The sequence below is a fragment of the Dermacentor albipictus genome, chromosome 10 (genome assembly GCF_038994185.2).
Source record: "Dermacentor albipictus isolate Rhodes 1998 colony chromosome 10, USDA_Dalb.pri_finalv2, whole genome shotgun sequence".
Lineage (NCBI taxonomy): Eukaryota > Metazoa > Arthropoda > Arachnida > Ixodida > Ixodidae > Dermacentor > Dermacentor albipictus.
Genome location: NC_091830.1, coordinates 43,729,734 through 43,801,822, shown reverse-complemented (window position 1 = coordinate 43,801,822; position 72,089 = coordinate 43,729,734). Strand labels below are relative to the sequence as shown.

Sequence of the window (72,089 nt, the reverse complement as noted above, 5' to 3'; positions counted from 1 at the left end):
TTTGCACCGACGTGTGCTACGGCAGGTTTTCGCCATGTGCCCAAATCTCTGGCAATTATAGCAGCGAAGTGCTGGTCCCAGGTATTCCTCGACAGGGTGACTGGTGAAACCCAAGTAAATTCTTCCTGGAATAGGGCGATCGTCTCGGAAAGTCAGAATTACCGTGTGAAGCGGATGTGACTGTACTGCTCCATCTTCTTGGCGGGAATACCTTATCTGTCTGCGTGCCGATATAACTCCTGCGTCTTTCAAGAAGTCTAGGAGTTGTTCGTCTGTATACTGCAGAGGCACATGCTTTACTTTGCCAACGTTTCGCGTGTATGACTCTGGGATGAAGGGCTTGACTTCCAGGCCGCCTACACTTGAAAGCATCAAAAGGCGTTTCGCCGACGCTAAGGAAGCAACGCTGACGCTGAAACTTCCATCTCTGTTCGTCCTGAAAGACTGCACTTTTTCTTTGGCAGCGGAAACTATTTCGGCAGACACTCGGTTTGGATTTACTTGCCAAAAGGTAGTACCTTCACTTGGGCGAAAGACAACCGGAATGCCTTCGGCTCGCTTTTTCTTGTACGTGACCAAAGTAAATGGTGCGTCTTCACCCATTTCTTCTTCATCACTTAACTCATAATTCGATGTTGTGTCATCGTACTTGTCTTCTAGGCGAGGCTTCTTGCTCTCGAATTCACCGTCAGCCATTATTCCTGAATTCCCTGAAGTTGATTCCGAGTTGTGGAGAACCAAACGTGCCGGCTTTATGAAGCTTTGTGACGCTTGCAAGGCCCCAGGCTTTTCATTACGGCCCGTAGCATCATTCATATGGCTTGTTACGTTTGGGCGAGCATAAGGCTCGTGACGGTGTTCTCGGCTTCCGACCACCGTAGCGGCAGGGTAATAGCCAGGTTCTCAAAAAAATAAATGTCGTACCTGTAAGGCGCCTGGCTCGTTGAACCTTCGCCCGACGTCTTGTTGGTCAATCGTCGTCAATGGTAGCCGTAAATGTCCAAAAACCAGAAAACTCAGAGCACCGCACAAAAACAGCGACCGAAAAGATACACTTCTTCTTCTTCCGAATTAAGGTTAATAATTCAACCCCAAAAAGAGACAAAGAAAGCGTTGCCGTTTGATCTTCATGCGTGGGGAATGGATGTAAGCGTGGCGTCCACAATTTGGTTTTTCTTGCTTGTTAACGAGATCTTTATGTAATATATGTTTCGAAGAGTTGTCAAATACTGTTTTAGCGGTCGTTGAACGAAATTCTGCACCGCGTAAAATGTCTCGTTTGCGGCACGCTCCATGCTAAATGTTAGGTCTGAAATACAATCAGATATTTGAAAGAAGCTTGATGAAAATGGACGTTTCTGACCCCGATACCTAAAACGAACGGCGCTATCGCCACTCGCCAGAACGTACTCACACCCCAGCACGTTCAAATTAAGTGCAGCTCCTAGACACGACCTCTGAGATCAAGTGGCCTCGGACTCCTATTGGCCATCTCGGAGGCAACGCTCTTGGCTTCTCTTCACCTTTGTTAACCATCAACGCTCTACCCAACTACAATTCATGAGATAATGAGGAGAAAATTAGACCATATCCAGCCAGGCAGCTTTTCCAAAGTTGATTCTATAGCATGACAATGCAGTAACAATTTGCTGTGAGACACAGCAAATTAAGCCAAAATGTAATATCTTTCGTGTTGGCGCTGAATTGGCAAACCTTTAATTAGCGCCCATCTGGCTCCCCAAAAATTTGGCGCGACGGGTGCCCGCGTGTATAAATTTTTTTCGCTGCCCTGTGTTTTGCATTTCGCAAATTTTCTGACTCACCATCCTATAAATTTAAAGTTGTTAGCAGCAGCTATGACTTTTGACTGTCCATTTCTTTGTGGTTGTGTTGTTGCTCTACGTTGTCCCTAAGCATTGTTGCATTATATGTGACTAAACAATAACGGAGACAGTATTATTGCTGAGCGAAAACATTATGCTGCGATTTCACTCTGAGAAAGCATTACTTGAGCGATAGTTGTTACGTTTGTAGTTTTACAAGCAAAGAAAAACAATGTAAAACGAACCTCGTGCATCCTCATCCCGGCACTCTCATGGTGTCAATGCGCCCTTTAGGAGACTCGTATAAATGCCAATACCAGATTTACCTCTAAGTAATGTAGTCAATAAAACTATACGACTGTAATATAACAACTCCTTAGCAAACAATCTCGTAATCAAGTGCTGCCACTGTCTACTCAAATACACTGGAGTGAAAGTATTTTTCTGCCAACTACTCATCGTCTAGTAACCATGGAGACATATATCTAGTAGACTACAGGTAACCTAACTCAATGCACAGAGCGATATTCAAGCGCAGTGTCCTCTTCACTAGAAAGACGGCTCTGTACTGCGCTTGGTTGCCTTCGAGGAGGAGCTTTGAAAGGAGGCCTGCTTCTCAGTCAGGGGCTAAATCGCAATTGCTTTGTCGTTCCATCTAGCAAAATTATGACGTGTTCAAACCTGGCGCGATTCCTCACTGTGCTGTTTGCGCGTAACTTTCGAGATGGCCTAATATGTGAGGCTGGCCGATTTTCCAAGTATTCGTGGTAAAAGCTACTGCTCGAAATGTATGCAGGCAACACAAAAGTAGAAGCCACTAACGCTTACTCGCAGACAAAGTTTCGTTTCGCAAATCCTCTGTAAACATACACGCGACTGTAAATATAAACAAACAAAAAAGTGTTAAAAACTGTCACACATGGTTCATGCTTCATGTGAACGAAAAACAACAGAAAAAGCAAGAACAAAGTATTGTTCATGGCCCGCCAGAAGAATTCGTCCTAGAACTTATCTCCTCCAAATTATATCCTTTTCATTTCATTCTCTGATAGGTAGTCCCTTGTGTGGTTGCTTATTCAGCGTTTACGCAGTAACAATATAGTTGCGAGTCAGCGCATGCGGTGTCTACTCTTCTGTCATCCCATGTATTCTTCTGGCTGTTGCCTCTATTACGACTCAGGCGGCCTGCAACCGATAACGCGCTAAGCAGTGAGCATAAAAGGAATTTCCATTGAACAGAAAATGCTATATGATGCATGCGTATGGGAGCAGAGAATATATGAGAGTGCGGTCCTTGCGGAGCCAATTACCTCAAGGTGCAGCAGTTGTCGCGGTACATCTCCCCGTCGCAATATGGAGAGACGAGAATGCATTCGTCAGAGTGTCTAGATATTGATGGAGGGCCACAATACTATTCTCTAAGGTCTGCACGGGGGCCGTGCCATTTGCGGAACATCTACTCAGTAGATACTGAACATATAGTTGTGTCGGATCGCCTTTCCTGATTGACCGCGATGAGTATTGCGTCCACACAGGTTGACACCGTTTCCCCATAGACTGCAATCCTCTTGCGAATTGTTTCTCTGGGATGGCTGCGGCCATGATGACTGTAGTAAATATAGAGATTAGGATGTCTGGAACAGCGAGGAAAGCAATTGAGCCAATGACGGTTGTAGCGAGAAAAAAAGATGGCCGGCCTTGACAGGGACGGCAAGCGCATGAAAGGGCGCAGCGTCGCCGGTGACAGCAGAAAACACGCGAGGTACGCATCAATCTAGTGGCGGCAAACTTGTTGACGGCGCGGCTGCTGCTGTCGCCTAAGTCATCCTCTAAGGGGATCGAGCGTGAGCTGATGTGCTACTCCCGATGCAGGGAGGCCAAGGCCGCTGAGGAGCACAAATGGAATGAGATAGCAGGCCCCGTTGCCTTTGAAGCACGGCGGAGTAAACAACCACTTGTGCCATGGCTGGTTAACTTGCAGTGGCAATTAAATGAGCGCCGCAAAAGAAATGTTACGCTAAGCTGTGCTAGTAAATTGGGATTCTTCCGTAGCGTAGCAGTCACTTGCAACCTGACAAGAGGATTTGGTAAAATCGATGTCACACACAAACACACATACATAAAAAAAAATTACCGACGATTACGTTACTTCCTAATGCGAAATTTGAGCGCAGCAAATAAGCTGTTTCACCTTTTTGATAGATTGAGGCAAAGAAATCGAGCAACACATGTATGCGCTATCACAGAATTTTTTTTTATTTTTCACACGTATTCCTTTAACAAAGACTCCACTAACAGTTCTTGACAGTCATGAAGGAAGCTTTGTGGTCGGAGAAATAGACTGATATATGTTCGACTTGGTACACCAATGCTTGATTCTCAAAGACGAGATCTATACAAGTGCCTCGCGAGGTTGTCACAGCCGTGGGACGCGTTACGAGCGAGAGGAACGGGATGTTCTCCCGCATAAGTGTTAGGAAATTGCTGTTTGTCTTTATGTCAACATTAAAGTCCCCCACTACTAACATCGGTGTGGATCGATGGACGGTTAATGCGAGTTGCAGGAAGTGCACGACGTCTTTCGTGAGTGCGGTAGCGGACTCACGAAAGCGGTATCAGTCGGTCGCTGCTAGCGATGGGGGGATGAAAGGGGGGCGGAGCTGGTTACGAGGCCGACGACAACGCCGACGACGACGCGAAACCCAGGAACGGACGCCAAAGAGCCATTTGTGTAGCCAGCCCTCCTCCACAGTCTCTCCTCCTCCCTTCCATCATCCTCCCTCGCCCGGAGAGCCGACAGCGCGCATGCGCGGCGGCGGAGCAGATTCGTCGGCGAGCTGGTTACGAGGCCGACGACAACGCCGACGCCGACGACGACGCGAAACCCAGGAACGGACGCCAAAGAGCTGCGCTCTAAAACGGGTCTGACAGCAGCGTGGTCTAGAAATACTCGTACCTGCATGGGGGGAGGTGATGCTTTTTGGTGGCATCTGCACTCTGTCCTAGCTGATTGGTGCATGGTATACGGAAAGCCTACATTGCGTGCTCAAGGAAAGAGATACTGAACGGGGCTCAACTAGAAGAACATATTTGAAATGCGTAACGTTGCGTTGGCGCACGAGTGCTGCTGAAGTTTGTGGGCGTACGTATAGCTCACTAAGGGGAACCAAAAATTTACATGAAGTGGGGCCCTATAAGGTAAAACTATTCCAATATGTTTTTATTCCAATCTCCTGAGGTCAAATTTGCGTAACCGCCGACGCAAGGATCGGGCGGTCACCCGCAAGCTTGTCTGAACAGACCAGTGAAACGCTTTCCTCGTTCATAGGAGGTCACTTTTGTTTACTGGAAAAACAAATAACATTGCCTACACTGAGTGGCTTGTCTTGTCTAATTGGCTGACAAGAGGCGAGGAGCATGCTCAAGTGGAAAGGGATTCGATGGGGCCGAGCCATTGCACTAAAAATCGATAACCGGATCAAGAGAGTTCTGCCGGCGTCTGCGATTGGTCCGCTTTCCCTTACTTTACTTGCGGTCCATGGCATGTCGAAAATCGCGGCGACATGCAACGGAAGCGTAAGAATAACACTAAAATGGATCCTCAGCATAGAAGAGTTGGCAGAACGAGGTCGTAAACATGCCAAAAGTGCTCGAAAACATTACACGGCCACGCAATAAGTTTTATTATACGCAATTAAACCCACGCTCTCCGGCAGGTGCGAGTAGCCAGTGCCTGAGCGATCGGTGGCAGCCACCTTTTATTCCTTTCGGAACGGGGATGTCTGTGGCTATTCAGAGAAAATTCAGTATTTTTCAGCATATTAATGCATCTTTATCGCGTACACGTCACTTAGACGCAGTGAGTTCTTGCGGTTTTGTGACGTCACGTGACAGGCAGGTGAAGTGGGTGCAGCCCGAAAACTTTGGCCAATAGCCGAGGGCGATTAACGAAAAGGGGTTGAATCAGAAGTAATCATTTTTCTTTTCTACGATGAAATCATGCATAATCAGTGTGTACACGTCATAATCAGATGGGGAGCTATCACGCTTTTCGTGACGTTTTCGTGACGTTTCGTGGTTAAGTGGGGCTGTCCAAAAAAGTTTTTGACCAATCGCGGAGGGCTGATTGCAGAATCGGAATAGAAAAGTTTGGAATAGTTTTACGTTATAGCGCCCATGGTGATGTTTAACGTCCAGAAGCGATCCTTGTGCTATGAGGGAGGTTGTAGTGAGGGATTCGGTGTTAAACTGGACCGCCTGGTTCAATAAGGTGCAATTAAATCTGCGTGCGCTAGAGCTTTTGCATTCCGTCTCCGTGCGACCTGCTGAGCTCGGGAATCGTACCTGCAACATCGAAGTAATCGCAGATATCCATTTCCACTTAGCCACCACAGCGGGCGTAGGACAAAGTTTGTGCCGAATCTTGTTCGCCAGTGCACCGTGCATTTCCCCCTCTAGAAGTGCACAAACATATAGTTCTCAAAGATTACTTTGCTGGTCTAGATTGATTTAGTGCGCGGCTATGATATAGTACCAATATAAGGGAACAGGTCATGATTTTAAGCAGTGTCGAAAACATTGCCAGTTAGTACGCATTCATTGCGACATAGTGCCATAGGGGAAGAACTGAGGGAAAAAATGCAGGACGTGTCTCTAACTTAAAGTTGTATGCTTATATGGCTCAGGAGTTCATAACCAACAGCTTGGCGTTGAAAGTCGGGAAATTTAGCAAGGGGATAATTAGGGCTAGTTTGGCGCCTTTGCTTGAATAGAATAAACAATCCAGCACTGAACTGGGAAATAATTGGAGGTACATGTCCCGTCTCGCAGAAAAATGATCAATTGAAGAAGTTTGCATGGAAATTCGTGATAAAACCTCTAGAAGCAAAGGATGAGTAATTTTGCGCACGGCAACACTGCAGAGGACATTGAGTTGGCATGCTGAGGAATCACTTTGTATCAAGGTATTACAAATATTTTGTAAAGGGTCTCAGATGAAGTTCTCGCACCAGCTGCTGCGACCCATATTCTTAATTTCTATGAACCGAAACTAAATAGCCAAGGTTAGGTTACGTTACGCTTGACACCAGTGTGGGTATCACAACTTGCTTCGGTTGGAACCTGTTCAGGTCCCATTTCAGCAGTTTGCAGCAGCAGGTTTCAGCAGCCCAAGCGCTAAGCCGCCGCGTTTCTTTTGATAGGAATAGGTAAATTGGTCATATATTGCATGTACAGGAAAAAAACTGTGAGCAAGCGCAGCAATGTAAATATATAACTATGGTCACTCAACAAGCATGCCAGTGAAAACAGGGTATTGAGCAAGTGATTATTGTGCATTTATTTAAATGAATACTGATTTTTGCCTCCGCTGACTGACCCGGTTTCCTTCAGGAAATCAAACAGCCACGAACGAGAAGAGGAGAACGTTGTTGCAAGAATAAATGGTACATGCCTTGGAAGCTACCTTCGTGTCTAGAACAGCTAACAGTTAATTTAAAACTGTCGAGTGTACAAATAGATGAACGCAATAGACGCTGTCTTAAAAAAGGTGGAGTGAGACACTGTTTAGGAAAAAATAATCGATTTTTATATTTTATGTCATGTGATGGCGCAAGTCCTTAGTTTTCAAAAATATACAACACGTAAGCATTACCGGACTCCGAAAAGCATTTTTTTTTGTCTATGTCGGCAAGGTGGTGTGTGTGGCCACGAGATTTCATCTTTACGCATGGAACCCTGTTTCTGAAAACTGTTAGGCTGAGGCGTTAGTTTCGGTTCTCATTCTGGAAACTTTCCCTTTGACGTAGTGTAAGTCCCGGCCACTAGCACTGCCACTGTGCCTTCAAGTGACAAAGAAAAAGGTATGTGTATACAGCACCGCTCAATTAAAGTGGCTCCCTTACGCCAGTGATTCATGTGACGCCATTTTGTTTTATTACCACCGATGGGTGGAACGCAATGACTGACTACAAGGTCTTTCGTGTCAGTCACTGCACAGAGAAGTGTTCACAGTTTTCAGAGGCACGTGTACTTGCACCTGAGCAAAAGGTGCGGCTACAAGCGTGTGCTTCGTCCACCACAATATAACGGCTTGGTTCAGTCGTTTGAGGAAGCGTCCAATAATGAAAACGTTCTCGTGTGAATTGAACCAGCTGATCCGGAGCTAGATGCCCGAAAACAAACTTTGCAAGCCTCAAGACGGTTGAGGCGGTTGTTGATGATGCTGTTGGATGCTTTAACGACGGGAATGTGTCCATCGAGACTTCGATTGCTCAAGTGTCTTGATGTGACTCCGGGACCTCTGTGCATGCAGACGCTGGCGTCAATTCACTCTGAACAAATTAAAAGCAGTGATGTTAAATTGAGGGTAGACGCAGGACGACAGAGGTAGGAGCTAAGAAACAAGGAGAAAGGTTACAGTGAAGTTCGCAGTGGAAAAGAATACAATTCAATAGGGTTTTGGCGACGATAACTGTTATTTTTCTCAAAACGTGATTCTCGACACTCATATACCCTTTCGAAAAACACACTTTGTGTATATAAATCAAACTTTGCGAATATGTCCATCGTGTCTTCTACGTTAGTGGAACTAGAATTACAAGATAATCTTTGTTACCTTTTAAATCAACAAAACACATCAGACATTGGCAGTTCTGTCACTACAAGAACCAAAGAATGAAAAAAAATATTTTTTTAGTAAACCTAATTTTTCTAGTTCCAGTTATTCTGCCTTCCACCAAAATACTAACACTCTGCGGCCTGCAAATCAATTCATAGGAAAAGGTACATTATCAAAGAAAGACGAAAAAAATTATAGATATGAAATTTGAATATGTTATCTTGCTTGGGCTAGAGAGGTTAGCTTTGAAGGTTTTTCAGGAAACTTTACAAGCGTATGCCTTGCTATTAACACCTTAGGACCAATCCTACAGCGCTACTTTCAAAGTCTCACCGTACCTTAAAGATAGATGTAAAGAGTTGCTTTCTCTCACGGCAGTACTTGTCGAATGTCAAACGAAAATACGAAATTCTTTATTTGGCTCTTATCATGAGGGATGAAATAAATGAGTGGCGCAAACATATGGACAGCTAGTGCTTTCGTTTGAAAAATGTAAGTTAAACGGCCTCTTGTGACATTTGTAGCAGCGCACCCTGACCCAATGGTACGGCAGTGATGGCCTGCGCGATTAAGAATGCCTCCATAAGAGAATGGGAAAGTAAGAAAAAGAGAGAGTGAGCCTATTTCAAGACAAGGCACTGGAAAGTCGCTAAGCAAAACTTGTCGCGACACTATGGGACTACAAACACGTAGAAGCAGTAGGACACCGCAGGCTGAGAGAGGGCGAGATGCGTAAATAAAAGAAAAAAAAACGCCCAAAACGTGAGGTACATTGCCTCCCTACACCCAAAGGAAAGGGCATACAAGAGCCTCAGATGGTCAGTCTTTTTACACGCGCAGTAGATAGAAACAAAGCGTAAATAATATTAATAAAGAAGAATTGAAGTGGCAGGAAAGGAAACGTTCCATCAAACACGGGCAAAAATCAGTCGCGCGCGGCCCACCGAGAAGAGAAACGAGGCGGCAAGCACTGCTTGCGCACGCGCCCCACCACCACCATAAACTGCTCTGGAAATCGCGCGACGCAAGTTCTCACAGTTGCCACCAGGGGGGCAGCAGCTCCGCGACGGCGGCTGCGGCGGCGCCCGCGTCGCGCCACGCTCGCCGATCGCTACGGGATGCGTGCGATGCGCCGGACCCCTGGCGGGTTATTGATGAATCACGTTGTCAAGCGGGGATGCTAGTTCGCTCTCCCTGAGCGGCGGGAACCACAAGAGAAAAAAAAAGTGTAAAGACGCAGTAAGAGATGGAAAAAGAAAAGTAATATTACCGCGAAAGAGCAGAAGCGTTGGCCGCCGAGAAATACCGGTGCGAATTAGCCGTCGCCTTGCCGCCCTTGGGCGCCGAAACTTGCGGGCGTTTTTTTATGCGCGAATTCTCGGTCTCGGCTCTTTCCCGCCCTGGGAGTCGCAATACGCCGTGAGGGGAGGGGGCGCTAGCGAGACAGACAGCTTGGGCGACTTATAATAAGCCGGTCTCCGTTTCTTTATTCGAAGTTCCTATTTGGTCCTTCGTTCCTTCTGACCTGGCCGCTCTCCGCGTTTTCTTATTCTTCGCTTCATCCCGTTTCAGTTTTTTTGGCCACGTCGCTCCGACACGCGCGCGCGCGTTCGACGCATTGGGTGGAGGCGTCCGACCGTTCCATCTTCCAATAATCTACGCCGCGGTTTACTTCAATCGTGGCGCGGATCTCAATTTGTTCTCGGCTCTCGGTGAGAACACTACGAAAAGAGCCAGAGCAAAAGCACACGGTGGACAAGCGTGACCAAAATTGCGTGACGAAAAAAAAAGAAAGATCTAAAGAAGAAGATATCGAGACCGCTTATTATTTGTATCACGCCGCTCAGTACTTATATTCACGGGTGAACATTGCCGTCGCCATGCTTCCACGTCTGCGGCTTATCTCGGCCCTATGTGACGTGAAAACATGCGAGAGAAAAATAGAGAGAGAGAGAGGCATTCGGAGAAATGAACCTTGGTGCGCTATTCGTACGTCGCGTATTTGTATTTGTCGTCTTCGCACGGCCGCCTTGAGGACAGGGGGTCGGAGGGGGGCAGTTGGAGTAGGTGCATTTTATCACACGAAATGTTTGTTGTCTTCGATATGTCGTACACTTCTCTTTAGGTGAGCTTTTGATGGGCATCTTTCAAGCGTTTTTTTTTTTTTCGTAGTGGATTTCCCCTATTGGTGTAAGGGGCATGAATGTGGAAGGTATCACGCGTTTCACGCTGCGCTGAAAAGCTCGATGTTGCAAAGAAGTTGGAAAAATTGATAACAACAATACAACACGTCTGCTTTCACGTTCCTCCTAAACGACTTGTAGGCCTAGCGGCGGAGCAGGTCTACGCTTTTCGCCTGTTCACAGCTCTAAGTATGTAAGACGCTCAGCGGATTCCGCTAACACTTCCATCCTTATGAGCAGCATAGACCCAGACAACTGTAAGATTGCGGTAGCTTTCCACGTTGAAATCCACGCACAGTACATCTCGTGTGAGTCGGACCTCTATCGCTATACCAAAACGCGTGTTATGGAAAACGCATAGCTACACCTTCCCTATGTGCCCGTTGCATTCTTTTCACCAGATTTTTCGCAATAGAATCTTGCTTGCTCTTTGTTTTCTTGACCCTACATATTTATTTGGCATATATTTTCTTTCAACGTTAAGCTGAAGGACACTGCTCGTGTTGTCCCTATGTTTGTTCCTCCTCTGCATCTTTTTTAGCATGGAATGAGGAATCCTTTTCAACACACTGAATACTCAATTCTTGTTTGGCATAGATGTAACTCTACAACGTTATGATAGCGTGTCAAACGCTGTGTATTCACTGTCATAGAAAAAAAGTACATGCGCTAATAGAACTCGTGATGATGAGGATGCGAGAATCTTGTGCTTAATATGGTTAGCATTCTTGCCAAACTTCCCCACTTTGCCGTATGTCTGTCTGTATATCTAACTTCTTTCACGATAACTCAGGTGACTAAGTATCTGTCGACTCGGGGCCGGCTGTACGCTGCATGCAGTCAGTTCTCCTACGTGGAGCCCGCGAACAGGCAACGTACGAAATTGTCGAACTTCACCAAGACGTCAAGCAAAAAAGCCACAAAATTATTTTTCACTTGTCACCTGGCCGTTCTGGGATCAGTTGAAATTATCACGAAGGCAAAGCTGTCGTACAGTCGTACCGAGAACACAGCGTTCCCATTTTCCCATTCCTCTTTCCAGGATAGACGTCCCTTGAAATGAACGACGGGAAACTCAGCCCACAGCTGCAGAGGTCAATTAAGTGAACCGCTCCGAAGCTGCACGCGCCAATCTTGGTGTCAGTGCAATATCAGATGTGTTCTTTATCACAGTGCTTAGCATATACAACAGTAGTCAGCAATGTTTCTTGGTGCTGATGATGACCGTAACGAGTTTTTTTTTTAGGTCTGAGAATGGCTCCTAACCGCTAGGGATTTCTTTCTTGGTGAATTGGCAGCTGAAATACTTCTTTCTCTTTTTTTGCCGTTTTAACGTGTTACGTAATCTACGACTCACGCCGCTATCCTCCCACGAACGTAGCCCATATTCGTTATGCCAACAACATTGTTTATTCACATAATGATATAAACACTTGATATTGGAGACTAGTCAAAACAGCTACTGAAAACGCCGCCGGGACGAAGCAGCCTGTTTCCCCAGATAACTAATACCTGAGGCAATTTTTACGAAACAGTTATTTCTGTAAAAGTATCTGAGACGAACAGAATTGGGTCTAGTTTCCTGCTATGCGATGAATGTAGCATCCGTACCTCGAAGCAAGCCACCTGCTGTGTTACCAGCGATAACGGGTCAGGCGATGAGTTGTTTGGACGATAAGGTTAATCTCCACCTCCTTATGCTTGTGCACAGAACAGATCATAGCTTTAATGTTGTGGAGTGTACATGCTTACTCACTACGTACTTCATAAGCTATGCCCAAATGCATACAGAAAATCAGGTGAATGAACCCTGTGACTCTTCGATGCGATGGTGTCACTAGGACTACAAGACGGTTTATGATGTTTGCCGTGGGAATTGTGTCGAGAGTTGTATGCTCAGACAAGTGCGACACACACGTAAATACATTTATGGCTTATATATATATCCTTTGCGCCAATGTAGCACGTAACCGTGCCAGAAGACTGGTCAAGAAGGGGCGAATACGCCTAGTGACTCAAACCAAATGGCCCAGAAATGGGGTTGTCCAAACGTAGCGAAGTTGTAGCAGCGGATGAATATCATGCGCTAAACCATTAGGAGGTGTGTGCGCGTGCTTTAGATTTACTTACCAGCTGACATTTTATGCACAGGTTTCATGTCGTGATTCATTGTTTTATTACGCAAGGCAGAGGTGCCACTCACAGCAGGCCGCTACCTTGTCGGTCAAAATCTCTTGTTGTATAAGCATAGTCCCGTTATACGTGCCCGGCTGTCCAAGATTGTGGCAGGCAAAATACCGAGAAATCTAAGAACGTAGAAGAAGCCGTTGAATATCGTGCGGTCTTCCACTAATATATTTGTTTGCTTTAGAAATTCCTACGCGCAAATACTACGTGTACTAGTTTTCTGTAGCGATTGGTTGAGATGACGACCACACGCTGGCATTAATCTGCGCGTTGATCGTGGTCATGCGCGTTTGTTGTGTCCGACAAGGCGAGATACCGAGCGACCGACCAACTCCAAGCCATGGGCGTGTGGGTAGCCAAAGGAAGCCTTGCTCTTAACGAAACAGCGTGGAGTCACCAATGCTTGATGCCGGCCTCAGCCATAGATGAAGGTCTGTTTCTTTTTAAGACAGTACAGAATCGCTCCGCAGATCGCTCCTACGCGTCCGGCACCCGCTGGCGACGATTTGTTCCTGTGACTTTTTGATTGGCGAATAGCACGCGGTACCCTCGCAACGACCATCGAGCATTGGATGCTGCCCGCCATCTGCTCGTGATCGATTGCTTGCTAACGTTCACGGAGACTTTCTTACTCGCATGGGTCTATGGCACGTCGCTCTTCGCGTTGGGCAGCATTGCTGTTTCAAGTGTGTGCCTTACGTTTGTTTTTTACTTCCAGAACCGAACCCGGATTTTGAGATTGAACGTTGCCTGTAAAACGTTTCGTATGACGCGTTGCTGGGCATGTTGTGCCATTATTCACAGTCATTCTTATTTTTGAAAGTAAGCGGAAGGGAAACGAAAAAAAAAAGAAATGAAAGATTGATACTGTGACGTGATCGAAAGACCACTCAAAAATGGCTGCCTACGAAACCTATGAATCACCTTGGCTCAGGTTAGACATGCAGGATAAAAAAGAAGGAGCTCTGAGAACTAGGGTTCACATATTGAGCGGACCTAAAGGAGTAGAACTGGTACTCTCACGAATTGTGGTGCTCACTTTTATCCATGATCGAGAGTTTCAGAGACGCCGTCGATAATCTTCGACCCGGAACACGCCGTATTGCGTGGTCTTTGCGGATATTCTTGTTGCAGATCCTGTCATTTGAATTAGTTTTGAGCTGAAATGATCGCCAGCTACTTTTTTATCAGTTGGCATCTTATCTGGTTCACCTGGCGCGAAGAAGAATGCCGATCTGTAAAAAAATATCGTTGTGTAGTTAGGCACTTTGCTTGAGCCACAGATCATGGAGGTGCGCTAGCTCGAGAGATCAGTATGAGCTCATTGTTCGACTTCCCGTTAAGGTAATCCTTCTAACTTTTCCTGTCTGTTCTCATTATACTCGGTCGCCTAATAACAATAAGTAAAAGAAAATGTCATGCGTTTAGCCTTATTCAGTCATTCCAGTCAGATGCATTCTAGAACGTGCCTCAGCGGGTACTATAACTATATTTAAACATGGGCAGTTTAATTTGGTAACAGCTTTCGCCGAAGGAGCCTTAGGTCTCCCACGTGGGAACGTCGAGGTATTGCCTCGCCGCGGCCTCGCTGACCTGCTGGACGGCCCAGAGTTGGTCACCGAGGCTGGGGCTGCGCAAGGCAGCGGCCAAACGTGGCGGAAGGGTTCCGGAGTTAGCATCGTGCGAGTTTTTGTTACAGTTCCAGAGCATAATTCGAATTTAGTCGGACCTTCTCCTGCATGTTCCTGTTTCCTTGATTTTAATTGCATTTGTTCTTCATAAACTGCCCATGTTTAAATATAATTGTAGTGTCAGCTGTGACACGTCCCAGAATGCATCTAATTGAAGTAATTGAACTGATTGAACTGCCATATAAATATGTGCAAGGTCTGCCACACTGATGTGGCAGTTCAATCATCTTATTTTTTTCAGTTAGACGCATTCTGGAACGTGCCACAACCGGCACTATAACGATATTCAAATATGGGCAGTTCATGAAGAACAAATGCAATTAAAGTTGAAGAAGCAGGCACGTGCAGGAGAAGATCCAACTGAATTCGAATTGGAGTGGAGCCCTGTTGTGTAAGACAAAACATACAGAAAATATTATTATAGTTGCATGGAAGCTACAAATTCCGCTACGGAAGCCATATTTTTGCATAGGACATAAGTGCGAAGTTTTAGTACGCGGCCGTCTTGACTTACGCCCTTATAGGTTTAATAGTTTCGCACTTCCACAGATAACGAGTCACGGATGCATCGCCTCGCTTTTAGAGATGATAAAAAGAGCAAATTCCTGAAAGACCAGAATTTTTCGTAGCCAAGTAATACGAAAGTGTACGAAATGTTAGGCTACTTTTCAACAAACGATAGTGCTTAAACGGACTGGTTGTAACGCGATGCAAAATCCGGAAAAACCGATCTGATGATGAATGTCGACGTTACTGCGATCTGAATTTGAACGGACACTAAAGGCAAATACTAACTCCATATTGACTGCTTCACTATAATTTCAGAAACCTCGCAACCTTTGTTTTGTGGCAAGAAAATAATTAGTTTACGAAACATTGTATCTAGAGGTTCCGAATACCTCTATCGACATTCAAATCTTCTGCCACTCAACCGGGGTGTGGAGACGTTGCATATGCCTTCTCCGTGACTTGAAGCCGTTGGTGAGTAAATGGCACCCGTTTGGAACAAAACGCGAACGCCTGGCTATCGAGAAACCAAGCTACGACAGAGCGGCGGATTCGGCGCTGCCATACCCAGGAATGCTGGACATACGTTCAGTATCCGTTTTTCGCCACCACGTGGCATATCGACCTTAAGGAATTGAAATGCGTTCCTCTACGTATGCCATTACGCACTACCAAAGAAAACCCGCCGTGGTTGCTCAGTGGCTACGGTGTTGGGCTGCTGAGCACGAGGTCGCGGGATCGAATACTGGCCACGGCGGTCGCATTTCGATGGGGGCGAAATGCGAAAACACCCGTGTACTTAGATTTAGGTGCACGTTAAAGAACCTCAGGTGGTAAAAATTTCCGAAGCCCTGCCCTATGGCGTGCCTCATAATCAGAAAGCGGTTTTGCCACGTAAAACCCCATAATTTAACTACCAAAGAAAACACAACAAAGAAAGCACACCCTGAGACTGTTGCTTCACCTCAGTACATGAAAACGAGCGCTCTGATGTATCAGCCTTATCTCGAAGACGACCAGATACTTGCTGGACTGACAATGAATCGAAGATACTGCTGGACACCTGGCCAGACACCTCGTCCACATTCCGGATGAGTTGTCTAGCCGAGACAACTGCTCCCGCGAAGCTTCGACTAATTTTTCGTTCTCGATTCTTTTTTTATTATTTCTGCATCACTGCGACCGCGGGCGTGCGTATAGCCAGTGTGATGTTTCGTGGAGTTCCTTTGGAACCTTTGGAATTAAGAGGAAGCTTTACTACGGGCGTATCTCCGATGCTGGCTGCTCAAATGCATGCAATACGCATAAATGTATTTTTATTAGAAAAGCGCTGAACCGATTTGAATGAGAATTACTGAATTTAAGAGAGAACGTTAAATCCCAGTGATTGCAGTAAATCTGAAAAAGGAAATAGAAGTAAGAAGTTGACAAATTCTTTACTTAGCATCAAAAGCTAATATCGCATATCTATAATCTGCATCCGTCGAAGCATCAAAATCGTTCGAATTGGACAACTGAATTTATGACATGTGAATTTGTTGCAATACTTGTAAAGGTTTTGCAAATGCTATAATCAGAAGTTAGTGGTGTATTTCAGGGAGGCGCATATCATTTTTGTCTGCATTACAAGAAATAGTAGGTGTCTTACAGAATTTCGACACCGTTTTTAATTGCTGAGGTACATACTTATGTACTTCAAGTATTGTTTGTTGAAATTTCATAATTTTTCAGTGTTTATGTAAAAAAAATGTGCCAGCTAAATAAGCAGCTCCCTTTCTGAAGGCACATTTAACTGTTTCTTTTAAGTTCAACATAACTCATTAATTTAGGTGCAGTGGTTGTCAGATAAAGAGTTGCTCATTTCCTCATGTTTTCCTGCACATATGGGACAAGTGGTCGAGACTCGGCCCAATCTCAACGAGGTGACGCATATAGGACTTGCTTGCCGTGCCGGTCTGGAACCGACGCCCACTACCATTCCGGGGCGCATAAAGATCACTTACTAACTCACAACGACATCACTAAATATTACTACTTGGGGCGATGGCAATTCCCACTGCCACACGTAAAATTGAACAGGTCTGAGGCAGTCACGCTACATTTACTGCAAACCGGGACGTACCCCACTCCGTATTTCATAAATAAACTTCACCCCGAAAGAGAAATTAGGAAAGAATGTAACGTGTGCCATGGCATCATTGACATAAGACACATGCTGGCGGGCTGTCCCGCGACTCTCGCCGACCCCGAAGAAAAATGGTTTTACTGGCACAAGATGATATCAAGCTCTTCATATGAAGATCAACTACGGGCTGTCCAGAGGGTCCACGATGGCACCATAAGGCTCGGCCTGGCGGTGCCGACGTGGACGCGGCCCACCTCGGTCTGAAAAGACCAGGCTTCAGGACTCTAATAAAGTTCTGCGAATGAATTTCCTCATGTAGGAGCGATAGCTCCCCGTTGGGTTCGATTTAGAATAACATTGTTGCGGAGGGGAGAAGCAAGATGGGAAACGTGTTTGCAGTATATACCGTAACTTACAGTAATTGAGAATGACAAGTCTAGAGCAGGCGAGTCCCTGAAGCGTCGCATACTTCATCTCTAAGCTCGTGCTCATCTTCCTCAGCGTTGTGCAGAACAGTGTAACAATATATTTATTGATAGGATACGTTTGTGAAAGAGCTCGGCAAGAAAGAAGAGCAAACAAAAGGAGGAGGCAGGGATGTTAATCAAAAGGGCGTCTGGTAGGCTGAAAATTGCTAAATGCATCCTTCTGGAATATTATAACAGTTAGACTCAATAATTTAGTAGATGCTACTGCCGTGTGCACAATTAACTTTCATAGCGCCACGCTGCAACGAAGGTCCTGAATTTTCTAATTATTCTTAATATACGGCTGAAATATTATCAAGACATAAATTCCCAATCTCAAGAGCCTTTGTGCGATCCTACAGAATCCAGCAAAATTCCGAAGTCCGAAGTCTTCAATTTTTACGTATCCTTCTATATTCATTTAACTGTGACTCAAGATAATTGGGCTTCAAGTTTGTAAGCGCGACAACACAGTTTAAGTCGGAACCTGCTTCGTCATTCAAACAAAGCTATGTTCTTTTTTTTCTTGCTGTTACATTTAAAGTGCGGCCGTATCTCCCGAGGACATACCTTGCCGTGCTGGATTGGATTTTTCGAATACATTAACATGCACACCCCAAAGCGGATCCCACACAGGGCAAGTGTAATGCATGTTGGTAAAACACATGCTTTATGCGCTGCTTCTCGTACCCAGAAATTCTGGACACATTTTGTGGTATTTAACAGCAATGTAGAAGCGTAACTGAATAGGCAAAATAAAAAAAAAACAATATATATGTTCAAAAATATTGGCCGAGGATCAACAATTTTCATCTGACCACACCGAGAGGGTAGCCCGGTCTAGCAACATATGCATTTATGGCACTTAGTCGGAAGATTGCTGGTGCGTTAAAGCAGTGTTTGCTCAGGGAGCAAATTCTTTTGCACTCTCCCGACAGGGAGAGTGTCCGGGCAGTTTTTGTTTACTTTCTCTTGGTGCAGACTCGTGCCGACGAGTGTAGTGCCGGGCAGAGGCTATGACACCATGTGCTGCACTTAGCTCGCTGGGCTGTAGCCAATCACAGCAGACTGCACGTTGTCTTCTGCATCAGCAGACGACAAGTGGCTGACTTCAAACTTGCTGGCTGCGTATTTCAGTGTCAGCGGTTACGGGACCCAAGGGAACATCAAATCGAGCCTTACTGGCACGACTCGCCATCGCCCCTTGCAGGAACAGTGATCCCCGTCACACACGCTGGTACCACTGAGTGACGTGGTACCAGTGTGTGTGACGGACTGACGTGTGCCATTGAAAAATGGCACATACCCAATGGCAAACACCCGCTGACACAAGGATGTTGTTGGATTGGTTAATTGAAGAGTGGAGCAAACCGAGTTGCGCACATATTGTTGCACATACTAGTGACCAAAATTAACATCAAAGAGGTTGAGTAAACTCTGGAACATACCTAATCTCTCATTCAGATTGATGCAAGTTGGGCTCAATGAGGTGTATTGAAGAATAGCACATACCCAGTGGCAAACACCCGCTGACACAAGGATGTTGTTGGATTGGTTAATTGAAGAGCGGAGCAAACCGAGTTGCGCACATTTTGTTGAATATAACAGTGACCCAAATTAACATCAAACAGGTTGAGTGAACTGTGGAACATACCTAATCTCTTATTCAGATTGATGCAATTTGGGCTGAATGAGATGTATTGAAGAATAGCACATATCAAGTGGCAAACACCCGCTGACACAACGATGTTGTTGGATTGGTTAATTGAAAAGTGGAGCAAACCGAGTTGCGCACATTTTGTTGAACATAATAGTGACCCAAATTAACATCAAAAAGGTTGAGTAAACTGTGGAACATACCTAATCTCTCATTCAGATTGATGCAAGTTGGGCTGAATGAGGTGTATTGAAGAATAGCACATACCCAGTGGCAAATACCCGCTGACACAACAATCTTGTTTAATTGTTTAATTGAAGAGTGGAGCAAAACGAGTTGCGCACATTTTGTTGAACATACTAGTGACCCAAATTATTATCAAAGAGGTTGAGTGAATCGTGGAACATCCCTAATCTCTCATTCAGATTGATGCAAGTTGGTCTTAATGAGGTGTATTGATGAATAGCACATACCCAGTGGCAAACACTCGCTGACACAACGATGTTCTTGAATTCGTTAATAGAAGAGCGGGCCATACCCAGTTGCGCACGTTTTGTTGAATATACTAGCGACCCAAATTAACATCAAAAAGGTTGAGTGAATTGTGGAAGATCCCTAAGCTCTCATTCAGATTGATGCAAGTTGTGCTGAATGAGGTGTATTGAAGAATAGAACATACCCAGTGGCAAACACCCGCTGACAAAACGATGTTGTTTGATTGTTTAATTGAAGAGTGGAACAATCCGAGTTGCGCACATTTTGTTGAACGTACTAGTGACCCAAATTAACATCAAAAAGGTTGAGTGAATTGTGGAAGATCCCTAAGCTCTCATTCAGATTGATGCAAGTTGTGCTGAATGAGGTGTATTGAAGAATAGAACATACCCAGTCGCAAACACCCGCTGACAAAACGATGTTGTTTGATTGTTTAATTGAAGAGTGGAGCAAACCGAGTTGCGCACATTTTGTTGAACGTACTAGTGACCCAAATTAACATCAAAGAGGTTGAGTGAATTGTGGAACATCCCTAATCTCTCATTCAGATTGATGCAAGTTGGGCTGAATGAGGTGTATTGAAGAATAGCACATACCCAGTGGCAAATACCCGCTGACACAACAATATTGTTTGATTGTTTAATTGAAGAGTGGAGCAAACCGAGTTGCGCACATTTTGTTGAACGTACTAGTGACCCAAATTAACATCAAAGAGGTTGAGTGAATTGTGGAACATCCCTAATCTCTCATTCAGATTTATGCAAGTTGCGCTGAATGAGGTGTATTGAAGAATAGAACATACCCAGTGGCAATCACCCGCTGACAAAACGATGTTGTTGAATTCGTTAATAGAAGAGCGGGCCATACCCAGTTGCGCACGTTTTGTTGAATATACTAGTGGCCCAAATTAACATCAAAGAGGTTGAGTGAATTGTGGAACATACCTAATCTCACATTCAGATTGATGCAAGTTGGGCTGAATGAGGTGTATTGAAGAATAGCACATACCCAGTGGGAAACACCCGCTGACACAACGATGTTGTTGGATTGGTTAATTGAAGAGCAGGCCATACCCAGTTGCCCACTATTTGTTGAATATACTAGCGACCCAAATTAACATCAAAAAGGTTGAGTGAATTGTGGAAGATCCCTAAGCTCTCATCCAGATTGATGCAAGTTGTGCTGAATGAGGTGTATTGAAGAATAGAACATACCCAGTGGCAAACACCCGCTGACACAACAATCTTGTTTGATTGTTTAATTGAAGAGTGGAGCAAACCGAGTTGCGCACATTTTGTTGAACGTACTAGTGACCCAAATTAACATCAAAGAGGTTGAGTGAATTGTGGAACATCCCTAATCTCTCATTCAGATTTATGCAAGTTGTGCTGAATGAGGTGTATTGAAGAATAGAACATACCCAGTGGCAAACACCCGCTGACACAACAATCTTGTTTGATTGTTTAATTGAAGAGTGGAGCAAACCGAGTTGCGCACATTTTGTTGAACGTACTAGTGACCCAAATTAACATCAAAGATGTTGAGTGAATTGTGGAACATCCCTAATCTCTCATTCAGATTTATGCAAGTTGCGCTGAATGAGGTGTATTGAAGAGTAGAACATACCCAGTGGCAAACACCCGCTGACAAAGCGATGTTGTTGAATTCGTTAATAGAAGAGCGGGCCATACCTAGTTGCGCACGTTTTGTTGAATATACTAGTGACCCAAATTACCATCAAAGAGGTTGAGTGAATTGTGGAACATACCTAATCTCACATTCAGATTGATGCAATTTGGGCTTAGTGAGGTGTATTGATGAATAGCACATACCCAGTGGCAAACACTCGCTGACACAACGATGTTCTTGAATTCGTTAATAGAAGAGCGGGCCATACCCAGTTGCGCACGTTTTGTTGAATATACTAGTGACCCAAATTAACATTAAAGAGGTTGAGTGAATTGTGGAGCATCCCTAATCTCTCATTCAGTTGATGCAAGTTGGGCTGACTGAGGTGTATTGAAGAATAGCACATACCCAGTGGCAAATACCCGCTGACACAACAATCTTGTTTGATTGTTTAATTGAAGAGTGGAGCAAACCGAGTTGCGCACATTTTTTTGAACGTACTAGTGACCCAAATTAACATCAAAGACGTTCAGTGAATTGTAGAACATCCCTAATCTCGCATTCAGATTGATGCAAGTTGGGCTGATTGAGGTGTATTGAAGAATGGTACATACCCAGTGGCGAATACCCGCTGACACAACGTTGGTGTTAAAGTGGTTAATTGAAGAGCGGAGCATACGGAGTTGCGCATACCCAGTGATCCGAGCTCACATCAAAGAGGTTCATTGACGTGAGACACTAGGCCTAGTTTTAAATACGAAGGGCAGAAGAGTGGGTAAAGGGGTTTATGGAAGAGTGGCACATAAGCAATGGCACATACCCAGGAACACAAATTGTCGCGAAAGGGGCTAACTGATGAGTGTGGCACCTACGCAATGCGAAGTACCCATGAGTCAACTTGGTCCGACGACTGGTTCCGTAGGCGGTGTCCTGATCACAGCAGCCCGATACTATAACCATTGGAACATGGGGTGCCCAGTAAACTATGTTAATGGGACAACGGTAAGCTACAGGCGCAGACAGCGGCAGGAATTTCCGTGAAGTACCGTAATAATGCTAATTGTGTAAAAAAACATGTGCCCATTCCGTGGTGCGTTCAAAGCATGGCCTAAGTGGGATAAACTTTGTATGGACAGCAAGATTTTGGCCCAAATTATCTCTAACTTGACGTACACCTTTCCATGACGTTTAGGAGTACGCTTAGTGGATGACCATTGAAACATAATTCTAGATGAGGTGTTGTGCGAATAAGGTGTGCCATTTATGAATTTATTGCGTGTAGAGCCATCATTGAATGCAAATAAGCATTGAACATAAAAGATCCGAAGAAGACGCAAAGCAATTGTAATCATGTGCGTGAGGTGCTGAAATGATATGGACATTGATGCGCTGAGAATACATCACCGCACGGGTCTCAGGCATATCTAGGTAGCAGCAACCTAATTAATATAGTAAGGTACATGTTAATACCCATTGCAAATTAACGAGAGCTGCGTATTTTCTGATCTTAACCGTCACTAATTATTTCTCTGCCAAGTCAATTTGAAAAATAAATCAATCATGATGGTCATGTTGATTGATGAAAGGCGCATAAAAATATACCGGCACACAGATTTTAACATCACATGAGCGCCGTGCCCAAGATATTTCAGGTCCTGTTACCTGCACAGGCAGGTTCTTTTGTCATGCGCATGTTTCGACAGCACAAAGCTCCTCATCAGAGGTGCTTCACTGCATTGACGCGCTGCAATGCAGCACACACACTTGGCACGTTGCAGGGAAACACACCAATAATGTATAACGACGAAATAGTAATGAAAAAATCTGAACAATATATAATGGTGATAGACCACCACTCGTTACCCTGTTTACTGGTGGCGATGTTCGGTGTCAGATGAAATAACACCGTTACTCCTTCAGGTTGCGATAGCATCTATATTCTATAGAAGTGGGAGCACAACAGACAGCTAGCGCCACCTGTTTAAAGCTCCTTGAACTCAGTCTCCGGAATCGCGGACTCCGAGATGGGGCAACGTGGTGGCTGTTTCACAAGGTATTCGTACCAAGCCGGTTATTTGAAACCTCCTCAATTCGTAAACGCTACGAGGAAATAAAGCGTAGTCCGTTGCCGTGTGCACTTGAGAATGCTGCGATTGCAGTGCTGCATTAAAGTAACCATATTTTGTTGTAATGATGGTTCGACAATGAAACATTGCGAATATTTCTGGAACCAACGCAACTTCGTTGTTTCGTTAGATAATAACGAATTTCAGGATTGAAAGATTAGAAAAAAAAAAAAACGTTGTATGACAATAAAGGAAGCGCGAAGTCAGTAAGGAAGCCCCGCAGCTCGAACTTGCTTTTGTGAGCTGCCAAATTTGTTTTTCAGCGGAAATCAGATGTATACTTAGAACAGCGTTTGCACCTTTTGGGTCTTATCGCATCCCCAAATAATACACCTAATCTCTCTTGCACGTTTCTTCCCATCTTTTGCCCTTTCCTCTCGGCATTTCCAATTCATGAATCGCATGTGCGTTACCAGCGTGACAGCATTCTTTACAAAAAAGTAAAGAGGGCATAGTTTTCCCGATAGGCAACGGAAGCAATAGAAAGGTGACGGTTAAGATCAAACAGCAGTTATTTTTTTCTCTTTATTCTTCGTCCGCTGTCGCACGTTCTGCGTAGTACATCAAGCAGAGTCACAGCCTCGTCCATTGTTCAGCCTCACCACCTCCGATGACGCATAGCATCGGCTACGGCTTGTTTTTTGTAAATTTATCAACGCAAGTATTGAATGATGCGTACTGTGTAGCACTTTTGAGAAATGGGATGATTGATATCGAAAGAATGTAGAGAGAGAGACGCTTTCTATCGGTAGTAATAAAAAAATTACAAGGTAATTATATATATTTGAGTTTCAGTTTATTCTTCATTCAGAAAACAATAAGTAAACAACAAATATAAGGAGACGAGGGTCCCAAAGTCAATGACTGCAAAGGGACCCTTTTTCAAACGTATAATTTCAACATATAATACAACATAATACAACAGATATTGACGAATAGCAATTGTTAGTTAATGTATGAGTTTTCATTTCTTTACCGCTGAGTCGCAGGTGCAGTGACGCCAACTGTATTTTCATTTTCTGTTCTAGCCGTCAACTATAGGATAAGCACTGCAGTTTATTTTAAATTCCTGCAAGCAATTTATAGCGTTTACGGCTCGATGGGCAGTTGCACTCATGGGCGCATCTAGTCCTCTGTGCTTAGAACCAGTTTCAGACAGTCTGTTCCGATCTTTTCTTTTTTATTCTACATTTCAAACTTGTGGTACGCGAACTTGCCAGTACGAAGAGCTAATAAAGCAGCTCCATTGACGCGTTCTTCAATGAGCTTGATGACTCCGAGAGCAGTTTTCTCTGGGCTTCAAAGAAATTGCATTGAGAAAGAACCATGCACTGCACAACGAGTTGCTTGTAGAGATTTGACAGCCCTTTGTATAAGCTGGAAAAAAAAAACAAGTGCTTCACCCCATGTGCCGTTGAATATCGTTGTGAAGCACGTTTTCAAAGTACTGAATGGAAGACTGCCTTACGGCGACACTAAAAGAAAAAGAAGCTTACGTGTACTAGCGAATCTTTCTTCAGCAATAAAAAAAGATCACGTAATCATAAAATATGTCTTCGTGAGCCATAGATGTCAAAGCTAAAGACGAGGAGTTACACTCCCTCCTAGTTCGTGCACCAGCTCACCGAGAAGTCAAAAATTTACGCTGCGTATGTTAGGGCGTAGTCGATTGTCAATCTATAAAGATGGGCTACATTGCTTTCTAAAGGAGGCAAAAAGTGAATATAGCAAGTTCGGAGAATATCTGGCACAAGAAAGTGGGCGAAATAGAACAAAATAAATTAATATCCTCGACGCCACGTTGATGAACCCGAGGGGTTAGGTGATATCAGTGTGACACGGGGGTTTCGGCAGGAAAATTAAAAAACAGGAAGTTGCAATGCGCTACCGTGATATTAAGAAATATGTTTGCAAATCGCAATATATTTGCATATGTTTGCTATTAGTAAAAAATGATTAGGGTTTTCTATTTGGCCTCGCTATATGTCGTTATATTACATTTAGTTAAGATGGACCATCGATTTCATAATATAAGGCGTGCGATGCTCTGTAGGCCTATTGTGGGAGAACAACATGCTTCGTTGTCTGCCTGACTCACTGGTCTTGGTCTGTAGGCAAGCGCTGCCATCAATACCATGCTTGAAGCTTAATATCAGCTTTGCTTGTTATAAACTGTGCAATAGTGTATATATATATATATATACACTATTACTGTGCCCTTTTCGAGGCCACCGCAGCGCGCATTGCCTGAACACATACTCTAGCTGTGCGCTGCTACGCACGCTGAAAATTGTGTCCTATTCGGTTTGTTTTAGAGCAAAGCTGTTATTCTCTAGTTGGTTGGCGTTTTTCGTGTCCGTAAGTAAAAATGGGGGCCGATCCCAGTGGCATCGCAGGGCCAGGACCAGTGGCTCGTAGCCCAGAAAGGCAGATGCTACAGGCACTGAGCAAAGTGAAGGGAGAAGTGCTCAAATTTTTTGGAATCACGCATACAAACAGCACACGTTTTCATAAAGGACAAGCACCAAACAATCATCCGAACCACCTAACTGATGTTGAGGCACTCGTGATAACAATGCGAAGCACGTAGCACTCTCCGCATACATTTCCCGGTAAAGATTACTGTTGCGCAAGATGCCACAGCGATGGCAGCTTGCGACGTGGGGAGTGACGTCCCTAGCCTTTCGTATAGAAAAGAGCAAGCCTAGCAACTGACTTCAATGTAGTTTCAGCGCTATTTGGTGCGGCGTGCTGTCAAAAAGACCATTACTCCCATTACTAACATTACTTTAAATTATCATTACTACCATTCCTGTATAGCAATAAAGCATTCCATACCGCCCTCAGCACTTGTAGGGGTGGTTTTCAGCACCTTCGCTGCACATCCACTTTCACAGGGCCGAGATGAACAGTCAATTTTGTTTCTTTACCAACGTTTTCCGTGTATTTCTCGCTGTGCGAAGAACTGTTCAGCCTTTGGCAGTAATTCAACATCACAACACAGTAGCGCTCTCCTTCAAGACAACATAGAAACGGTACCCATATTCCTTACAAGCATTTGCCAAATGTGGCAGCAGGACATACGACGCAGCCTTCCTAATTGGTGGTATTCTAATTTGATGGGTGCTTAGATGCAGAGTGTTCCTAAAGTTCCATGGCGAGCCCTGAAAATTTCTAGCAGCGCAGTATAATGTACCGCTATAGGGCCACCGCCAATATAGAAATATACAGAGCTTGGCCCCAAAACGAAAGGAACTGGTAAGGAATTACAACAGGAACCAAAATACTTGAGCATCGTCACACGATGCCTTTAGAACAAAAACAAAAATAAACTACTAGATTTCGTTCGGTTTGGGAATTCGCTATCATGGAAAACAGGACAATTTATGCATAGGCAGGTAATATAGGTGGATACTCGTTCACGCTCACTCTCCAATACTTTTGCACGCCATGTGCTCCCTCACACTGATATTCACTCGCAGTCGTCGGAAGCCAAACAGCTTCCTGCTCGGACCCATCCATACTCACCGGCACTCCCTCGCCTTCTCACGTAGTCGCTCCCATTCAAGCTTACCGGCACCAGCCAAATCTTGCTTATACACGCGTCCAGTCTGAACCATTGGCATTCGCTCCTATACGTGCCCGCGCCCGCTCACACTCCTCGACAGCTTCTAATGCTAATACCACGTCCAGTCAAGCTCACCGCCGCTGACTTTCGTTCCTACTAACGTTAACCGGCACTCACTCGTGTTCATACTCACGTCCACTCGCAGCCTTCGTCCCTCACTACCAATCTGCCTCAAGTATAGAGAGAGCATCAGGAAGTGAACTCGTGAGTGAGCGTGACGCTAATAGAGATATGTAAACGTAAGAGGAATTGCGTGCGTGGGCTCAAAAAAAGTGGTAAGAACAATTTATTCATTTGTTTCGATCTTGCAGAACAATTAGCCTGCTAACTTACGCGCTGCACGAAACACAAAATAAAAGGAATGACTGCTGCGGTGTTGATGTTCGACTGCGCGTTAGCGTGGTCAGTTTTACGAGCGGAAGTGAATGGCGGGCCATATGCAGTGCTATTGGGATGGTGCGAGAGCCCAATCATACTTGTGAGGGATATTTCACTGCGCTAAGCAGTTACGAGCTAGCGATCCCTAATCTGTCCGACATTCTGCAAAATCGCTCTTGATGCATTCCGCAACGTAAATGAAGTGGGAGAATATTTGTGCTGGTAGAATGAGTGCCGTGACTGCGACAACGGTGTTAAAAACCATAAACGGCAGCGGCCTTTAAATTAGCGGAACAATCTACGCAATAATATAATAACCTAGTCCGCAAAATAATTTTAGTGGGTGGTACTAAAGATTAGAGTGGGAAAAAACAAGATCCCTTATATCGTGTGGGAATTCATGCCTGAAAACCCATTGAAAGTAGCTATAAAGCGCCCTATATGCTCTGTAAAGATATGATAAGAAGAATTCATCTATGAAAACTGGTATGATCCAAGATAAAGCTACATGCCGATGTTTAATGATGGTACATATCGTATGAGCCTTGTAAAATAGGAAGGTTTTACTACATAATTACAATGGGCTAGGCTTTCAAACAGGACAGAAGTTGAAAAAGTGATGAAGGATTGAAGTGATGAGGTGGTAGTTGAACAAGGAGTAGAGCCGGAGGTAGTTTCCTCAAAGGGGGGCTTGCTTTCGTCAGGACAGCAACTGCTCATCTTGCATTTTATACAGTAGTAGGTTATGAGGGCTATCGAGTGTAACATCTAGAAGAATGTTAATCATGGCTTCTATGGATTACGGCACCCCACTCTAGTGTACATCGGTGTACTAGTCCTCGAACTTGCGCAAGCAAGAAGCATGTCCACACAGCATGTCCTTTTTAAAGCGAAAACGTATCCGGATGAAGAGCCGGAGTCAGTACAATCGCTGCTTTGTTGCGTTGTCGGGGGACATGTCTTTCAAGACTTTCCCGTTATAAGCATGTGACGCACTGAAACTATTCAAAATTATCCATGTCACTGACAAACCAAACGGCAACTTGGTGGCTGAACTTTCCCACTCGTCGATAAACAAGGTGACAACAGTCAATAAGCAGTGCACTGTCGCGTTCAAGGAAACATCAACCTTGACCCTTGTTTTCTTGAACATTCGTTTGTACGACTCGGGCTTGTAGGCCATGCCAAGGAATGTGACATTAGTGTTTTTTATTATAGGAGAATCGAATACGGCACGCAGGCCTGTTTATATATGTGTGTGTAATACTCTTTGAGGAACGTACAGTAAAGTGCCATGATTTGAAAGGTTATTATATTCTTAATTTTTTAGCAACCGATTTTCCGTGAAACAGTGGTCTGTTTCCTCGATATGTCTAGTTTAAGCGTACTGCAGACATCGACAGGACACCGTGGATGTCGGCACCCGTAACACAAAACTACCTTTCGACAAGAGCAAAGTTTTGTGTTGCAAAATTTACAAGTTTGTACCAGAGGCGGCTGCCTCAATCTCAGTGATTAATATTGTTATGAAAATAGAGCGAGGGTCTATTGACTAGATGGTTAGAAAGAAGCATTTATACAGGTTGTCGATCACAGTCGCGACCAGTTACAGGAAGGATCATCGGACGCTCGAGAATTCGTGGTACACCAGTCCCTCGTCGTAAAGAGAAAGCAGTGCCGCACCGTTGACGCCATCTTCGATGAGCTTAATCACTCCCTTGGCGACGTTCTCAGGCCTGCAAAAGATAGAGAAAATAATGCAAACACCTAAAGGCAGAGTACCAGGAATAATTCACTCGAATCCGCAAGATGTACCTTACAAGACAGCGTCACGGATGACGCCCATTAATTGGCACCTTATGTTGAGTTGAAGGAAGTACGTACGTTGCAGTACAATTGCTCTTATTATTTGTTTACACAACATACGTACATTTGACAGGAAAGCGAAAGCGGGGAGCAGGCTGACAACTGCCACGCCTGCCTACTCTTCAGAAAGGAGGAGACAGAAAATAGAAATGGAAGATTGGAAGGAGGGGAGGGCAGAGGGAAAGAGCAAGATGACAAATCTGAAAGAATAAAGTACAACAGTGTAGCTGACACACAGCAGGGCCGGTCACTGCAGGTCACACTACTATGTAATGTTAAATGGTATAAATACACAAGAATCGCGCATATGAGCATGACAGAAACGGGACCACGCAACCACGACGATAATGTGTAAGTTGAAAGGAAATATACGCAAATGAAAAGCGAGAGAAAAACTTCCTTTTCAGTCGAGTCTGCTCGAGGCTCTTATACAGAAATAAGCGTTCAGACAGACAGCAACGACATTGCTTGATCTAATTTTCTTTCGTTATACGGAAGCAAAAAGTGCACCTTACACAAGAACGGCCACACTTAAAGTGCAATTCTTCAAAGAGCGCGACAAGCCTCATATTTTTTCGTATGGAGAAGTCCAAAGTGGGATTCACTTTATTTTGTTTCGCAATCTTCTGCCTCAGAAAGCATGTACTGCCCACTTAGTGGCAAAGAATTCTTGATAAAGATAATTCTAGGAACTGCACAGGCACTCCAGAATTGCTAATACAGTAGAGTACTTTGCCTAGATTTCCCTTTTTGCCTATATGTGACCTATAAGCACCCAATTGGAAGAAACTTGACTGAAACTATAAGGCCGAAGTCCAGAGAAGGGCCTGTAGTTTCCTGGTAGTGTAGTCAACGTAACTCTCTACACAAATTATGTACTAAGTATTTCATGTTCGTTCACTAAAATTTAAGGTTTATATATAATCGCAATTGCGGCTGCATTGTTGAGGCATCGGGCTCACCAGTGAGTGGGGATGAGCTCTTAATCTCATCTTCTGACATTTACTTATAACCCCAATTTTTCTGAGGGGCATCAGTCGGCTGAAACTCCCGCCATTGTTTCTATCACAGTGCATTTAGCATACTTACGAAACATTTGTGTAACAGTTCCCTGAAAAGAGAGCTGAATGGTTTCGCAAAATATTTAAGACTTATTTCACGTTTGGCCTAGTGTCAAGAAAGAGGAAGGGGGCTGCACTCTGCTCGTGGTTCAACAATTTCTAGAAATGTCTACGGGAAGCAATGCTAATAGTTTTCATGCGGTGCCCTCGTCTCTCCCCTCTCTTCTTCTCAAGCCCTGTTTCTTACCTCTGCACCCCACTGCTGTAGTTCCCGGTGATGTAAGGTGTGTTCAGGGCAATCTCCTGGCAGAAGGTCGTTATTCCACGCCACATGGCCGTCTCGATGGGTTCCGGGCACAGACAGCTCACCTTTACCCCCGTGCGGTTGTAGTACAGATCGGTCTGGAACGGCAGTTAGAGAGATTCAAGAAATGGCCTCGACTTGAGGCACTTGCGAGGCTACACCTAGTGCAAGATATTCCTGGAACTCGAGAGAGAAGGCACTGGGCTACAATAAAGCTCGTCGGTAAGTCAGGAGACGAATTCTTTGAGAAGCTCCGCTTCCTTCTAGGTGCTTACGATAGTCGTTGAAAGACCTTGTTGCTGTAGTTAGCTCAGCAATTGCCACCGTGCGCTACTGAGATGCAGTGGCAGCTCCTTACGGAGAATAGCGCTGCCGTGCACTTTTTGAAGTCTAAGTTGAGTGTTTATTTTTATGTATGATACCGTCAAGGTACATAATTGTACACTGCAGAGGGGAGGGGCGAGAATACATTCCAAGAGTAAAAAAAAAATACAGGATTAATTCTAGGAATTCACAGTGCTGGGAACAAAAGCGATATGACAAAACTAGTAATGCATTCATAACAACCTAAACAGAAACTTACATAATATGAAAATACAGGAAGCGTAGACTTTAGCAAGCAGACAATGTTCCCGAATAAGATACGTAATTATGCCATTTGCCACCATAAATTATTTTATGTTGATTAGTGCATTCTTGATGATGCTTACTAACAATGTAGGTAGATTATTCCAGTGGACTGAAGTCCTAGGAAGGAATGATTCAGCCTATGATTCGATGGGACAATGAATAATAGCAGGAGAGTTAGCGCAGTTAACAAGTTTTGCCGCCAAGCTTCGTGCGAGTTCAGAAAGACATGATAATGGTGATGACTTATTGGCATCCTATTTGAAACTGAGCCGTGGAAAACAGTCACCTAGCCTGAATAAGTATTCGCGTATGCTATACATGCTTTTCATTCTAGCATTTTTGTATTCATCTCCTTAGTCTTTCTTCTCTTCCTCAACAATTCTTTGTTTACTTACGCCAGCCGTAACACATCTGGTCGCATCCATCTCTTGCCTTCTTTCTTTTTCCCACCAATACCCCAAACGACTCTTGCTTAACTCGACTGCTGAAAACCTGGAAAATATTTTCTGTTCCACATTACACATTTCTTACCTCCTCAAGGAAAATGTGCTACACAGGGAAACGTAAACCGAGTAATTGCTCTATGATTGTTGTACTTGCTTTATGCAAGTTAACTCACATGGAAGGAAGGAAGGCCCAATAACGAAAAAAAACCAGGAAAGAAACATACAGTACACTGTAAAAAATTTCCGTAATTTTACGGTCAAACATGCCGTAAAAATTACGTAGACCGTTCAGTTTCATGAAAAACGGCGGAATTCTACGTAAAAAAAACGGACGTGAGCTCTGTTTTTGAAATACGGAAAACCGTCCGTAATTTCATGTGGAGGGCAACTGAGCATGTTAAGAGCGAAAAATCACCACGCAACGAATATAAAGAAAAGACACGGCCCACATTTACCAGCTGTTACATAATATCACCATAGGTAACGCTGCTTGAACATTATTCATAGGCGAATCGTAAGTACGCCCACACAACGGAAGAGGTTTCAGTGGTGGCGCTGCTTACCACCCTTCATCGCTTCTACACGACGGGTTGCATTTCTCCGCCGCAACAGTACAGAGTGGACAGTGGCTGGAAATGGCGGTGTGTGGTGGTGGTAGACCTGTTGCATTTGGGATTTCACTGAGAGAATAAGAAGGAATCGACGATGGACTGCTACGCAAGTAAGTGATTTAAGTGTCCTTTTTGTTGTTGGTGCACGTCGCGCGTGCGAAATGCACCGCGATGGCCGCTGACGGGCTCAACTGTGTTGTGTGAGCATGCCCTGTCAATGCCCTGTAACGACATTCCCGCTTGGCCGTAAGGATTGATAAAGCCGCGGCATTGCGAGTCTGTGATAAATGGCGTAGCGTTTGTTGTGCTGATTTCATATAAAGTACATTGAGACGCGTAGGCAACATCAGCGACGATGTCGTCTGTAGCAGTTCGTTATCGGCTGTATGTGGCAGCTGGTTTACTGACGTTGGCATTCCAGCTTTGCAATGTGTTGTGATGTGTTCTTGGCATTCCAAAATAAAGTGAAGTTACTGTTCTCCTTAGCAATCTCTCACGGCGCGTTGTAACACTATGTTAGCCGTATTCGGCGACGCATTGCATCACAGCGAAATTCTATTTTTCCTTAAGCTTAGGACGCAGTGTGCTTGGCGTGCATAATCGCTGTGTTCATACCCGTAATTGAAAGACTGCTTCTGGAATTGAAAGTCTGCTTGTGTATGAAGACCTCATGGAGCATGTTGCATGCGATGCCCCTACATCACAGTGAATGGACGGTGTAGCGTGCTTGCTGCCGTAACCTCGTGCGGTCTGCAGTGTTAGGTAACACTGGTGTAACACGGTGCCTTGGAACACAAAGACAGGATCGAGCCCGAGCAATCGTGCGCGATCGCACTTGAAAGTGTCCGCGTGATACCCATTAAGGGTCGCTGGAGAAGAAATTGATTATTTTGCTAGCTGGTAATCGGCATCAGATGTTTCGCGAGTTTTTGTTTTTGTTTTGTTTTTACTTCATACAGCTACCAGGCTGACTATCAACGTTCTGACGCAATGCGTCAGCATTTAACGTAATCTGGGAGTGGATTGCCACGTAAATTTTGCCCATCTGCGGCCGTAATTGTAAAGCAAGTGCATGTGATAAGTAATTTTTAACGTAACCTTGACACAGAATAGCGGTGCCCAAAAGTGTGTAATGGACATCCAAAGTTACAAATGTTCCAAACTGGTATAAAAAAATCAAAAGATGTGTCAACACTGATGTTAAAGGCTGGTTCTAATACTGACTGTCTCTAATTGCGTAGACTAATTTTCAGCATACAGGCATCAATACAATAATTATTCTAAAATACATGTTGTGAGTTATGTAGAGCAAAATGTCTGCTGTTTTGCCGAATAGAAGGTGCTTCATGAAGTCTTTTCTTTAAATGAGTTGAACGATACAATTGAAGACACCAAGCGATACCACAGCAATCGGTAATTCGGTGACAAGCTTATGTACAAGAGTATTTGTATATGAAAATGTTTTTGCTTTACTGTGGACGACCGGTCTGAAAATACCTGATATTATTTGCTTCAATTGCAGCTATTGCACCTGTCAAGGATGTCTGTGTGCCGGTTTGTGCACAATTTCTCAGCCAGCGGGCCTGAGAAAGTGTGCCACAGCAGTCTGTGTAGTGGTGCTCTTTGTTCTGGTAAGCTGTGCCATTCTATTGTATATCTGTCTTGCATATGCAGTCTTATTAGACAGTGATTGCAAATGTTGGTGGAATGACGAGGCCTATGCAAGTAGAGTAATTTTTGCAAGTGCATTCAAAGGATAATTGATGATTTGTTTTCCTGTGGCAACAAATTGGTTCAGTATGAGCACGTCAACTTGAAAGGGATATTGTTTCATACCTGACTTGGTTGCACATATAAGTGGTGTTTAAAAAAACACTTATAGTGCCAGAGTTCAAGACTTGAGGCAACAGATAAAACACGCACCAATAAAATAACTGTTTGTCTAGTGTTGGCTTAATGAGTATGCAACAACACTGCACACTGATCGTTAGCACTGTCATGGCTCCATGGTAACTAAGATTAGCCACGAATAAGCTCACTGTAAGCTAGTGTTGAGCTAACTATAACAGGTGAGTATGCGATGATGTAATTAAGTGCAACATTGGAAGGCAACGTAACAATGTAAAATTATAGCCTGAGCTCGCAGCTACGTTGCGTGGTCAGGCGACTAAAAGATATGAATATTTAAAAGGGAACGAACAGTGCTACTGCCAGTACGAAGTGACAGCGTTGTACACAGCAACGTATTCCCTTTGTCCTGTCTGTAGCCCTGTTCGGTTCCCTTCTAAACATGCACCAACAAGCAGCCCAATTCAGAATGCTCCGGCAGGTTGATCTGAATACTTCAATTTGCCAAGCAGGTTAAGTGATGACACGCTAGCATAGTGGGAGCTATTCTGAAAGTTATGTCTGCTATGAAAATGTGTCATGAAGATACTTCACTGCTAAAAATTTGGTGTACAACTGCACAAAGCGGCATCAATAGCTATGTTGCTCCCCCATGTTGTGTCAAGGGTCTGTGCATGTTTTGTAAGATAATCCTTCAGTCGTCGGCCGGTTTGTCCCACATGATTGCGGCTGCAGGACAGTGGCATATTGTAAATAGCACCAACCGTAGTACCTATGAACTCCAGCACATACTTTTTGATGTAAACTTCACGTGTTGTCCTGGTCCGGTTAGCATTTTGAACGTGCCCAGATTGCTTGGCACTGAAAATAAAAAGGTAGTTTCAACTCTCTGAGTAATTTGCTTGAATTGATGGTTGCCTTTGTGTACAAATTGCATAACAGTCATCGGCCTTGGCTTTCTCGAAGTTGTCTGACCTGAGACGTCAGCTACATTCAACTCCATTAAATGCTTCTTGGCAATGCATGCTAAAAGGCTGTGCGAACGCACTGTTGAAAGCAAACGTATTTGGTTATGGAGGCTCCCCTCCACGTCGGGGTGGTACGAAGTGTTAAATGTGCTCTCCGGTGTTCCTGCAGCAACAACATGCTTCAGTGTTCAGGTGCACCAATAGAAAAGGTAGAAACACCTTTGAGTGCAGGGAATAGCTCCAGCTCTATGCTCACCACAGAAAATCTTCAGGCCCAGATAGTGGAGCTTGCCTTTCAGTAGTAGTTTTGCTTACTTGAACATGCGTGGTACTTTGTAGGAAACATTAAAAAGTTGCTCAACCACTTTAATTGCGACTTTTCACTGCCGAGAACACTGTCAGCTAGTCGTAAAACACTAGCTGCTGTAAGAACCAGCGTAGTAAAAGTATTCTGCTTCATTGGAAACTTTCTACCCTATATGACGTGAAGTAAGCCTACTAAATGGGTTGAGTGATTTGTTTTCTGTCTTCTCTACAGTGCTAGATGAGCTCATGGAAGGAAGAAAACTACATTTCAATGGATGAAGTGCCAACAGAGACAGCACAGTCAGAAAGAACAAAGACAGGACAAGGTGCTACTTGCAACTGTTTATTGAGGTCAAAAGCACTGAATATATAGCCATTGGGAGAGGGGGAAGAAAAAAAAAAAGAAGCACTGATTACGTGAATGCACATGTGCAAAAATATGGAAGAGGCATATGAAGGGAATCATAAGATTAACCAAAATCTAAAACTTATCTAAAAACATGCGTTCATTTCTGTAAATAGTCGGAGACAGGGTGTCGACACAGGCGTCCCCTCTTTTCTTAGTCTGGTTGGCCTCCAAAAGTTCACATGCCACAGTGTCTTTGCTTTTAAACATGATTGTTGTATCAGGAAGCCTTGCTTCACGTGCTTGCTTATTCTCATTCCCAGATGCCTTGCAATGAAGCAGCAAGTTTGAGCCATAACCATTTTTGAGTGAAAGCTTGTGCTCCTGCAGGCGTTCATTAATACATCGGCCAGTTTGTCCGGTTTACTCCTTCCCACACTTCAGCGGTATGCAGTATACGACCCCTTCTCCGTACTTCACAAAAGGTTTTGTGTGTTTATTAGAACACTCTACTTTCTTAGTCATCATATCCAATCAGACGGCACAAAGTAGCAAGTTTTTGGGGCTCGGAAGAAACCACAGGAATTTTGTATTTCACGATGACATGTGTAATATTATGCGCTGCTTTGTGAGAATACGATATCACCACTGGTTTAGCTTTCTTTTCCAATGTTTGACCTTCTTCACTGCTTCAGTTTCTTTCTTTATGCACCTTCTTCAACAACGCCTCCAAAACTTTACTCAATACCAAACAAGGAAAGCCAGCTTTCTTCAACTTCAAAATCTGTTCGTCAAAGGTTTTGTGTGCCTTATGACAGCACAATTCTTTAAGGGTAAATTCAAGGCACATAGTGGCAATCGCACGTTTAACAGTCTTGGAGTGCATAGACTTATACTGCAACAATTAATTGCAGGGTCGGTATACCGACCTCGTGCCCACAAAGAATTTCTGCCGTATCCAGTGGCGATACCGTATTCTCACGAAGTGGCGCGTAATCTTAAACACGTCGCCGCAATATATAAAATTCCTGTGGTTTTTGCTGCGCCCCGAAAGCTTGCTACTTTGTGCCGCCTGATTGGATCTCATGACTCTAAAAGTAGAGTGTTCTATTAAACATACAAATCCTTTTGTGAACTGTGAAGAAGCGGTCGTATACCGTGGAAGTGTGGGAAAGAGTATATCGGGCAAACTGGCTGATGTATTAGTGAACACCTGTGGGAGCACAAGCTTTCGCTGAAAAATAGTTATGGCTCAAACTTGCCACTTCATTGCAAGGCCTGCAAGGATGAGAATAAGCAAGTATGTGAAGCAAGGCTTCATGATACAACGATCGTGCTTAAAAGCAAATACACTGTGGCACATGAACTGTTGGAGGCCAACCAGGTTAAGAATAGAGGGGATACCTGTGTCAGCATGCCTGTGTCTGAATATTTACACAAGTGAATGCATGTTTTCAGATAAGTTTTAGATTTTGGCTAATCTTATGATTCCCTTCATCTTCTGTGTTCTCGCACGTGTGCCTTCACACAAGCAATGCTTCTGTTTTTTTCTTCCCCTTCTCCCCATGGCTACATATTCAGCAGCTTTTGACCTCAATAAACAGTTACAAGTAGCGCCTTGTCCTGTCTTTGTTCTTTCTTACTGTGTTGTCTCTGTTGGCGCTTCATCTTCTGAAAGCTCTGCACCAAGTAGCCCCACAACGTGTTCTACTGGAAAACTACCACTAGACAGTGATCTTCCATTTCTTGACCTCATTGTTTTCTTTGGTGAGTGTCATGTGCGCTGCATCTATGCTCCATCTTTTAAGGAGGGAATTCTGCCTTTCGCATCAGCGCACTGTTCGGCTGTGAAGCACTGTCACAGAAGCACGAAATAGCATCCTCAACAAGTCGAGGAGAACTTCTATACCCAGGTCTAACATTGGCCTACAGTGGTGTGACCACTGTTAGATCACATTCAGAAGGTCAGCCATAGTCTCAAAAAGACTGTTGGGAGAGCTAGAACATTTATTTGTCACGTCAAGCAATCTGGGTTCAAAAAGGTGAATCAGACCAGGCCTTGACGCAAAGTGTAGCAAGAGGCACATGCAGCAGTTCAAGTGTGTGGTTGTTTACAACATCCCGCTGTCCTGCAGCTGCAACTAGGCAGGACAAATAGGCCTAATATTTATTTGTGTGCGTGTGCGTACGTGCGTGTGCGCGCGCACGCGCGCGCTTTTGTGTGTGTGTGTGTGTGTGTGTGTGTGCAATTAACCAAAAGTCTTAGCCTGCGCTCGTGTTGTTGGCCTTCTCCCGTCTTTTCGTGTTGTCCCCAAGTAATCAGTTGGTGTCACATTCTTATAGAATTTGCAGTTATGAGATTCATGCTTTGGAACATGATCAGAAGCTACCAAATGGATGACATAATCCATCTACATGTGTTGGTGTAGATAAATGTGTCTGTGCAGTAGGAGTAGGGCATCATATGTGCTTGTTTAGCACTTATGCACTTTTGTTTCCAGAGCTTGTGACACAGTGATTCAAACTATGTCTGTAAAAACAGTGCTGCAAGTTGCAAGGAAATGTTACAACACTTGTAGGTGAAGCTCGGTGTTGTGAGAGGTTATAGAAACTTGCTTTCAACTTGCGTTTTGCAAGTTTCTAGAGCATTTTTTAAAGATGCTTATTTAACTCCCGCGTGCATCGTGTTCATGACTCGCTATGAAACTGTCAACAAGTATGTCCTTTATGCCATCCGTTTCTGAAGATTACATGAATATAATTAACCCTTTGAGGGTCGATCTTTTTCACCATATTCGACCGCCCAGGTTCGTTTTTTTTTATTGCAGATTCCAATTAGAGACTTATTTCGAAAAAAATTGACCGTAATTTTTCTAGGGTGTCCGTAAAGCGAGAAAAAAATTATTTTGTGTTGGTACTTATGTACTCTGTATTCATGAATAACAATAATAAAAAAGGAAATAAACCTATAAGAGTAAAAAATTTGATACATTGTTATAGTTCAAAGCTTTGAAAATGTGCACACGAGAATACCTTGCAAGACTCAAAGGTTCCTGCTCTTTGTACTGTTATGTACAAATATGTACTGTTATGAGCAATATTAAAAGGAACACAGGAACGCGTAGAAAACACCCTCAGACCCAGCTGTATGGGTGATACGCAGCGCCCACCATCGGAAACAAAGTGGAAAGGGGAACGCTGTTCTAACAGCTGTTCGCACTCCCGCCATGTGTCTGCAAAGTGCGGAATTTCGCATCGCCAGAACACTGTTCGATATTGCGTCACTGGTAACCTTTTGCGTCGAATCGTTACAAAAGATAGCACTGTTCCAGACTTCGATATTGATTTATGGTAAGTCTTCTAAACCGGGAAAATATGGTCTTTAAGGGTGCGTTCCAAGTTAGTTTATTGGCACTTGCCGAATATTAAAAAGATATTGAAGCAAACGAAATAAGGCAATAGCGTTATCGCAGCTTATCCTCGTCCTTTGTTTTGTTCGTTGGTGGCCTAATAATGCGTCATGCCACCATCGACTTGAACGATGGCCTCCATTCTTTGAGGCAAAGACGCGTAGAGATCCTCGATGAATGCGGTATCATGCTGAAGGCGCTTCCACTCATGTTCTATTGCTTCCCATAGTTGGTCGGAGTTCGCCAATTGTAGTGAGCTCTTCGAAAGGTTCACTTTCATACGGCCCCAAACGTGCTCTATAATGTTCATGTCGGCACCCTTCGCACACCACTGAAGTTGCATTACCCCTCGCTCTTCCAAAAGGCGCGCCACGTCCTGCTGGAAAAAATAACACCCATCTGGGTGCGGCCTGTTCAACACATAACGGATCATCTGGTGCTCGAGCAGAGTGCAATACGCAGCACTGGTGAACCTCCCATCAATTCTCGCCAGTGGGCCTAGGCCTGCGTGGGAAATCGCCCCCCAGATGTTCACAGACACGCATCCACTGGCGGCCACCTCCTGGATATTCTGCGGACTAAAGCGCGTGTTTGCGGTCCACCACACTCTCTTTCGTTGGTCCCAGCGGCTCGAGAACGTGGACTCATCAGAGAAAACTACATACTTCTACCCACTCTCGCTCCACCTGCGGTGTTCAGTAGCGAACCTCAGGCGAGCCGCTTTGTTGGTTGCGGTGAGCAGAGGTTCCTGTGCGGCGATGTGACTTCGCAGTCCTGCTTCTCTAAGCCTTCATCGTACCATGCTGTCGCTCAAGTTGTTCAAGCCAAGAGCGCCTCGAGCGTCCTTTGCACTTTGAAATGGTTTGTCGCTGACGGCAGCCACGATGCAAAGGTCTTGGTCGTTCGTTGTCGATCGAAATCGTGTGCGGCGCATCGTTTATGCGTCCTTCGTCTCGGTAAGCCTGGATAATCCGGTTGACCGTTTTCAATGGGCGGCTTGTCACGAGAGCAATATTGCGCTGTGTATAACCTCTTTTAGACATTTCTATTATGTTTTCCTGTTCTTTAAAAGGCACTCGAGGCATCTTGAGGTTACAAATTCAGAGTTGACTGCTCTGCGTGGGCCACTGCAGTGTGCGATGTGAATTTTTCTGAACGAACTTCGTGCAACAAAGTCGGGCGAGAGGCAGTTTGTCAATGTTCTTTTTAAAAAATTTTTCTGTATTCTATTCCTCTGTCGTCATTGGTTCGAGCGTCGCCGCTGTTCGAGGTGCCACTTACAACTGAGTGCGTCTATTCAAATAAAGAATCGGTTTGAAATACAGGGCAAACTTTTTCTCAGAGTACTATCAAGCGGTTGCACGAAGAAAAAAAGAGAATGAAAGAAAAGAAAGTGAATCGGTGTAAGTCACTGGCGACGATCTCACCGTCTTATCGGCTGTTGGACGATCCATGACGTAAGCTGCTCCTTTGTAGAAATACCAGCGTGGTGAGAGTGCCAACAGTTAGTGGAAGAGCGCTCTCCTTTCCCCCTTCGTTTTTCACAGCGCCATCCGCGCATCGCTCCGAGTCTGTTTGCCACACGTTCCTGTGTTCCCTTTCATATTGCTTATGATAGTACATCCATAGCATAATCGAACTGTGTAGGTGCACGCACTCAAGAAAACTGTGCGGTTGTGTGCCCATCAAAAAAGCAAAACGTGTACAAACTTCCGCTAATCTTCATCTTATCGCCAGCCAGATGCAATTAGTTTTCGCGAATCTCAAAAAAAAAGAAAAGGAGCAACAGAAGCTCATGCACAGCAGCATCCTTCCTATGCGCACCCCTGCGAGCACTAAATGAGCGAGAAACAAGCAGTAGCCTTTTGAGCGATTAGTAACGAGATAGCCATCAGTTTTGCAAGCGCAAGAAGCCAAAACCGCCCGCGAAAACAAAACCCAAACCGCCACCCGTACGCACGCCAATGCTCAAGCGGTAGTACATAGACGCGCAGGAGCAAACTAGCGCTAAAACAAACCATGCAACGAAAACTGAGAGAGTGAGGCGTGCAAGAGAAATTCCCTGTATTTCCACATAGTGGCAGCACATGACAGAAAAGAAAAGGTTAGGAAATTGTCGTGCTTTTTAAACCTACAGACAGCGCCGTAAATATACGGCATCTACCATTTTTGTACTGCGCGGTGCGGTATATTTACGTCATTGACCCTAGAAGGGTTAAGGAGTCATGCTCCTTGAAACAATTTCCCGTAACAACATTGCAAAATACCAGCTGAGGGTCTCGCATCTCTTACATATGCTGTTTTGCACATCATACTTTAATAAAACTGCATTTAGTAGCTGCACAGCACAGGCCCCATTTTGTTTTATCACACTTCTTTGTATTTTCTCCCCCTGCCCCAGGTCTTATTTCAACAACTGCTATCTGCAGGCCGTCATAAAATTGCTTCAACATTGTTGACAGATTCCAATATTTTTTTCGAACCATTCTTTCATGTGAACCAAAGAAAATTAACTTGATTAGCCTGACATGAAGATGAATTCGAAATAATTTATTTATTGTACTTGCTTGGTAGCACTGAACTATTTCTTTAATCAATATAATGCTAACAATTCACCTTTGTATTGCTGGGTGCCGGTAGAGATATGGTTAGTTATTCACCAGAAAGGATCCCGAATTTTCCACCTTCTTAGTGTAGGTTAGACACTCACTTGTTGCACTTCACAAAGAGCAACTTGTGGTTGCTAGGAAATAAAAGTTTACTGAGAATTTTCATGCATCCAATTTGATTCTGTGTACTAGCATGTTTGTATTAGCATGTATTTCATAGAGTTGAGGCTTCATAAATGTACATTCTGTCATTCAATGTCTGTGACATGGTTAAGCAGGTTGACCATATCTAATTAGAACTTCCTATGTTCTGGGGCACTTGTTTGCAACTTAAATTATGTGGTTTGGTGCTGTCAGTGTAAGCCTAATGTCGTCTTTTGTTCTCCCAGGAAGGACGCAAGCATTGCTGAGGAGCCAGTTGACCTGCCGCCACACTAATATTGTATTTGGTAAGGTCTATTACAGATCTTATTTTGTGTAGTACGTGCTATAATTGTGTACAATGTGTTCAAAACTTCAGTAAGTGGGCTGTTCGACAACAGGTGTTTACAAATTAATAATTATAAAAGATGTTCAAGGTCATTAGTGATACAATTGCTGCTCACTGCTGAATTTTTTTCCAAATTAGATGATGAGCCATCCAGCAAGTGCGGCTCTCCTGGCTAATTATACAAACTTTCAAATATGGTTAATTTTTTATCACAAGTGTACAGCAGTCGGGGACAACTGTTCACAGCGACAATTTCATAATATTTACTTACATGCAAAAGTGAGTCAAATGTCAGGTGTACTTATGAAGCTTTGTGAAACAAGTTCATCATCATATTGCTTACTTCATTGAAAAGTTTGTCGCGGAATTCTCACTTCTATGAACAGATCAACAGTTGTCGAACGATGGTCGTCTCTATAGCCAATGTTTGGGCAAGAAAGAGGCTTGTCTTCAGAGCACTAACAAGAGACTTCTTTGCCATGCAGCTTGAGCTGATCAGTATGAAGAGATTACATAGGATAGGAACACAAAGCATTAGTGGGCCTCTTCGATTATCAGTCCTTGACAGTCCTGGACTGCTTAGCAGTGCTGTCCCGCATTCGATTTTCTCAATCAGCTTCGGACGCCCCATCCACCAGTCCGAGAGCACCCAGTATCGCATTCGTTTTACCAGAAGTCAGACTCTGCGGACTCTCAGAGCTGTCAGCAGATATTTGTTCTGACATATGCAAGTAGCTAGCAGACGGCGGCTGTCTTAAAAAGATGCACGCGGGCTTGACGCCATGTTTTAAAAGAGGCTGTGTGTTTATGTGTACTTTGTGCGTTCCAGACAGCAAATATCATGCACTCAGCTATCGCTTCCGTTAAATCGATGCTTCGTGTGCCATAATGCGAGGTTTTCATGAGGGGTCTAATTGCTGCAACCTTAGTCCTTGTGTTTTTTAAGACAAAGCACAGTGATCACGCGCAAATGCTTGCTTTTCTTGATGTGTTTCGTGAAATCTGTCATGCTCATTGCTATATGCATAGTAAACAGGTAGATTTTGCTTTTCAGATGAGTGAAACTGGTGAACGAGGAAACGTATCATATTGCATGTAGATATTTAATGCTGGTAGCTGGCATGGCATACAGGGTGTTTCACGTAACTTGAGCCAAACATTAAAAATATGCAAATGCCACATAACTGGACAGAACCAAAGTAATGTTGTTTGCCCTCGCTTCGAGATACTCATTTTTTTTTCATTTTGCCAGATTAAATAATTAGTATTCGGTAATTAATCAAATTCTCAAATATTATGATTAATACATGCTACATAAAAGTGTTTTTCCTAGCGTGAAAGAAGCCTGCAAATACACACTAAATTGTTGCGTGACTGTCCATTCGCAGCACCTTGCGTGTATTCGCGAGCTTCTTTCTCGAAAAAACACTTCTACGCAGCATGTCTCGAACAACACAAAGCTGTATGGGGAGCTTTTCATGTTGCTCTACAATTTTCTCATGGACACTTCTAATCTAGTTATAATATTTGAAAAGTTGATTAATTAACGAAGTTGAAATATTTATTTTGGTGGAATGAAAAAATATCCGAGTATCTCCAAGTGACGGCAAACAACATTACCTTGGTTCTGTCGAGCTACGTCACACTTGCATATTTTTATTGTTTGGCTCAAGTTACGTGGGACAACCTGTATAATCAGAGCTTCACCGATTGCTGTTGTCATGTGTGCTGATCCCTTCTGTTACCCAAATTCGAAATTTTGCTTTTGGTTGTGCAGGATTAGTAGACAGTGTAGACGCGCTTTGTCCTAGACACACGTCAGGCCTTTAGTAGACGGTTTCATGAGCTTTGAGGATATCGGCCTGTGCTTTGTGGGTGAACAGTGATCTGGCACAACCGTGTTTTTGCTTATTTTTGTGTGGCAGTGACGCTTAAATTTTACAGGAAATAAATGAGCTGGCTTAAATACAGCGGTTAAAAGGCCCGAAGAGCGAGAGCACGATGTAAACTGAGCTTTGTTAACATGTTCAATGTGCTCAGGCTGCGATTCCATTATGCAAGCTTTATGGTTGTGCCGGCGACATGGCCTCTGAGACTGCATTATTTTGATGACCACGCTACTGAATTTGCTGGGTAGGGCGCAATCTACAAGTAGCTAAAAGCATGAGGTAACGGGATTGAATCCCGTCCACGGTGGCTGCATATCAATGGGGGCAAATTATGAAAACACCCATGTACTTAGATCTAGGTGCACGTTAACGAACCCCAGGTGGTCGAAATTTCCAGAGTCCTCCACTACGGCTTGCCTCGTAATCAGAAAGTGGATTTGGCACGTAAAACCCCATAATTTAAGTAGCTAATAGCGGACAACAGCAGCCAGGAGAGCGACCTCCAATCGCGGTGCTTTCAAACAAAACCTCGGACAGTCCCAGGCAGCGGGATCACATGACTGTGATGCGCCCTTCTGTCAATGCTAGCCAGACCAGAAGCCGCAGGTGGTTTGCGGACAGTCTGGGACTGCGTAATCGAAGGGGCGCAGACATACATACGCTCTCACATACATTATGTCCACCTCGGGATGAAGGCATTTCCTAGTAATCTGTAAATATATATGGCTTGCGCCAACTGACTCCATCCTATGCTTGCATATTTACAAATTTCTTCATGGTGCCTAGTTCTCTACCGTCCTCAACAGCGGCTTTTTTTAATTTATCATGCATATCATTTTTTGTCGTTCCGTTGCTTGTTGAGCAAACCTTCATTCTCAAGCTCCATTTTTATCATGCCAGGTTTCAGTCTCTTAGGTTAGTTTTATCACAATGCAATGATGGTACTTTTAAGACTAATGGTAAGCTATAGACGGTGACTCAGTAATGTGTGACTTAAGTCTTCTAAACAATTTATAGTCTTTAAATTTTCTTCCACTGATCCAGGACTCCTGTGACTAACTGCCTTAAGTAACATACTTCATTGCCTTCTTGCCCTAGAAAATATAACTGGTGCCTTCTTGCAGGCCTTTAAAGTGGCAACATGTGTACTGCAGACAGTAGGGCATGTTCAGATAAATTCAACTGGACATGCCTGGCGATCACTTTTAATTTTGATTTAAAAGTTTATTTTGCTGCCCGAGCCTGGCGACAATGAAATTAACCTTAGTTTTCCAAGAAAAAAAAAGGTGTCTCTGCAAAAAACAATATAGAATGAACTGTTTAGTTAGGAGCATTTTTCCTGGATTTTACCGAATCTGCACTTTGGATAGATCCGAAGGAAATAGTGTTGTCGCTGCGGGTTTAAAAATATTTTGTACCAGACTGCAGGCCAATAGCAATAATTTCAACTAATTACCACAGAGTATCCCCACTACGGTATAAAGAAGAAAAATTTCGGAACGAAACATTGCACAAATTGACCAAAGTTTTTTTTCTTTGCATTTACTAACAGCACGGAATTTGGCCATCCTGTTCCCATGAGTCGCAGAAATTTGAGCAAATAGCTCTGTCCTCATTGGCTCTCAAAATCTATGGGAAGTGCTCATGTTTAGGCATGTTAATGAATTACTCTACTTTAAAATTTTTTAGGAGAGGCTTGATTCATTTCAGAAATTTCCCGAATTAAGCGCATTTGCATGAAGCAATGCAATCTAGAAAAATATGTTGCATTATTTGTTTCGTTATGGGATTGCAAGTCAAGAAACGGACAGAATAAACAGTGCTGCCTGCCAGAGCCATGTATGGGGTCCAGGCATAATTGCAGGCTTCTTTACAAAAAGGGCAAATTTTTTGGTGAACACAGTGCAATATTGTAACTTTTTATGAAGATGGGAAGGGTATGTTGATGCATTCGGGACCGTAACTTTCAATTTTCACTGCTTGAGTAAAAAGAATATTACGCATTGATACTTCTTCCGTGACACAACAGACCATATCCAAAAGGGGCTGACAGCTGTTGTGACACAGTTGTGGTGCAAGCATGGTTTTTTTGTATTGTCGCTATTCTACCAGCCTGTCAGCTGGACAATATCTTTGGCTTGCTTGTTCTGCGTCGGAAGTAAACAACATGCATGGTTTGCGCTTGTTTCAAGAGTGCTTAATTGTTTTGGGAAACAGTGAAATCTGCAAGGTTGTTTAATGGAGCAGTGAAAGTTGAAAACTATGGTCTGCAGTATGTGGCCATGGCAGCTCTACCTAAATATGGGAGATGTAATCTCCGAATGTCATAATGTGCACGTGACATCTTTGACTGTTCCAAGCAAACCATCAATTGACTTGGGTCCTTTCTATCTGAAGCTTTTTATGCTATAAGGCTACGAATGAATATATACCAACATGGCTGAGTCTGAACCATTTCTTTTGACAAGAGCACTTGTAGTGACAGTTGTGAATACGAAATCATTGTTTATCTGAGTAACAGTAGTGATGATGATGGTAAATAATTGAACAGCCTTAATTGATTGGTGTTTCTTACTTTTCAGTCAAAGCCGAAGGACTCCGCAAGCAGCCAATCATTCCAAGTCTCAACCAATCCTTCCTCTAGTCAGCCAATTTCTAGTGTCTATGCGGAAAGGACTTGCGCAAAACTGGACACGGGACACTAAAAAGGCGACAAGGACAGGCGTAAACTTCCAACCGGTGTTCATTACAAAAAGGTATGTATATGTACTCTTGCACACTTGATCATAATCTGTTACAATCGTGCAAGTCAACATGGTCATCACAAATAAACAAGCGCACCAAGGCCTAAGGCGGCTTCCCGCATACAAACCCCAGATATTCAGATTCTTTAACAGTCAGTGCTATAGGGATGGCTTGTTAACGCTGTTGCATTCTGCAATAGCCGCTGCCTCAATGATGAGTCTAGCGTTTTCTTTCACACTGCTTGCTATTATTTCTGTTTTTTCAAACAGTCGATGACATTTGCATTGGCAGCAATGGACTCCAAGGAAACCTCCTTTCCCGTTTTGTACTTTCCGATTATGTTCCTGTAGTCTAAAGTTTAGGGAACTTCCCATTTGTCCCACGTAACGCTGCCTGCAGGAAGGAGGTATGCTATACACTATTCCTCTTGAGCATTTGATGAAACCCTTTCTGTGCACAATGTTGCATGATTTTGATTGTCTGCTGACAGGGCTGGTTTTGGCGCATTACTTGGATAGCTTGCGGGGCACTGAAGAAATGACCAAGACTGCAGTCCTTTGGCCTATTTTCTTTAGTTACACCTATGTGATACTGTTCACAGGAATCTAGCAGTCATCCCATACATTACGCTATCTTGCATAAACTAAAGAAAATAGGCCAAAGGGCGGGAGTTTCGGTTGTTTTTCCCGCACCCATCAAGTTATCTCAGTTATGTGCCAAAACCAGCCCTGTCAGCAGACAATCAATTTCATGCAACATTGCTCACAGAAAAGGTTTTGTCGAAATGCTCAGGGGGAGTAGTGAATAGCACACCTCTTTTCTGTGGGCAGCGTTACGTGGGACAAACGGGAAGGTGCCTAAATATGAGACTACAGGAACATAATACAAAAGTACAAAAGGGAGAGAGGGTTTCCTTGGAATCCACAACTCCCAATGCAAATGTCATGCACTCTGAAAAACCAAATAATAGCAAGCAACGCATAAGAAAGCACTAGGCCCATCATTGAGGGGGCAGATATCGCATAAGGCAACTGCGTTAGCAAACTATCCCTAGCGTTACATTAAAGAATTTGCATACCTGGGGTCTGTATGTGGAAGGCCGCCTTAGGCCTTGGGGCGGCCTTAGTGCGCTCTTGTAACTGATTATGATCAAGTGCACAAGAGTATATATACATGCCTTTTCGTAATAAACACCAATTGGAAGTTCGCACCTGTTCTTGTCACGTTTTTAGTGTCCTGCGTTCACTCTTGTGATGGTCACTTCAGCATGGAATACCAACTAGCCCGGTCTCATACACTGCTTTTTTCAGTAAAGCAGAATAAACACAGGTTTTTTCAGATTCAAGTGGCTTGTTGTTTCTCGAACACAAATCTGTATGTATGCTGTGTACATGTTGGGTGTAGAACCCAAGTGCAACATGACAACACTGACACGAAGAATAAGCGGTGTAGAAAACAATTACACTAGGAGGAAACATGCAAACACAGCACGTTCTGTCTGGTGTATTTCCTGTGTGCTATGATTTCTGCCCCATTTCCAGCTATATCTTAAATGATGTTGCAAGTTATCCACGTTCTAATGTACGACTTGGGTGGTTCATTGCCCAAAATAACTTATTCCAATGAACGAAACAATTTGGCTCAAGAACACGAGCATTCAAGTCCCCGTTTCTTCATTACCAAAGTACGGTCATGTACTATAATCACAAGTACGGGGCTCAATTTACAGCATTTCCGTTTTACGGAACTCACCGTTTTTCTTATTTGCAAAATACGGTCGATTCTGTTATCACAACTACGGAGCTCACCGTTTTCCATTTAACGGAAATAATTTTACGGCCTGTCCGTTTTACGGAAACACCGTTTTCCATTTAACGGAAATAATTTTACGGCCTGTCCGTTTTACGGAAACACCGTTTTCCATTTAACGGAAATAATTTTTACGGCCTGTCCGTTTTACGGAAACACCGTTTTTCATTTGACGGAAAAGTGTCCGGCAACGTTTTACCTACAGCTTTGACCGTAAACTGAAGAAATTTTTTTTACAGTGTATGGCGCTGCAGCTAATATTGCACTTTTCTACTGCACAATTTCTACTAGCAATGTGCTTTCTATCAAGCACACTGTGGTGTTGCAGCTTGAAAGTGCTATCTTTTTCACCGTTCAGTGATGCTGGAGCTGGCCTCTGTCGTAAACGGGACTACTTGTAAAACGCATCTATATGTGCAAAAAGCAAGCACAACCATATGTGAAGCGACAATGCAAAAATATTTGCCTTTCTTTTTACTTACCCCGAATGCTCTTGTGAGTCCTATGACTCCATACTTGGATGCATTGTATGCCGGAATGGGAGGGCAGACGATCAAGCCTGAAAAACATTGATAATACGATTAGTGAAGGCGTTTCGTGTCCAAAATTGCCACTGCGGCTATTACGCTCGCCATGATGTAGATATATTGGTGTATTTTGATGGCATTAGCTTGTTAGTTATGCATAGGAATTTAAATTAACCGAGGTGCGATATTGTTCAGGGCCACCGCCGCAATGCGGCAACCACTGCTGTGAATGAAACCTGTCAAGTCGTGCTCAGAAGCAAAATGACATGTTCAACCTGGTGGCTTTCACTATGTAAATGCATGCATTTCATGAAATGTGATTATTTCACTGACTAATCGTCCTTCATTTCGCGAATTCGAACATAGACATGTTTAAATAATCGCAGGCTACTGCTAGGTCTGCACAACAAAAGCAGCAAGCGGCATTTAATGAACAGTAATTATATAAAAATCTTAACCCCCCTAATAATAATGCGTATATAGGGGAGGACGAAATACAGGTCAGTTTAGTTTTTAAAGTCCGATGTTCTCTTTCATTTCTTCCAGTGTAAAAAAATAAATGAAGTAACTAGACCAGTCACCAAGCAAAATATATCTCAATTTCGTGGAGTGGTTACTTTATTCCGAAATAATGCGAGAGAATGATTTAACATTTAGTGACTTGAACGAGCCAGCATTAGGCATCTAAAAGTGACTAAAAAGAATGGTTCTCTAATTTTCCATTTACAGTCGTTCTATATTTTAATAACTATGCTTGTTGTATTTGTTATACCATACCCTCTGTAACGTATCTTCGGCCTTACAATTAAAAAAAATAAAATGTCTTTTCGTAGGGAAAAGCAATAAAAATGTTTAGTGACCATATTGTGTATATATATAGTGGCGTATGATGGTAATTAAAGTAAACTTTGTCATAAGAATATTATATTCAGCAGGTCTAATTGATTCATAGTTAAGACGACTTCGAACATTGTACATCATATAATTATAGGCAGACTTCACCCAATTTCTAGGTATCCAGTATCTAAACGAAAACGAAAGTTATTATAAGCTAACTCTACCTACTCAGGAAGCATCTATACGTAGTGAAAATGTTGCCGTATCCCTAAGGCAACGCGGGACAGAAAATGTGGGCCGATCGCGATTGCAGTGCCGCCTAATACAGCGCCTCAAAGCGCTAGCTGTCAGGAGAGGAGAGTGCCAGAAGCTGATACGTAATGCTGTGGAAAGAAAGAATCACGTGAAAAAAAAAAAGAAACGCCCCTGGTCTGAAGTTTAGAGCTCTTGGATGCTGCGCTAGAAGACATAGGTTTTATCTCACCATTTGTCGTGCATTTATTTATAACGCTACAGGCGGACTTCAACTTCAAACTGAACTTTGAACTTCAAATTCAACAGTGAAAGTGAGTGCACTGTTTAGTCAGTAATGTTAAGAATTTTAGCGTTAGCAAGCGAAGTTATACTAAGGTAGTAAATTGTGCGACAAGGCGGTAGTATGGAAGAGAAACATTTTTTAAATAGGGAATTTCGAACACATTTCAAATGGCTGTTAACTTATTCAGCTCTGTACGTACGACAAAGTCGACGTAAGGAAATTGAGCAGAGGTTGCAACGTGTCTACCATTGACACTATTACTCTATATGCTGACAATTGGTGGTCAGCTCGCCAGAAGGAACAATTTAGCTGGGAACTACACGGTATTAAAAATGTTTGAGAAATATGTAACTAGCAGGCTATATTATATTCCTTGGTCGAACTTGCTTGGTACGTTTCTTGCAATGAATATGAGTACGTGTGTTTGAACTGTATGTCACAAAAGAGGGATACGTACCAGCAATAGATGCAATGTTGATGACGTAACCTCCTTCTCCGCCTCGGTCTTTTCCCATGTATTCTAGTGCCAGGAGTGTCCCAAAGTATACCGCCATCTAAACAGTGAATAAGTCAAGGAACAAGTCGAGAATGTACATTATTAGAAAGAATTACATGATTGGAAACGGTTGGCTCTCTCGTGCAGCGTCCTTGAGGGAAAGAAAAGGAGGATTATAAATGCACCTACGAGTTTCTGGTATAGAGCGATCAATATTAGGAGTAAGTACTGGAGTAAGAATTCCAGGAGTGAACCAGGAGGTACACTCAAACGTGGTAACAATTTGCTTACGACTGTCGCGGGATTTCCAGAGGTGCGCAGACCAATATTGGACCTACAAAGCTGAACAAAATTCCCGATTAATCAATCTGCTTAATTACAAACCTGGCAAGCCCATGAACCAACTACGTTTGTATCAAAAAGCTTCACAGGGTACGCTTATTACAGTGGAGTTGTTATACGCTAGGTTCTGGTGGTTTGTGTGCGTAGGCAAAAAAAAAAAGGCGGCCACTCCAGAGCTAAAAGAGCTAAAGTATAAGCAGAAGCTTATAGCCGGATATGCTGCGGCGGCGTTTAATCACTGGAAGTGTCAAAACTGTGATAAAAAATATCGTAATAATAAGTAAAACCGAACCGGACACTGGTTAGTTTGGGTTGCGGCTGGACGTCACGGGATCTGTAAGCAAAACCCATAACCTTATCTCCGTTCTTTTCCACCTATACAACGAGTAGGCCGCGTGCGGTGAGGCCTGCGGAAAGACAGCACACTTACGAAGAACACTTTCATGAACAGACTCAGGAGTGTGCGAGGCGACGGCGGGCGACACGTAATACGGGGGGCGAAGATCGCTCCGCAAAGGCCAAGCGTGTCTAACTTTGGTTAGATCACCCGCAGGGATCCTGCTCTAATCGTAATTGTGGGTGATTTCAACATAGGCGCGTCTCGGCCATCCAGAAAGTGGTTCGTGGCGTTTCTCTTGGAAAGGTTCGGCAGTCAATGCTACACAAGTACCAGTGTGCCCACGACGCGTCATCGGTCGAGTACAGACTTCACATTGTCCAAGAACCTTTCCAGTGTCGCCACAGAGTCACTCACCGTATTTCATAGCGATCCTAAAGCGATTGTGACCTTGCTGACTATACAATAAATTAAAAGAAAGCAAACAATGGAAGGTTAAAAATAAAGAAAAGGCATTGAGTATGCAATTTGTTAAAGAACGAGACATGGTGAAAAAGCGAAATTAATTTTTGTATGAGTCGTATATTCAAAGAACATATTTATTATCAACATATTTATCACTATATATACAGCTCCGCTGGTCATCCACCTTGACAAAGTGGAATGGCTTGAATTTTTAATTTGGAAATACTTTGAATGTAAAGAGTTTCAAATTTTACTTCAAGTGAAAGGCTTCAAAAATCACAATTTCTGCCTAAGTGCTCTAGGCGAGCCCATTGGAAATATAACTAGCGATCCGACGAAACTTCATGGTAGCAATGAATTTGTCTCCAAGCTCGTGTCTTGTATAGGAGACAGGATTGCCCCTCGTCGATAAAGATTCAGATTTGTTACAGCGAATAGACATGTTGTTACTTTTAATGTCGATTCCTGGCCTTACTGTGAGATGGAGCGCCGCTACTAAAGGAATTACCACTACCAAAGTACGTGCTGAGAACAGCTTTGCGCTCATAAAAACAAAAAAAGGACACTGCCCTTATTGCTAAAATGATATGGCGAAGGGCAAACGCCCGACAAGGCGGACACAGATTGTGATAAAGGGATGCAGTGATGTCTGAGGACAAAGGTGATGTACGATGCTTGTCCAGGAAAGATTGGTGAGGAAAGTTGTATACGAAGCGACAGAAGTGACATACATGCAAACAACTTTGTCTATTTTGTACTCCCTTAGCCACTGTGACACATACACATTCCTCAAGGTTACGTAAAATTAGGCACGTACCTATGCTGCACGAAATATGGCGAACCAAATGTGCGAAAGTCGAGCAGTGTAATGATGCTGATGAACATTATGCTCTGCCTTATTAAGAGGTCTCTATATTTTAGAAATACACATGTGCAAACATTGTATGGACAGGCTTCGTTTGCGATTCCTTTTTTTTATTAAATAGAACCGACGTTTCTTCAGTGCCACCATATTTTGATCGATATTCCGAGCTATAGGAGCCGAAGCACCAGGCGGTACATACGCAGCGTTCCAAGCATTTATCACGCCTAATACAGGTTATGGGAGAAAATCAGGGTCGCCGTTGAATAATATAAGTTATTATCGTTAGAAGTTCTGTGTGATTCAGGGATTTCGATGAGAAGACAACATATAAACGCATTTTATGTTGCAATTTGCGTTTTTGTTATGACGAACGCAAGCGGGCTGATTGGAACTATTTTGGGGATGAATTACATAGTATATTAGTGGGCTTGCTGCGTCGGACTAATCGAACGACCAACTGGACACCGTATTTGGCTGGCAAAGGAAAGTCAAGGCGCGTAACAGGATGAGAGAACAAATACGTCAAACGAGCCTTCAGTTTTTTTCTTGAGTTATTCCGAATGCACATAGCTTACACAGGAGCTTGTAAAGTATGCCTAACAAGTAAATTCAAGGCTGCGCACAAAACTATCCCAGCCCATGCAACACGTAGTTGACTTTGAGGAGAAAGACTAGAATACGCCTTGAGATTCTTCGACAGTTGAGTTGAGTTACACGGGAGTGGTTTAACCCCACTACCAGATCCTCAGAAAGGAACTTTTGGGACAATGCACTCAGCTGCACGTATATACACTGAATGTCCACTTTGATGTGCAACGTATACTTACCGTGTTGATCTCAAATATCTTTCTCCAACTTTCCTCGCCGGCGAAACCGGCGTTGTTCACAACAATGTCCAGTCGTCCAAACTTCTTCTTCACTCGGACGAAACAATCTTCCCAATAAAAAGGGAAATACACTTGTGTCAGGTTACAACCTTGTCACTCTGTCGGCATGGTCACATCAGGCGCAAGTGCAGAGGTGGGAAGCACCGCACTTCAAGCTAATCCTATTCGGTTCAAGAATAAATAGAAGTTTGTCTAGAACGAAATCAAATGAAGATAGTAATAATAGGAAATACACTTTAACACGTGCTAAGCATAAATCATATAGGAAGAAACGAAAAATTATTGCAGCAGTGAGGGCGAGCCCGTGATGCTGCCCGTAGTATTTTCCGCACAAGTACATGAAAATAAAAATTGTGTCCGACTGCAGAGAAAACAGTACTAGTTTCACTTATTATAAGAAGTATTTCCTTAAACGTCGAATTATTTCGACATAAAAAGCCGATATTTATAGAAACATAGAATGCGTAAGGACGAGTTCACTGTTTTTAGAAGTATAAAGGAAGTCAGTCATGTTTAGAATAAACTTCATATTCCTAATAAGCAAAAATGCTAACAGAACTGAAGGAATTGAATTGGATGCCGAGGTTTTGCGTGCGAAAGCAATGACGTTAATATGAGGGTCGCCATAGTGGGGGACTCTGGGTGAATTTTGACCTCCAGGGTATCCTTATGGTGCCCCCAATTCACGGGAAAGGCGCGTTTTCGCATTACGACTTCATCGAAATACGACCGCCGCGGTGGGGATTTGATCCCGGGACCACGTGTTTAGCAGCACAGTACCGTAGCCCATAAGCCACCGGGAAAGGTGAAACTGAAGGAAGAGGCAACCTTGCAGTAAAGGGGGGGGGGGGGGGGGGGGGGCGTAGCCGAGCCCATCAACATGGGCAACATGCTGTACTCTTTTCTTTATATTGCTCTTGCACACAGAAAAATTATTTCCCCTTTTCTTCTCCTGGCTCAACTGTCTGTCGCTTCCTGTGTTTATGAAAAGTAGAGTTTTTCGGTTTGTCTTCTTATTATCGCTCATTAATTCTGGATTTTTTCACATACTGCTTGCTCGGCCAGCCACCATTTAGACCAACCAAAAATGTTGGGTGTACAGATACCATTCAACACCGCTTCATTTTACACGGTATCGTGTTTAGTAATTATACTGTACTTTGGACGCGTTCTCTTCGTACTGCCTGCGCGGGAAGCACTTGCTGAAGGTTATGTGGACATTGTATCGTGATTCCCCCCCCCCCCCCCCCCACACACACACAAAAATGAAACTCGATGCTTTGTGCAACATAAAATACAATCACGATCATATAAATGTACGAGGCGTAATTTGTATGTTCTGGATTCGTCTCCCACCGGCGACAAGTAATCTTTTGTTCCGCTTTAGTTTTCCCCTTTCTTCATTATTTTATACATTTCAATTTCAACCAGAGCAAATTAACACGATGCTTTCTTTGGCACTCATTGCCATTTGGATTTCTTCGGTCGTAATTACGAAAGATCGAGTCCCTCTTGTCCCTACCTCTGGTTCATAAAATGCAATGGCATTCATGAAAAGGGTAACGTTGTAACGAAATTATAAATAAAATATAAAATGAAATAAAGCACCCTTTTCCGTAATAATAAGCACGAGTGACAGTTGGAGCTTATTGGAAATTTTGGGATTACACAGATCCGAGGAGAGATTGCTCTTTCATTTATTTTTTTGCTAGTTGTAGTTGGCATCGTCATTAATAAATGTAGTATTGTGGAAATAATATTTCCTAATATATATAATATAATATAATAACATTTCCTTTGAGCCAAAACAATTTCAGTGCACCAGAACAATTATCTGTTTTTACGTAAATAGAAGCGTTTCTTGCTTATTATTACCCAACATATCAATGAGATCATACTCGCATTACTTATGATGGTAACGTAACTGCAAACGTATATTTTGGCGTAATTTCGTTTTTGCCCTTCTAACATAACACACGAGATTCGCCTCATGGTGTAGAATATGGTAAGCGGATCTAATTTGATTACGCGAAAGATCCCACTGAAGATAGGACAGGGATAGGCGAAAACATTTTCGAAGCACTCACTTTTCGTTAAGAGGATCTTACCTTCGAAAGCTTCGTCGTTAGTTATGTCACATTTCATGAATATGACACGATCCTCTCCAAATGTCGCTTTGAAACCACGCTCGGTGTCGATTCCAGCAGATTCATTTAAATCGATGAACGCAATCTGCGAAACGTAAAAGTGCAAGCAGTCGTTCTGTAATCAGACGGCCTCTTCATGATGAAGGCGAACCGATTATTTAAGAGACGAGGTACATAAGCAAGGAGGTAGCATTCAAAGGCAAAACTAAAGATTCCATGGTGTCTGGCAAATTCAGAACACGGGGCCGTGGTGACCTACAGATAACGCCATCCTTTTTGCAATTCTCCTTCATCATTGCCTGAATAAATACAAAACTTGTTTGCATAATGCGCCTACTAGGACGGGCGTTTTCCTTTAAAAATCGGGAAAAAGAAACGATTTTGTGGTTCCGGCTGTGCTTTGGTCTGGCTGAGATTTCGCAGAATTGAATTTTTCGTTGCGGATGGTTCAGTGTAGCACTTAATACAGTTACGTGCCTGGTTGTTAAAAAACACGAAGTGGCATTTGTGGAGGGGACGCTAACTACTGTGAAAGCGGTGCCAGTACGGATTTGTTTTGCCGCATGTCGGCAGCAGTAGATAGTAGCAATTCTGGGAGGACTGCCGCATGCCTGCCACTGCTCTGGAACGCGTGAAAACTCTCCTGAAACGGCTGCTTGCAGCAACTGTCACCCTGCGGACACACATGTCTGTGCCGTCTGCTTCGTCTCAGCAACTGGATACCCCTTCCGTGAAAGCAGCTGCGCTTTTTGCCCCACTAAAGCAGGCAAGCATAACTGCACCAAGTGTTACAGTGAATGATCTGGCTTAAAAATGCGATGTTTTTGCGAAACTTGAGCAAGAAGAAAGCAGCGGTAAGCGCGAATCTTTTACCGTGAATTTCTGCGAGAGGCCCACTTCCCTGCCCTGTGTACACAGCTTCCTGTTAGACAAACTACGCATTACCCAAGCTGATAACCAAGAACTATGTTTATTGTAAGAAAGAAGATCGGTACGCTTGGAAGACCCATTGCCATCACGTGAGTCGGGTCGAGTTGGCCATCTTGGTGAGCCTTGGTGCCATACACTACGCTCCTTGCTGACAGTCAACCGACCCCAGTAAATGCGCATAACAAGCCTTCGCTATAATACAACCTATGATTTAATTTGATGTTGCTTTCTTTACAAAACGTCGTGTTAGTTTTAATTTAATCTAAGTTACTTTCTTAACCGAACGTCGTTTTATGCATTGAGACACAAAGAGAAGTGGAACGCCACTGTAGGTCTCTGCAAAGTACGGGAATGAATATCTCGGAACTGTCCTCATCCTGAGAATTCGTTCCAAGTGGATTAGCCTTGCGAACTCCACGGCTAGAATTTGCAAATGGAAATAGGGACCGTCAAATAATAGGCACCTAATTAGTAAATGTTTGTTAATTATTTGATTTAGCGCCTTTAATTTTCTGTGCAATCAATGTCCGTCTCTTCGAGTAGGCCAGCTCATGAACTAGAATTGTGCTATCCGCCACAGGCAAACTTTACGTACTTATGAAAGTGTTCACTGGAACACCCAGTGTACTATATATTTTATAATAAATAAATGTCAATGATAACGTAGACGTTAATCAAAATGCAGAACTCGAGACGGGGACTACGTGTCGACATATTCTTGAGCTGTCTTCAAATTCTCCGAATGTAATTAGCTTTTCAATGCCTCTTGAGAAAAGCCTTGTCATAGTGAGTTCACATTCACTGCTGGCAGGTAAATATGCCTCAAAAAAAGCGTTTGCGTCACAGATGACACATTTCGTTGCACGCCTAAGTATGCTTCAGAAATAAATATGCGTCGCGAATTACACGTTTCTTCTTGCTAGGTGTGCGGAAGTCGCGCAATTGTTTGTACTCGCGGTGCCTTGTACTCCAGTATTCTGTAGGCTGTGCTTCACTGTAGGCTTCAGCAGGCGTGGAAATGAAATTGTTAGTAGTGTGAGTAAATAAAGCAAGTGCGTCCACTGTACCAGAAAAAGAAACTTAATCCGAAATCAACAGAAATAATTTCTGCTGCCATTCTTTTTACCCCGGAAATGGGGCATGATGCTTGCTTCCGCATATGCCCACAGGTAGGATGGGGTTAGGTAGCAAGCCGACATATGTCACTAATGTTTATGCGGACTTGGATCCGCATTCCAAAACAATGTGCAAGTGCAGTACGTGATGTAATGTACCCTCGATTTGCTTCCAATTTTGCTAAGGTTGTGCTCATGTGGCGGGTCTCTAAAGTTAACAATTCGGAGCATTGTGCGATAATGAGTGATTTCTAATTAATTTTAATTATCCCAGACACTTTAGTAACTCCACCTGTAACTAAGCGTATGCTCTGATATCATATCTATAACGAAAACCGTGAGTTTTATACTGTACTATTTATTTTCTATTTTTGTTCTGATTTAATTTGAATTTTGTCAAAATTTATCACAGAGATTTCTAATTAATTCTAATTATTCTAGACACTTCAGTAACCTAACTTGTAGCTAAATTTATGGAGTGATATCATATCTATAATGAGACCCATGAACTTTGTACAGTACTATTTCTAATTCTCAAATTTATTTTAAGTTTCCTCCCTGGTCGTCTCAATAATTTATAGTTATTTCTTATTGTTCCATACACTTCAGTAACTCTACCTGCAACTAATCGTACGCTCTGATATCTTATGTATAACGAAAACGATGAGTTTTGTACTGTACTATTTATTTTTTATTTTTGTTCTTCTGATTTGTTTAGAATTACGTCCTTGGTTATCTCAGTGATTCATAATTATTTTTAATTATTCCACACACTTCAGTAACTCAACTTGTAAACAAATTCATGCTCTGATATTATATCTAGAATGAAACCCGTGAATTTTGTACAGTACTAACTTTTTTCTGTGATTTATATTAAATTTCCTCCCCGGTCATCTCAGTAGGTGAAGCGGAAGCGCTGCGCAAGAAACAAGGGTGTCACTCGATATTCGTGCCAAAAAAAAAGGAAAAGAAACATGCTGATATACGCTTCACTTTCTACGTGAGGCAAATGTAGTTCTATCTACGTTCGTGTTATCGAGGAACGTGCAGCTATTTTTTGCCTATGTTCTCCGGCTTTCACGATTAGACTTCTGGGAAGAGGCCCTAAACACGTGTCGCATAAGATAAGCTAGACTTTGTCATTGTGTGGTAGCCGAGCAGGCTACGGCTCTATTTCTGCCGAAACACCACTTCTTATAATGAACTGGAATGTTAACTACCCGTATCTGGCGCACACTGACGTATTTCTGTCTCAGAAATATGCCTATCAGTGTTCTGACGGCGCCCGTTACGCAGGTTCTAGCAACTTCTGAGGCTTCTTAGTTATATGGAAAGTTTCCCAAACATCAGCTAGTACTAGTAGGATGGCCCTATGAAACCGGGCATTTTAAATGTAAGCAAGATTAATTTAATAAATAGTAAATCAGACATCCACCCAATCCTAGCAATTGCAATCATAGCATAGCAATTGCTTTTTAGTAAAATTGTAGATTCAATGATCACTCACTGCACTTGAAGATGAAGTGTTCATTCCAAAACTATACTGTTGATGGAGCAGCTATTGTGACCTAAACTGTTCAAGCAGACTGTGCTGCGATCCAGATTTAAAATAATTTTATTCGTTCCCTACTTGACTGATTAGGTTTAGCATCACAAAGTGTAAAGAAGTTACTTCAGAGGAGGACTTGGCATTTTCGTTGACACCAATGTAGAGCGAGGATGTGCAATCATCAGCTCGTGCTGATGGTTCTCACGATACATCGTGGTGCGTATGTAAAGCTTGCGCATATCAGGCAAATTATATGTCATCAATTTCTCTAGTAATTCAATCATTGCCACAAAACTCTTGTAACTACAGTGCCCGGGACAACGCGTTGAAGTTTAGAGTCCAACGCACTAGAACAGACCGGCTGCTTAAAGAATACCTCGTCCAAGCTTACCCGGCAGCCTTGCTGGAGAAGGTGTTCCGTGATTGCTTTTCCCAGACCCATAGCTCCACCCGTAACCAGGGCCACTTTTCCGTGGAGAGAGTCACTCATGGTCAATCCCTTCGAAAGCCTGCTAACGCAATAGCGGTCAACCCACGTTGTCGGTTCAAAGCGTGTTCGCGGTGTCCCAGTTTTAGAAACCCTCTCTGGTATCTCCGAGCCGGTCGCGAGGGTTCAAGGGAGGCTGTGGCTGGATGCGAGCGAGGGAAGAGATATCGTCCTTGGCTGATAAAACGTACGCAGACCTTGGTGCTTGAAGGCAGTTGAGTTTGTGAAGTGTGTAATGCGTCACTGGCAGCTCCTATCGGCTTTCTTTGCGCGCTTGTCTGCCGCCCCGGCAAGAAGAAAAAAATTCCGACAGAAGTCATCGCACGATTAAAGCGACGTTATTGCGATTAGCCCTGAAGCGATGCAGGGACACCGCATTGCGAACTTTCTTAATTTTTGGAGCTGACTTTCTTACTTTTCTGTCATTCACATGTTGTTCTCTTCGCTGCAGCTGAGAGTTCCTCGCTGAATTCAGACTCTGGACTTCTTCAATTCTGTGTTGCTGGCTTCATTCCTCGCGCCCTTGTTCTACTTCTCGGACACGACGCTAAAAAGCGCATGACATACCCAATGTGATGCCTTCGCCTTAACGAAACTTTAGGCAGGACTCAGGAACAAGAAATAATCATGTTTACCTCAAGGCTGTCATAAGCGTTGAGGCCATGAAAGAAAATAAGTCTCCTCGTTTTCTTTTCCGTGCTGTTGTTGTTGTTGTTGTCCTGAATGGCCGTGGCACATACCCACAGTGGGGGATTGGCCAAGAATCGGGCGGTTTAATTAGGTGCCTAAAATAATAATGATAACAAGGGAGTTAACAATTTGGGAGTGTGAGTTTAAAAGTAAGCGTTTTGTGTTTGGAGAAAAAAGGAAATAATCAGATGAAAACCGGGTATAAGATAATAATAATAATAACAATAATAATTAATAAAAGGTAAGAACTAAAAGAAAGCTATGGTTGGGAGAGAGAACGATCAATCTAACATGCAAATCGATTAGTTTCGATGAGGTAATTTTGGAACGCCAAGCAAACATTTCTGTGGCTGAACCCAACAATGGAGGCCCCAAAAGACAGGATCACAGGCACTGATAAAGTCAGACCAATAGAGCGAAGCGGGATTTCGAGTAGTCGTTTTCTTATAATAGAAAAACGTCTGCAAGACAACAAGAAATGATCGATTGTCTCCGCTTCGCCACAGAATGAGCATAATGGTGAGGGCACCAGACCAGACCTGTGGAGGTAGAAGTTCAATGCAGGTATACGGCAGCGCAGCTTCGTGATGGACACTTCAATTTTCCGTGTTCCGTGCTGTCGTGACCGCGTCTCTCGCGTGTAATTCTTCTTCTTCAACGAAACTCTTAGAGGCAGCTACATTATTCGCAGTAACCTCGTCGCTCGAGGAGATGGTCTTCCTGTTGAAGACAAGTCCCACAGGCTGCGAAGCTTCACTGGTATTCGCTGCGTAGATTTGCAAGGCAGTTTAACTACGCAAGCCCTTGCGTTACTGTCGCGTCCCCTTCAAAATGCTCGTAACTCTGGCACTCTTCCACACTTGACGAAGAGATTGGTCCTCACGGATGAGACCAGGTTATCGACCGATAATGTCCATCCGGGTGCATTACTGTAAGCGTGACGAAAACGCACAGCTCGCAAATATTTATTTTCTTGATCGCTTCCAGAAGTGGTTTGGTAGTTGTTGACGGTGTAGCGATCTTCTCGTTATCTGTATTTTTTTGGAACACGATAATCTTTTGTTTGTTGACCGGATCTTAGGAGCGCATTACGTCTGTTCACAGCGAAGAAATCTGAAGGCTGTGTGCATCGGAGATAATGTAATGTGAGGGATCGAGAGCTCACCAGTGCTTTTACTACCACGTTCTGTGTGCATTGCGATTCTCATAAAAGCCTGTTAAAGAACAAGGAAACCACTCAAAATAATCGTGAAGGAAAAAAAAATTATGGGGCTTTACGTGTGCCAAAACCCCACTCTGATTATGAGGCACGCCGTAGTGGGAGACTACGGAGATCTAGACCCTCTGGGTTGCTTTAACGTGCATGTAAATCTAAGTAAATGGGTGTTTTCGCATTTCGCCCCCATCATAAATAGGAAAGAGGTGGAACTAGATGCCCACCCGTTTGCGGTACCTTAGACCATGACTTGTCATATTTGCCTATCCGCTTGACGTCGCTGAAGGCGTAGTTGCTCGTTGCAATCTGTTGTTTACTTTGTCGCTGCTGCGATAGCTAATAGAGTACATCAATTTGAGTGCGTCTGCTTTACGAAAACACTGCACTCTCCAAACGACAATATCACAGCCGATTACTCTGAAACGTGCGATGACAGTTGTCTACACTCAATGACACAAAAGCACTTTGATTTTGTCCAGCCTTATTTTTGTGGCTGTCTTAGTAAATCAGCAATTGTCTTGGTCCTTTCTTTTTCTTGTAAAGTACAGTCTGAAGGCAGCCTTTCGACAGTGCTTCCCTTATACTTGTCTCTGTTCTTCCTATAGTTATGTACGTCAATTCGCGAGACATCTTTGGAATCGTTGCTTGCGAAGTTCAATTATACAAAAAGAGCAAAAGAATGCCTCAAATGCAAGACTTGCCGTAAGTATGCGTTCTCTTCCCGTAATTCGTATAGACGGCTTGCATACGAAGGAGCGTTTCGTGGGATACGAACCAGACGCACAAGCTTTTCATACCCACAGCAGCGCAAGATCACACAGCCTATACCCGGAGACAACTTTTCGTGGCAGCAGAAGCAAAGCTATGCACACGTGCTCGTGGAGTATCTGTTTTGTGTTAAGTTGTACCGACGTTTTTCTGGTGGTTTACAGCACCACGAAAACCAGACACGAATATCGGAAACCAAGAAAACTAGGAACAGCAAGAAACAAAGAGAAGTCCTTTTCCTGAGCCAACTTTTAATTTCTTATGAAATGAATGCTGAACAAAAAAAAGTAATAATTGTTAGGATTTGTCTTGCGCCACGTAGCTTCTTGTAGCATACATTCACGGACTACATGTAAATGCCCAGTAAAAAAAAAAGAGTGCTTAGGCTCCGCAGCTTCGGTTGCGGTGCCACAGGGAGTTGTCATCGGGTATTCCCAATGGGGAAATCACACCTTGTAGGAAACGTTGAGCATTCACTATTCTCAATAGCCAGCGTTTATCTTTATGCAGGCGCTTCCAGGTTCTACATACGCATAATACAAGTGTGCATGCCACGTGATATGGTCAGTCTAAAGCACTAGTGTCGCACCTGGGCAAGTGCGCACTCCAGACCTACCATCGCCATAAACGTAAACTGCTAGCGAAGCTTCCATAGACGCCTACACTTCAAGAAAATGGCGGCTCGTCGCAACCATCGCCACCTATGTATCTGGGGGAAAACTAACAGCAAGAAAAAAATAAGAAAGTAAAATTGGACGTCTCAAGCGGAAATGGCAGTGACGCCAAGATCTTCGGCCGCTTGGCGCGAATATTTGAATGTCTTTACCGTCCGGCATTTCGGCTGCTAAGCCAGCAGTTACGTTTTCTTTGAAACAGAGGCGAGCTTGCGACTCGCGTCAGCTCATGCGCCGGCGTGTCATTAAAGTATAGGAGTGGAATATACCTTATAGTTGAAATATTTAGGAGTTTATTGACGGCAATTGCTCCGGTAGGTTCCTGAAGAACGCGAGCGGATAGGATGGAAATAAATGACAGTGACACAGAGGTTTGAAAAGCTACTTTATTTTTATGCGCCTAGAGTTCTGCAGCCAACATAATTGGTCAAACAAAATATATTTCAGTGTATGAAAACTACTAAGGCCAGCACACAGTCGTAAGTCGTTACAACTTATAGAAAACCTTTTCACATAATCATTCGCAATTCCGTGCGACATGTATTGATATCCAGCAGTTATCAGACAAGGCAAAATTGTCCAACATTATCATTTGGAAAACATTCGACTTACTAATTTTGCAGCCTTTTGGACACTCTGAGCCTGTGTTACGGTGAGTGAACAAACACAGCACGCCGTTTGCTCGCAGAGCATTCCGCATTTATCGTCACGACGAGACACAATGCGTTGGATGTCGCAACGGGAACTTGAACGATAACAAAATATCCTCGACTCACACCTTTCGCCAATGAACGACGTGCGCTAGGTCACGCAAACGTTGAAGTGAAGTGCACGCTACAGTTTGAACAAACACGCAAGGAAATAACAAAGAAAAAGAAACTCGGATGAAGCTACCGCGTTCAAGTGAGCAACGCCATTCCGGCTGGCGTAAGAGTTGGTTTGCACAGTCTTGTCAAGTCTTGCGCCAGGATCACTGATCAGTAGGGGTTACCAAGAACGAAATGATAAATTGCGAAATAGAAAAAAGTATAGTTTGTCGTTTTAGCACACCAAAAATATTCAAACAGAATATTTACTCGTATGAGAGCATTCTGGCTTGAAAATTTTCGATTTTTTTTCTCGCAGGTCTCCTAGTTTCAGTGTTTGTGCCCCTCTCACGTAGTCGCGCTTCAATCGTCAACCACTAACTCATTTCTCTGGCGATAGGTCTTGGCACGGTTTTCTTTCCAAGCTTCGCGACCTATTTAGATGTACCTTGTTAAGTGTTGAAACGCCAATGTACAGTCGGCGTCACCCTTTTGTAGAGCGTGAGAACGGCGACCGCAGGGCCGCTGCGCAGGCAGCCAGCGACGTCTAACGGTAGCTGCTGGGCTCGTGATAAGAAGTGCCTGGGCATACTCTGCCGACGCATCTCATCTCGCGCCCAGCCACTGCCGTCAGAAGTCTCTGGTTGCCTCCGGAGCCACCCGGCGGCCGCCGTTCTCGTGCTCTACACAAGTGTGACGCCTACTGTACAGTCGCGGACAGAATAAAATGGACCACGGGATCTCCGAAAACGTTCAATTCCCGAGCAGCCTGTAGCAATAACTAGTAAAACTGCCCACGACAATGTTGTTAGCATATTCTAGTCGAGGTCCAAAATGCAAATACAAGATTGCGTTGTGAGGTTGCGGAGATATTCAGCTTTTTCTTAGATTTCATGGTCCATAATATTCTGTCCGCGACTGTACATGGATCGTGCAATCATGTGGCCAGGCATTTTGTAGCACAGCCTCTCCTTGGTGGCTGCAGTTGAAATGCAGTCAATTAAAGAGCATATGCCTCACCGCCCTTGCGCTGAAGGGCTCTACTGATGCACTAGCGCTACTATAAATAACTATTAGTACCTAATCCTTGATAACCTACTTTTATAGCCATAAGACTCATGGTTCAATAACATCATTTCGATAGGCAAATATTTTACGCCAGTTACAGCGAATACTTTTAGGCCGATATACTGCCATATACAGCGATATACAGCCGTATCGTATGCACCATTTGCAACTGACTTCCTCATTCCCGTTCAGCGCCAAGTGTCATGGCGCTCCTTCGTTATTTCTGCCGCTTACACTAAAAGACAATATCCATCACTCAAGCGATACAGCGGGCGGTGCATCTCCTTCTGCTGGATTGGATGCAACGATAGTGTCGCGAAAACAGTATATTGCGGGCTCCTTTTCTTTCTTTGCGCGAATGTTGGGGGTGCCTCGGCGCGGGCGAAGCCTCCGTGGAGAAATGACAGCAATGGTGCCCGACGCAAGGGCTCCCGCCCTACCGACGCCGCCGCACCTGACAGTCAATACGGGCACGTGTCACAACCTCTTCCCACGCTCGGCTGTATCGGGCGTCAAAAATTGATTAGGTACGGGCGAATTGATTTTGTATGCGGAGTGTTTACGCGACCATTTTTGACGTCTTACGCTCTGGCCCTTATTCGGTGCTGTCGGCCTGCCTGATCGGTCGAAATAGGTTGTTGGGGGAATTCGGAAAGCCTGCGCCTCTCGCCGGTCCGCGGGTTCCTTGAATGCTGCAGAAACTTATTTAAGCAATGTGCTGACTCAGTAGTTTTGAGGAGAGCAAGCGGACAGCAGCACATGGCGCCACTTCACTACGGGAGATCAGGCCGGTCAGGCAGGCCGTCGACGACGGGTATGACATCGCTTTGTATGTAAATATGTGTGCAGTGTAAACTTAAAGCAAATGCCATGTTAATAAACCTTGCCACTCAAATGATACCTGTCATCGTCTTCGTACCTGCGGATCTGCACTTGCCCCAGCCGGAGCACATCCCCCTTCATCGTCGTCTACCTGGTGAGCTATGCGTCCGAAAACTAACACCTGCGTCACTTCGCTACAATAGAAGCGTTGCGGAGGCGTAGTGTCAGCTCAGCGCGTTGTAGCGGAAATGGAAGGTCCAACAGTTTCCGCGTATATGAAGACATTAAAGCTCGTCACTCAGCGTTGAGGTCTCGAAAAGAGCATAATGTTACTTCATGCAGCTCTAATGAGTTGCATCTTTGGAGTGATACCGGCTTGCTGGTTGTAGAAAACCGACCGCTGCTGCGGCACATTTTCCATTGTCGAGTCTTGAGTGAAATAATTGGCTGCCATCTTGGGGTCAACACTGAAAGAGGACAGCAAATTGATGTCCTACAACTCATCGCTTGAGGTGGCGAAGCTGCTCATCTTTTGCCATGCTGGGGGGAGCTCGATGAAAGTCGGGCGTCATGCCCTCAATGTACGCTCCTACGCTTTCGTTCCCCATTCGGACCCATCCACTTTGGCGTAGCTTTCCCGCAGGTGACGCCATAACTCGGTCCACGAAAGAAAAGCAACCCGCCGCGGTTGCTGAGTGGCTATGGTGTTGGGCTGCCAAGCACTAGGTCGCAGTATCGAATCTCGTCCACAGCGGCCGCATTTCGATGGGGGCGAAATGCGAAAACCATGTACTTAGATTTAGGAGCACCTTGAAAAACCGCAGGTGACCCTAATCAGCGGAGTCCCCCCACTAAAGCGTGCTTCCTAATAGGATCGTGGTATTGGCACGAAAAACCCCATAACTTTTTTAAAGAAAAATATCTCGTTTCTCGCACCAGGTGCATGCGCCATCCTTTTGGATGAAGTGCACAAGCTTGAACTTGGTCGCGCCGTTCCACTCACTGAGCGTGGGAACGTGTTCCATTTTAGTCACCCAGTTCTCCATGTGCTCAAAGGTGTAACACCAAATTTGTGGATTCTTCAATGTGTAACATGATGGAATGGCATCTTCCATACCGCTCTGTGCATTAAGCGACGCAGTCTCGAAAGCGCTAAGCCAGGTGGATAGTCCTCGAATATTTCGGCTGAAATGGTGACCAGTTGTCGCTGGTTTAGGGCTTCTTTCTGTGCCAACAAGAGGTGTCTCGAATATTAGCTGGGAGTTGCCAACTCTCCCACCACTCTATCACATGCTGCGAAAACGTCCCACGAAAACCCTGCACCAGGAGAAACCGATCGCTAGCTTTAGGTGCCAAAAATGGACCGAACGACACCGCAGACTGTTTCAATTCGCAGCTTTCTTTCTGAAGGCTCGCTCGCAGCAACTGGTGGCGGGATGTATGTCTGCGACCTGAATACGACAGAAGCATCATTTCGTTTTTAGACTGCCGTTCTACGACCCCGAATTAGGCGTAGCTGTGATATGAGTGGCTTCCGAGACAGAATGGGCGCTCTGGGCAGCGCAGACTACCACGGTCGCCAAGGGGTGCCTCGACGTGTATTTCTCAGCCGAGACGCCCAACATTTGAACGGCGCTTTGCCCCTTTGAATATTCGCCTGCACAGCTATTGGAGTGCTAGAACCGAAGAAAAGATAAAGAAAGCCGCGTATTACGGTTGTGACACCACTTGTCTTCAAGGTTCGAAAAACATTTTTGGTATCCCATTCGTGGTATGCCATCCTTTATTAGTGACGCTATCATCTGAAAATTGAGGCAAGTCATTAGCGATTCTTTAAGGTTATTGTATTAGCATTACAGCCCCGGATTGATTTCCGTTTGCAAAAATATGCAATGCAAAGGCAACTGCAATCTAATGAGCTTTTATTATCTCTAAGTGCATGCTACCGGCTACAAAAAAGGTGAGGTTTGTAAAAGTATTGGTCACACAAGTTATTGACTTGGACTACCAGCGCATTCTGTTTCATTGTATTTATCGTAAAATGTATGATTTTGCCCACAGAATGCATAGAACACGAAGAGGCAGCACTCCGGAATGCTGCTCACGTTCTCCTTTCTGACCCAGAGTTCGCACCCTGCAAAAGAAAAAAAACAAATAAATATTTGCACGATCCCGCAAATATGCATTAGAAGGATTTCTACGGAAATTTGAGCATTAGCCCTGAGTTTAGACTTGATCAAACTTTTCGCTCGATTACTATATATCTGCAATGGGTAATATATATGTATATGTAAATATATGTATATGTATATGCTTATATGTATGTATATATGTATGTATATGAACATATTTATATGAAGATGAAAATAACTAGGATGTCCCATTTTATGCTGAATACTATTTTCTCTTTTTTATCTATTGTTTCCCAATATTCGTCTCGAGCATTTTTCCATTACTCAGATATTTGAAGCTCGGTCATCTGTTTTCCCAAAGCAGCATCATTTTTTCTCATATATAAAAAGCACTGTTTATGTTTGGGCGGGCAGTTTCAAAGTCTGCCTGAAAACATGCACTTAAACTGTAAATATTTATAAATAAATGCGCGTTTTATGAAAAAGTAAACGCCCTATGGCTCCATACCATCGTTTTGATAAGGCACGGAGATAACATCGCACACCTTTCCATCAGTAAAGATGAGTGGGTCAGTGAAGTTTGCTGAAATAGTACGAATGCAAATATTATGGTAAGTAAAATAGTGTCTATTTCAAAAGCACGCTAAAAAAACAGGAAATACTTTAACTTCAATAAATCTCACCAGGCCCCTACCTTTTTGAGGTGTACATGCAAAAAAAATGTTTGAAGCACCTAGAGCGGTATCTAAGAGTAATTTTATGTTCTTGCTTTTAAAAGTCTAATTTCCCTTCCTGAAGTATCCTATTCCGATACCGTCAAGAACAGGAAAGGGCATATAGTTCCGCGCACATCAATTTAACAGGTTATAAGAAAACATGCGTGTTCCTTTTGAGCGAATTATACATACACAATATGTTACCGATTGGTGCAATAAGAAGAGTCAGGAGCTAGCACACGCAATTCATTTTTCATGGGTGATAGTAAAGGATTAGTTCTGCTGGTGTCTTATGGAAAAGTTGGATGTACTTACCGTAATCTGTGTAGTTAAGTGCGTTTCTTCTCATGTTGTAGCCTAGGGTGGATACGGCCTGCACTGTTTCATTTACAGTGAAACTGCGAATAACAAATATAATGCAGATGTTTGTGTGGCGGAAAAAGAGCATCTCAACAGTGCATGACGCAAAATAGTCAAAAGGCACATTATTGCGATAGCAAATATATGGACATCCCAAGCGAAATTTATTCAATCGTCGTCGGCATCGGCGCGAGGTTTCGCATATATTTAAGTACATGTATGCTATATGCCACTGCCTGCTATATTACATGCGCTGTGTGCATGTTTTATTGCCCCACCATTATATCACTAAGCTGCTCATACGCGGTCTTGCATTCTTGTCAACACCATTCCTCAAATTTGAGAATGGCAGCCCACACATAAATATCATGAAACAATACACCGACAGTGCATGCCTTTGATCTAATATCTTCCCAGAGTTTACAATATAAAATGCACAACAATAACTGAGTTCAACCAATAAAATGATGTATATTCATGGGCGCGGCTGTACAATACCTCGGCGTTCGACCTTCGACTAAGGTTTGAAACATATCCGGCAGGGAAAAGTGATTGTAAATTTGCTAAGAAAGGTGCAGGCTGTTATTAATAAACTTGAATGGATTTGTCGGAAGCTTTTATTCAAACAGAGGGCCCGTAGCCCAACTGCACGTTCTTACTTAGCTCCCGTTTATTCATACTGCCAACAGAGTTACGAGTTTTACGCTTGTGTTCCTACACAATACTATCGCAATCATTGCTTCGTCCGTATGGAGAAATGGTGATATCCTGCGAACGCAATTGCGAACTGGCATGAAATTGCGCTGCATAAGACGAAATCAAACATCATATGCTAACTGTAAGCGTTCATCATGCTAACAGGTTCACAAATTTTGAATTTTAGAAGATCGAATTTTTAGCACTGGGGTGAACGGCAAATAATTGGCGCACTCCTAGTCTAAGGGTCTCGAAGACGATACGTAGTCGAAGAGGTTAAACTTACTAAGAGCAGATTCCTAGTCGGTTTCATATTGGCCTCGTGTCAAACCGAAATTTGTTTTGCAGGGGCTGCTTTTGCCGAGGTCTCCTGCTGAAATCGATCCCACGATAATTACTTTTACGCCAGAGTTGGCTCAACACACCCCGGCACGCATGCAATGTATCGGTATGAAAGTATCTTCATATCTACCAGTCCGGTAGTTTTCAAAGTTGCCAGCTCTGTTGTCTATGGAATTACTCGACGACACAACAAACGCCGATTGCACGCCTTCGCTACAAAAAATATGCACATTTTCTGCGTCATTCAACAACTAAGCCAAATAGATTGTCCGAATCAAAATCTCTAACCTGTTTATGTTTACGTTCAGTACGCACACAGCGTAATTTGTAAGAAATTATCCAATTCCCTTTTAAGACACTCTTAGGCGCACATGAGGGGCGTGGTTAGCGATAAAGCTAACCGAGCAAGCGACAAAACTCTTTTCTTAGTTTAGATTCAAATTTTGTTGAAAATATGTTGTGATTCTGGATTGACATTGTCAATTGAATGATATCCTGATGTATGATGATGATCACGCTCACCATATGACCACGGGGAGCTGCCCATAGCTAAGCTCGCCTTTTGCCGAAGCAAGACATGGAGATGGTATCTTTCTTCTCCATGTCACAGAAATATATGAATTCCGCGGGATACTGGCCAAAATTATAATGTTAGTAATTACATCCGGCTGCCGCAGGCTATGCCCGCCATAGCGTGTCTCGCATGAATTGCTTCAAAGAGATGGCGCAATGAAAAACTAATGACTGGGTTTGTGCACAACCAGTGTTCTTTAGATTTTTAGACTGACTTCGGGAAAAGGTTTACAATATTGTCCAAAACTGCTTTAGCTTTTGCTATAAATAAGGGAAGACTATTCAATATTCCCACGTATAACATTGCATGTTCATATGGGTTGCTTTAGGTGTTTGCTTGGAGGGGGTGCTTTTAACTGCTGTATACAGTAAATGAGTGAGACGAATGAAATATTTATTAGCGCTTACACTTTTTATTTAATACGTCGAGCCTTATCAAGCACTGTTTTCTGGTAATATGTTACTTCAATGTGCATAAGAGATCAGAGAAAATATATTTTAGCTCTTTCAAAGTGGGCGCTGAACGTATCACTCATATATTTTTCTAGCTTTACCAACACTATTTTGTATGTGCTTACTTCCGAAACCATAGGAATCAATTACTTCATATATAATGCACCGGTTCAATTACATGTCGGTATTCGATATCGTAGCCCATTCAAACGCATGATATCATCTTGAAAGCTGCATGTCTGAGTTTCAAACGCCACATTATAGCTGAGGTCATTCCAAGACATATGCAATGACGCCTTACGAAGTCTACAGGATATAAATAACATGTTTTTTTTAAATGCAGAAAAATAAATGTAAAGGGAAAAAATTGTGGACAAGTTGCTGCCAGGTTTATATGG

At 43.6% G+C, this 72,089-nt stretch overlaps 1 protein-coding gene and 1 long non-coding RNA gene across 4 annotated transcripts; one reads left to right on the top strand and one right to left on the bottom strand.

Annotated features, from left to right (window-relative positions):
* Nucleotides 1-29,068: 29,068 nt before the first annotated feature.
* LOC135914843 (15-hydroxyprostaglandin dehydrogenase [NAD(+)]-like) lies at nucleotides 29,069-61,109 on the bottom strand. 2 transcript variants are annotated; one of them, XM_065447762.2, is made up of 8 exons: nucleotides 61,011-61,109; nucleotides 60,280-60,922; nucleotides 56,256-56,379; nucleotides 54,088-54,194; nucleotides 51,213-51,309; nucleotides 49,336-49,412; nucleotides 30,690-30,844; nucleotides 29,069-29,251 (listed from the first exon to the last, which is right to left on the bottom strand). In XM_065447762.2, exons 2-8 carry the CDS (start codon nucleotides 60,376-60,378, stop codon nucleotides 29,134-29,136), a joined length of 777 nt encoding a protein of 258 aa, XP_065303834.2. In that variant the 5' UTR covers nucleotides 60,379-60,922; nucleotides 61,011-61,109; the 3' UTR covers nucleotides 29,069-29,133. The 2 variants fall into 2 exon arrangements, with proteins under 2 accessions (XP_065303834.2, XP_070384279.1); XM_070528178.1 differs by having other exon boundaries at nucleotides 60,280-61,081.
* On the top strand, nucleotides 32,206-48,389 carry LOC139051091 (uncharacterized). Of its 2 annotated transcripts, XR_011509227.1 has the most exons (4): nucleotides 32,206-32,543; nucleotides 33,956-34,064; nucleotides 42,310-42,369; nucleotides 46,882-48,389. It is a non-coding gene; the product is annotated as an uncharacterized lncRNA (long non-coding RNA). The 2 variants fall into 2 exon arrangements; XR_011509228.1 differs by lacking the exons at nucleotides 42,310-42,369; nucleotides 46,882-48,389 and adding an exon at nucleotides 35,788-35,922 and having other exon boundaries at nucleotides 32,216-32,543.
* Nucleotides 61,110-72,089: the final 10,980 nt, after the last annotated feature.

What these genes read in the sequence shown, in the direction of transcription:
- LOC135914843 (XM_065447762.2), bottom strand. Translation starts at nt 60,378, where the DNA reads ATGAGTGACTCTCTCCACGGAAAAGTGGCCCTGGTTACGGGTGGAGCT. An exon ending in GACTCACAAGAGCATTCGGG is followed by an intron (nt 30,845 to 49,335) that starts GTAAGTAAAAAG and finishes CTGCCGTTCCAG; the next exon opens with ACCGATCTGTACTACAACCG. An exon ending in TACAGCAGTGGGGTGCAGAG is followed by an intron (nt 29,252 to 30,689) that starts GTAAGAAACAGG and finishes TATCTTTTGCAG; the next exon opens with GCCTGAGAACGTCGCCAAGG.